This window comes from Apus apus, chromosome 1 (assembly GCF_020740795.1).
Source record: "Apus apus isolate bApuApu2 chromosome 1, bApuApu2.pri.cur, whole genome shotgun sequence".
Classification (NCBI taxonomy): domain Eukaryota; kingdom Metazoa; phylum Chordata; class Aves; order Apodiformes; family Apodidae; genus Apus; species Apus apus.
The window spans coordinates 112,214,563-112,286,651 of NC_067282.1; positions in this window are offsets into that span (position 1 = coordinate 112,214,563).

Sequence of the window (72,089 nt, forward strand, 5' to 3'; positions counted from 1 at the left end):
CTGGTATGTTCTATTAAAGAAGAAAGGAAGCGTGAACAGAAGCACCATCCCCTGCATCATTATGTAAAGTGTAATCAGGAAATACACTCTTAATTCATTCTAATTTAGAGGGAAATCACTTTAATTTTGGGAGAAGGCAGTGTAATAGAATCACTTCATGATTAGCTCACCTGCCATACTGTTGTTCAATAATACACTGTTTACCAGCTCTATAAACTGCATTGCTGCCTAATCAAAGAACTTGAATTTTCCTTACCTCCTGCAATGAGGACGTGTTTTTACTCCACACATCTCAATTTCATGCCTCTCTTTCACTGAACATTTTGCTGTATTTTGTTCTGAACTGAACTAGAATGGTCTGGAATATATTAAAAGAGATTAGCAAAAGGATGTCATTGCATCAGTCGTGATATCACATAACTTGTACTCGTCAGTTATATAGGGCTCAATTGTGTTACCAGTGCTCAATTCTGAGTCAGAGGTAGAGAAAGTCTTCCCTAGACTCTGAGAAGTGTGGAGGTATCACTTGATGAAATGCCATCAGCTTGCTGTGTTGCTTCTAGATGGGATGTCCTGGTCATTTGCATCCCTCCTCCCTGATGAAAGGCAGGGCAGGTGTGGTTGGGCTTGCTGTGCACAGGCTGGTACTGCTCCCCAGGAGCATGTGCTAAAGGGAATGGTGGTGGGAGGTGACTCATCTCCCAATATCCTTGTTAGATTCCAGGTTCCTCTTCTTGGGCCTTGCTGTGTGGGGAGAATAGCTCAGACTCATGGCCAGTGCTTTTCTCCAGAAGATGTCTTTGGCCAGTCTAGAGCCATATTGATGACATATAACAAAAGGTTTACAGGTCCCATGTGGCCTGGAAAACTGTCCCTCCCTGAACCACAAGTAATATGAAAAGCAATCAGGCAAGGAGTTGGCACACAGAGTAAGTTCACAGTCGTGCTGCCCCAGTAAGTTCTCTCACTCAAAGCCCACGTCTTAGAGGCTTCTTCAGACAGAAGATGTGAATTTATGTTATTAAGCCCTTTCCTTCTACTAATTGTTCTTATATTTTGCATCCATAATTTTATGCAACAATGAGCTCCATCTTATAATGATATTGGGTAATTTGGCCCTGTGATTGTTTCAAATCTGCCTACTATGTGATACTCTCATTTCAGGGCTCTCAGTTCTCCAATTATTCCATTACCACCCATTTCTCCCATTCCTATTCTAACTCCCCTCCACTCTATATTTTCCTACTGGAGGGGTCTTGCTCTCTTTCCAGAGCAATGATAATCCTTTCTTCTTCTCTCTGCACCTTTTATAGTTTTCTTCAGTGGACTTTTTGAGATATTCTGGCCTCCATGAGCAGCGATAAAGAAGAACATGATTTCACCTATGTGGCATGGTGTGGCTCTTCAGAAGAGCTACACGGCCACTGACTGGAGAAAACATTTATGAAATGTGGCAAAGAGCAGAAAATAAAGACTTGATGGCACTAACTGAAACAACAGTCATGTCTGTCCATAAAGCTTTGTCAGAAGCACTCCCATGTCACTTACTTTCTCTCCTTCATTTATTTCTGTTTCTTACCTTGTTACTCTTTGAAACCTGTACTGTCTCCAGATGGCAGAGGTCATGAAACAATCCCTGAAACAGTGCACTGCATGTAACCTTCAATAGCAGCCCTGGAGGCAGGAGCCAAAGCACAGGCAGAGGGGGTTTCCCAAGATGATATCCCTCCCAAGATGACATGGGTTTAGAAGCAGAAAATTATTTTAATAATTTTTGGGTCATAACTGCAGCTTTACCTACAAGTCTGTGAACTAACTGACTTCCCAAGAAGGCTTTAAATGCCTTAAAAGTCTTAAATGCAGAAGCACCTACAAGGCCATCACCATGTGTTGTCCACGGGAACCTGCTCTCATCACTGGAGACCTGCTCTGCACCTGGGCCCTGCCACTGAAGGTGGTAGGTGTTCCACGTGCAAGAAGGGGTGGACCAAGCAACGGTGCTTTGCAGAATCCTGCCCAATATCTGAATGTTAAACTATATCAGTACCTCACTACCATTTACAACTGAATTACCTGTCATTACTGAATTGTACATTCTGTTAATACTATTTGAGACACGCGGCCATTGGCTGTTATCTTTTATTGTTGCTGTAAGTGACAAAGGTATCTATTATCATCCTGTTCGTTGTAATGAACATCAACTCAGTGATGGTAATGAAAGAGGTTTTAATTATGTCTGGTTTTAAGGCAATGAATGTCTTAAAAATTGGTCCCTGCTCAGCCTTTTCTGAGAGGAGGAAGAGAACAAGGAAGAAAGGACAAAAAATAACTGACACCCAGAAAAGTACATGACCCTGGAATACTTCCTTCTCCTGTCTGCTCTCCTAACAGAAACAAAGACAACTCATTTAACTCCAAAAGTGGTGGGTGGGGGGATAAATAAGTGTGAAAATGCAGTTATGTTGTATGCTGTATGCACAGTGGAGGCAGGCGCCTGCAGCAGACGCCTGGTTTCCCTGCTGCTCTGCAAGACACTTTGTGAACACTTTTTCCAGTGGGTACAACCTCACTGTGTAGGGTGGGCAAGTTAGAGAAAGGTACTCTGGGACTGAAGAGGTGGTGAGGGCTGGCTGGGAGAATAGGGTAGGTGAGATGAGCAGAAGGGAGTGATTTGTGTATTCAAAACCCAACAGGAAGAATCAGACAAAGATGCATCTTTGCCCTATTAAGGTATGACCCTTCTCCCTTGCTGGCTGTCTGGCAGCAGATCCAAGAAAAGAAATGTCCGTACACCTGCAAGCTGCATGGCTGCCTGTGGGTCTGGGATCTCTCCCATATGCTTCCCCCAAGCATCCAGCTGTACAGGTCTCACCAGACCAATGCTGCACTGGGACTTTCTGCTTTGTAAAAGTGACACAGCACATCTTAACCCTCTGATTTCCCACTACATCTGTTGCACTTTTAATGCATCATCCTACAGAAGCTCTTCAAGGCACTTCTGACATTAAGCTCCTGGCCTTTGTAACTCAAACATGTGAAATAATCAAGCCTTTGAGAAACCAAAGGTAAGTTTAACTTTTCAAAGAAAGAAGTGACTGCCCAAAAGGTCATTTCTGTGGCAACAGGGCCTTGGAAAAGCTGCAGCTGATAAAATGTGGGGAAATTTCCTTTCACACACCTGTTGCTAAATTTCTCACATGTTTACTTTCATGACCTGATTACTTCCATACTTATGAATAATTTATATGTTAGGTTTTGATTTCTTTAAATAAAAGCTTCTTGGTGTTGTTCTGACTTTTGTGACCCAGAAATACAAACAGCTGATACGGTTTTCCTCACTAAAAATTGCTCAAAAAGCCTCCCTAGAGGTGTTTGCATGCTGCAAAGCTCCTTTTCTACCTGCAACTCCTGACCCTCCTGCTTTTTAAGCATCTCTTTAAACATCTTGTACATTGCTGTTAGCTTTCTGTCCTCTTTCTTGATCAGCATATTGAGAAAAAAAGATTGAATACTCAAACAAAACTTTCTGAGAGATGAAAAATGGAAATGAAAACGTTACCTCATCAAGAGAAATAAAAGGCTTGCATTGATAACTAAAAAGAGGTTAATGTGAAGGGGGGATGTAAAGACTTCAAGAGTGGCTTTTGGAAATTCACACACAGAAGAGTAGTCTGCAGTAGGCTTTAAGCAAAAATGCAGCAGTGTGAGGCATATGAAGTAGATCACAAACAGGATTCTCACTTCTGATACAAGAAAACACCAGCTTATGTATGGATTTTTTTTTTCTGAGCTTGTTTTTTTCCTTAGAAAGTAATTTTCCTTAGAGAGTAATGAAAGTAAATAATGTAAATGTAAATGAAATAATGAAATATTTTCATTATTATATTATTCAATATTTCAATATTGAATTCAATATTCAATAATATTTCAATATTATATTATGAAAAAATGAAATAAAAAGTAAATGAAAGGGAAAATAATAATTAATTCGTACATTATTGATTCAGCTAAGTTTCTTTTGCTCCTCCATTTTATTTCAATTATATGAAGGGTCTCCCTAGTGTTTTACTGTATTGCTCAGTCAAGTGTGTGTGATGGCCCTGACAAATGAAATACAGTTGCCATTTAGCTTGCACTTTGACCCTAAAATAATGATTTTGAGGTCTCCCTTCTTTTCATTAGCCCATTTTGTTCCTTCAATTAACCTCATTTTTTCCTTAGAAATTAGGACCCTGTTAAGTAAGTTTATCATTGCAAGACACAAATTCTGAAGGAAAGCACGTGGCAGAAGCAACATGAGGAAGCTCTTTCGGTGGCTCTGTGAAAAGGCCTCTCTCCTTTCCTCTGAAGCTGTGTGGTGGTGGCTGGCACTTGCCTGACACAGTTCCAACAGCATGAGCTGGAAATGGTTATCTTTGTGCTTAAATGCACTCTAGGTGACCCTGCTCTGGACTAGATGATCTTTCAATGTCCCTTCCAACCCCTAGGATTCTGTGATTCTGTGACTCTGTAAATGTCTCCCAGGTCCACAAAGCCAAACAATGGCTTGGACCTGTATCCAGAGGGAAACCCAAACCTTTCCCCATATTTTCCTTGCACTATTACTTAGGAATGAACATCCGTGCAAAGCTGAGGACTTGGCTTGCAGCATTAAATATGGAGAAGGAAAACATACTGAAAGTGACCAAAGGGTTGATGGAAGAATGTGGACCTTTTCTCAGTTTCTACTGGGTGAATGTATGAACAAAGAGAAGTCAACCCTGTGGCAACTGCACAAAGTCATCCACCAAAAAGTGTGGGAACCACCCTGAAATACCATAAAAGGTGCTCTGCTGCTGATCCTAGTAGGGGGTGGTCGTCTTGCAGAAGCTTTGTATCACTACATACTGACAAAGGAAAATGTTTTTTAAGTGTACATCATATAGTCATTAAGTGACTAGTGCTTTCCTGCATAAGTCATCCCTCCCTAAATAATTTGAGACAAACTAATTATTCCACATATGAAAAGTTCACATTAATCCCTTGTAATTCTCTGTAACGAATCAGTGAAAGGAGTAAAATTATTCTTGCAAACAACTGCATGGATTTAATGCAATTACAGAGTAAAGCTGACAGTTTTCACTTAATTTATTGTTCTCTAAAATGATAGTGTATGTTTCTCCAATTCTTTGGAGGGCATGAAAAAGAAAAATACTTGGAAATAGAGACTACTTGGCAACATGTTTTTGGAAGAGCATTGCATAAGCTGCTGCAAGTTCAGGAAATGTATTGCATACAGGACAGAAAGATCTATGAGATGCTGGAAGAAAAAAATTACTTCATTCCAGTTCTGCTGAACTTGGCTACAAGTCTGAACTTTTTGATCGTATTCCTTATTTTTTTGCTTTCTTCTTTGATCGTGAGCTCTGGACAGATGTGCCTGCATTCACTGCAGAAGCCCAGTTGTTATCATCCAGATCAGGAGTGAACCCAATACTCAGAGCTGTTGCAAAGATCTGGAAAAATAGGCACTGCTGGAAAAGCTGCCCTGGCCAGCTCATGCCATGGGGAACAGTTTTGAATCACACTTTGCATGTTTAACCAACTGACTTGTGTTGACAAATGGAAAACATCAGTTCCCTGACTGCCAAAAAGTTTGGTGTAATTTTACCAGGTTCCTGGGTAAGAGCTTCTAGGCAGTGTTTCAGGGGCATGTTCTATGAATACCAGCCCATACTGCTACTGATCAGCTGCTGAAGAAAGAGCAACACTTGGGCCGGATTCTTTGCACTGGATTCTCCTGCCTGCTGGGGGGCTGGCATAAAAAGAAGCTGTCAACCCTGAAAATAACTTTAATATCCCTCCTGCCTTACCTAACTGCTTGGCTCTACTCAAGCTGCAGTTTTGGACTCCATCTTCAGTGCCAAGAATATGGTTTGTGAAGCTATGCTGTAATCCAAATCACTGAAGTGACAGTGAGAATCTGCTGGAGACCTAACCCTGCAAATACCTGCACAAGAATAGATCTGGCTAAACAAAAGAGCCCAGAGGGTTGTCATCAACCCTGCAGAGTCCAGCTGGAGACTAGTGGTGTTCCCCAGGGGTCAATACTGGGCCTAGTGTTATTCAACATCTTCATCAATGACCTGGATGAGGGGATGGAGTGTATCCTCAGCAGGTTTGCTGATGGCACAAAGCTGGGAGGATTGGCTGATATATCTGAAGGCTGTGCAACCATTCTGTGAGATCTAGACAGACTGGAGACCTGAGCAAAGATGAACCTAATGAGGTTCAACAAGAGTAAGTGTAGAGTCCTGCACCTGGTGAGAAAAAAACATCATGCACCAATATAGATTAGGGGTTGACTTGCTAGAAAGCAGCCCCATGGAGAAGGACCTTGAGGTCCTGTAGGACAACAAATTATCTATGGGACAACAATGTGCTCTTGTGGCCAAGAGAGCCAATAGTATCTTGGGATGTATTAAGAACAGTGTGGCCAGCAGATCAAGGGAGGTTATCCTCCTCCTCTGTCCTCATAAGAACACCCCTGGACTCCTGTGTCCAGTTCTGGGCTCCTCAGTTCAAGAGGGACAGGGGTATGCTGGAATGAGTTCAAAAGAGGGATGCTTAAGGGCCTGGAACATCTGTCATACGGAGAAAGGCTGAGAGACCTGGGGCTGTTTAGTCTTGAGAAGAGAAGACTGAGAGGGGATCTTATTAATATCTATAACCTTCTGAAGGGTGGGCCAGCTATTTCAGCATCCTCTAAAATGTAGTTGGCATTATTGGGAAGATCTCTGTCTAAGAAATTTATGACTTGTCTTGGTACTCTTTGACTGGAAATCAGAGATAAAAATGATTCTGTGGATTCAGAAGCTGATCAGGAAGATTCTTCTTGTTTATAATATTACTTAGTTTATAATACTTGGAATTTTTTTCATCTTTTAACTTAATCCAAATTTCTACTAAATTCTAAATTCTCCTATGGGTAAAGTTTATTCTCATGAACCATCTAATTTTAATGCTAGGAGAGATTAGTTTATTGAATGGCTATTCCACTTTACAGAATTAATAAATTCTCTATTTTTCTACAGTACTTAGGCTTGCAATATGCTCAGGCATTGATTGCCTAAGCAAAATTGACTGATGTTTCTGTCTTATGATAATGGGGAAATGGCAAGAAATGTTATGCTTCAATAGAAAACATTTTCTTGTAGTCTAAAATTTGAGAGAAACTTTCAAAAAGATATTTTTCAAATTATACAAAAAGGACTAACTGTGCTTCATTGTTAACTACATGATGTCTTAAATAGCTAATGCATTTTAGTGGAATGGAAAAACAGGTGTGTTTTAGATGTGCCCGTTTATTGATGGCATTTGTTTGAAGCCATGTGCATTAATGTTAATAGGTTGTTTTTGTTGTTGTTGTTGTTTGTGTTTGTTTTTTTTCGTGATAGTCTGTTGAGTTAACTTTCAATTTGATATGTACTTCATCCAAAGGGAAAATGCACTCAGGAGTTTACTAGAGGGTGGGATGGCTTAGAATGAATCTGATATAGGGAGTCATATATTAGTTGTCTGTACAGAATCAGAATAACTTTTTTTTTTTCCTTTCAATGTAGAGGATTTTACTTTTAACATTAGAGAAAGCTCAAGATATTGACAATCATCAGTGTTTGTAGCAAGAGATGGCACGAGACACAACAGGCTGCACGCTTAAGTGAATTCAAATTAGTAGATAGGTGTGAGGATGCCCTCTAGTTTGATTTAGACTGCTACCTGCCCTCTAGAAAAAGGAATCAAACAAAATCTTGCCAGTGTATAAAGAGCACACTTTAAAATATCTTCCATATAATTATAGCAGCACATCACATTTGATAAGCACAACTCTACCAGGCACTGCCAATGCAAAGAGAGTATCCTGGGTATGTACTTACCAAATGCAGTGTAATTTTCCTGCTGGTTAAAAAAACATCCTCGTGCACAATGTATGGCTTAAGGGACTGGGGGGAAGGCAGGTGCTGGTAGGTCTTCAGACATGTGAAGACTTGAAATAGACAGCCAGTCCCTTCAATTCTGTTTAGTCCCTGTGAAGACGTAGGTGAGGCAGCCAGCAGCCTTTCCAGAGGTCCTGCCACACTGACTTCCAGCTGGTGTCAATAAATGCTTACTTTCTACACATCTCTGAAATTAATTTGGATGATTCTCAGCCTCTTTAAGCACTAAATTCTTAAGAAAGCTCAATTAGATATGCTTAAAAGTCACCTACCTAGGAGTCACTGCTTTACCAGCTGTTCCTATAATATGCCAGATCTACTTTGGTGCAGAACTGACTACAGTTTGTGTAATTAATTTGTGCGTGTTCCTTTCTGTATCATTAAACATCCTCTCTGGTCTTCAAACAGAGTACTAAGTGAGAAGTCAAATTCAACTCATCAGCACAGAAGCTCAGTTACCACGATGATTATCTATCCCTGTCCCACAGAGACTAATGCCCTTACAGCTTATTTCTTTTGCTTGCATCTAGCTCTGCTCCACTGGGAGAGCTGCTCTTTTCTTTTCAAACTGTTGAACGGATTAATATAATCATGTGAATATTCAGCAAGTGCTCCTCTAAAAAAAACATAAACAAGACTTCTGGGCACATAATCACTTCAGAAGTGTAACAGTTAAGAAATAAAAAGTATTGCAGCTCCTACTACGCTTGCCTGTCTTTTACCTTTGCACCATTATGAAAGTAACAAGTGCCAAATTTTTTATTACATGTTCTTACACATCTTATTACATACCTCTTGGCCCAAACTCCCTGTTCTGAACTCAATTACATTTAGATTTTTAATTTGTTATAAACATTGAAAACTTGTTACTAGCCTCATTTAGACCATGCCTTGAGGCTTTAATAAAGTCTTTGATCCTGTGCATACTTACTACATTGTAGCACTTTCCAGTTCTGTGATTGATTTTCACTATTAACACCATTATGCTTGTTGAGGAAGGGTATCTTCTGTTTCTTCTTTCCAGTCTTAGTATTTTCCACCCACATCTTACCTTGTCATTTTTCCAAAACTTTTCCAGGCTCTGGGCTGTGTTAAATGTACTGTGAACAGTTGCTGGTTTTCCTCTTCTTGCATGATTTAGTCATATCACAAACCTTAGTTCAAAGCAAAAAATTTGTGCAGTTTTTCCTTCCCATTGTTCTGGACTGATGTGAGTCCTAGCGTAATATCAGTGACCGTCTTTAGCAGAAGCTGGAGTTTTGAGTGTCACAAATTAAACAGATGGGTGAGAAATTTGTAAACAAATAATACAGAAAGAAGGCTTGAATTTAATGCACTGAGCTTTCAGAGCACTGCAAATGGCTGTATCTGAGCTGTGCTGGTGCTTCCATCATCTTTGAAGATAGATGCCGTAGTAAAAAATGTGAATATTATATAAAATTTTATCAGCAGACTAAGGTAAAGGATTGGTCTCTCACTTTTGGGAACCTGAGTTCCTGGTAAGGCCCCAAAGCAGGATCACTTTCTGCTTGTGCTTCACTGGATTTTATTTTTTTTTTTAATAGATGGTCCAACACAATGTATTTTTCTATAGTTTGTTGGGCACTGGCAGGGTACATTCTGGCATGTCCCCTGGAAAAAACGCAAATACATTCAACACTTCTTTGGCAGATACTGTTTCCCCAAATTACCTTGATACGTGAAAACAAAATATAGAGATATATTTCATACACCACTCCTCTGCATCCTACCCAGGGGTGAGTGGTACCCATTGCTCTCTTTTGTTCCAAAGGGATGAACAGTTTCCAGGCACCTCAGCACCTTCACCGCAGCCCCTGGGATGGGCTGTGAGGACTCATCCAGGTGACAGACCCTTGAGCTTCAGCCCAGGTAATTTCTGTGCTCCAGGTTTGAGTAGGACAAGACTATCCTGCAGGTGATCACATGCACGACTCACTGCCTAAGCTCTGGTCTCAGCTCCCACGATAGCTTGGGGTATCTTAACTCTGGAGCCTGGAGAGAGACTGGAAGAGCCAGCTGGCGCTTGCAGGGAGTTTGCTCACTCTGGGGTGAACCTGCTTGTCAGGGAATTGCAGAAACCCACAGCAGAAGCTGCAGTGGCCCCTGAACTCATCTCGCACCCATCTCATGGGCTGTGCAGCCCCCGTGGGAGTGAGAAGGAAAGAAGCTGCTCTCAGGAGTGGGGTGGTTAAGGGCAAGATCAGGAAAGAGCCACCTACACTTTTCTTTGCTACATACGGAGGGGAAGTAGCAGCCTAAAAGATTATGGCCCACAACTCTTTTGTGTTGCTTCTGACTCACCTGCCTATTGGCCACCAGAGAAAAACCTGCAATTTTCTTTCAACTATTCTTCTTTCTGTCAGTGGCAGCACACCATAACAAAAGGGACATTTAGGCAATCAATATTTTTGTGGGTGTCTGAAATACAGGAGCATAATCATGAGGAGATAAAAGCAACTGCTGCTGATGTGGTGGAGTCATTTCTGGTTCTACCTTAGACCCTAAAAACAACAAATGAAGAAGAAAATGGAAGCATGTATTCTCATTAGAAATAGGATTTTTCTGCAAGTTGGTGACTATGATATCCATTCTTTGCAGAAAAGGGTGAGAATAATTTTTTGGGCTCTATCTGCTAGTCACTGAAGTCAGCAAAAATTAATTTACTAACTCTGGCACAGCTGGCATCAAGACTTCTGTGTGCACTCACACCACACGGTGAGAGCTGGGTCATACTCAGTACTCCTTTTCCTAGAATGTGTGTTATTGTGGCTGATTTAGCTAGAGAAATATTAAAGTAATTGTAGATATTACTTTGCCATGGATTCTGTCCCATTTCTTAACCCACAAGGTCTCCTTGCCTGCCCACAGCCACTTCCAAGTTGGAGTTAATCACTATAACAATCTGTAATGCTGTCAAGAGTCCTGCCTTTCTAAAATGAAAATGTTCTTAATTAATCTTAATTATAAAGTCTCCAGCAATAGACTCTGTGTGTCTAATCTGTAGTCTTTCACATTTACATAGTGGGGACAAATGCTTACCAGGGAAAATGAGCAATGCTTTAATTCATCGACAGTGACAGAGGGAGGCCAGAAAGTACCTGAAAGATCTATAGAGCATCAGAAAGAAAATCTTTGCACAATCAGCTTTAAGCTGTGTTTCTGCAGATGTGCAGGGAAGGTGTATAAACATTGCAGCTATATCAGCAGTTAGGCATACAGCACCTTAACAATATTAAAAAGTAATTTTATTATTAATCTCCTTGTTAAAGGGCAAGGGCACAGGTGTTACAGAATGAATGCTGCATGCTCTGAGAGAAATAAACCCAGGGCTCATGGTGCTCCTTGCCAACTGCATAAATTATGTAGCAGCAGTTATGTCAAAGGCTTGAGGCACATCTGCATAAATGAATGTACAGTGGAGTTTTACACTAATTAATTTGTCTTGTCAGATTATAACAAAGTATTTTCCAATGAAAGTTGCCAAGTCACAACCCCTGATAACCAACCACACAGAAATTAACAAGGTATTTCAATGATTTTACTGTAATTCCTCACCTGCAACTTCAGTGTAAAAGCCTGGAGTATCAGAATATGCTAGCCAGGGTAAAATAAAAATGTAGGTTGAAAACAGTAAAAGATATATTAACAATTCTTAAATAAATAAAAAATAATCCTAAAAAAAAAAAAAGGTAGTAAATTTTGTCAAATATCTTATTTTTCAAACAGTGAATATCCTGGTGCAAGGAAGAAATAAAACAATAGATCCTGCAAATGGATTTGGAGCTACAAACATTGAGGACAGAAAAAAACAAATTTATCGTTATTTACTGTGTACTTCATCACCTGTTTCTTTTACTTCGTGATATGAAGAAATTGCAAATATTATTTGCTGGAGCTCTTTCATATAAATACAAAATATTTTCTGTCTCATTATTTTCCTTCCAGAACTTCTGGAAAGTCAGTGGTATTCATCTCATGCTTTTATCTGGAAGGATATTCTTGGAGGATGAGATATGATTGTTCTGAAATTCAGATTCAGAACCAAGCAGCACTGCTTTCATTTTCATTTTCTTGTTCCATTCTCCACTATTCAAGCCATTTCCCTATAGACAGCTTTTCATTTTTTTGTGTTTGATGACTTTTTTTCTTTTAAAGAAAATTTCAAGCTTGTTTTCAAGGGGAGCACATATTTGCCTCCTATCAGTTTCTAGCATGGATCACAAAGGAGTGATCTGGAGTTGTTGCTGACCATGTATATCCAAACAACACATATTTCAGTAGTCATAGGGAGCTCTTCATAATGTTACTACATAAATGAATATGTTAAATTTAAAGATTAATGAGATGTCAAAATATATACTAAAATACGAGCCCCCAAGGCTGCCTGCACTGATGCAGTTCAGCATTGGCCTGACATTGCATGGTATCCTATGAGTAATAAAAAGAGAAAGAGTAAGCAGGATATTATCACAAACACTTGGAGCAGAAACCACTCAGGCCAATGAGACTAATTATCCTGTATCATCTACATTTTTTTTGATGAGAGGTAGAAGGAAGTTGAAAATAAACTTTTTTTTTTTTCCCCTTTTAATTAAAACATTGCCCCAGAGACAATTACAGGTACTACGTCAGACTAAAGATATCTCAAACCAGAGCCATTTTAGTCTTTATATCCTTTCCACTCTGCTGTTATTGTTGTGATCTCAGTAGTTTTCAGGATGCCATGACAGATAAGCTTCTAGTCCTCCAAAGGATCAAAACCAACTATCCAAGTATAGTGATATTCAAGGGAGCCCTTGTGACTGTGCTCAGCTTTCATTCACCTCTGGAATTAACAATGTACTTAAAATACAGAAAATGATCAAGGTAGGAAAGGGGGGAATGTATATTATCCCTAACTGAGACCTAAGAAGATGGAGCTCTCAGAGAAATACTACAGTTTGCATGGACAAAGGCCAGGTTATGTCCAGATTTTCCTGGCAAATGACACGTGGGTATGATAAAGTGTCTGCAGCTCAGTGTCAGATGTTCTCTGACTGGGCCTTTGTTGGTGCTGAGCTCTGGGTTGGGTTGCTGCCATTTGCCGAGTTTCCAGGGCTGGGTCAGATCCTGGTATCTCAGGTAACTCCATATGACTCCATACAGGCATATGACCACAAGGGTTTCCAGGGATGTGGCTGATGTGTAAGTGGCTGTGCAGCACACCCACAGGCTACACCTCTACAGCTTGGTAGCTTCACAATGTGCAGAAAGCTTGTGGCTGCTTCATCTGCTGTGTGCTGTGCTGCCTCTTGTGGGATGAAAGCATTTTGAAAGGGACATGCTCAGGAGAGGACTCCCTCACTGCTCTCTCTGAAAGGGCCCACAGCATGGAAAGAGCTTTTAAAACTAAGAACATTCAAATCATTATACTCTTATACTGGATGACTTCTCTCCTTAGGGACTGAAAGCATCTATCCAGTGAATTCCAACACATGAACATATGTTCTGACAAGAGTTTTGCATATTTATGTTGTACAAAGATAATTGTGCCACTTCTAAAGGCCATGCTTTTCTGTTTGCTTTGGTTTCAGATTTGGAAGAAAAATATTTTATAAAGTGCTGTGGTCTCCCTTCAAAGACAGGTATAACGTACTCATCATATACAGCTGACACCTCCAGAACAGAGTAATTGCAACTGATTTTGTGCCCCTGAATTAGCCCTTTAAACCAGTGGATGCCTGTGGTTTCTGTTACCGTGTACAGACTTAGAGACACACTGTCTCTATAGGATTTTTTTGTGACATAAAGTAGCCAGAGGCTTCCCTTGTACCAAGTGCTTAGCAACAGTTCACAGGTGTGGGTGTGCTAAAGGAGAACAGGATGAGGAAATAATACAGGTGCCTGTAGATGCTTTTTCCCATTCTCCTCCAATGTTAAGACCCTTCGTCTGATGTGTCATTATTATCAGCAACACTGTGGGTGCAGTCTGCTCTGAAAAGTGTTCTGGACTTTCTCCTGATTGTCCTGGCACATCTGTGCATTTTGTTTGCCAGTCAGCAGGCTCCACATTTCACAACTACTCAGCAAGTAGCTCTGAGCATCAAAAGAAGCTCTGGGCACAGAGATGGTTTGCACTGTTGCCCTCTGTGGTTGGTGATCCCCACCTGGCCCTGGTGTGGCAGCCCCCTCCCTGGGTCCTGCAAGCTGATGCTGGGAGAAGGTAAATGCTGCAATGGCTCTGGGCAGCTCTCGTGTGGCTGCCCCAGCTAGTGTGGTGCCTCGGGGCTCTCTCAACAGCTGGGGAGGGATGTGCTTCCTCCTCTTCCCATGCCTCTCACACCGAGGTGACAGAGAGAGGGGAGAGCCACTAGACCCAGGAAACTGCTTAACGCATTTGGACTTGCTTTAGTTTGTAGCCACCTTACTTCTCATTCATGTCTCAAAATAGACTGGTTGATGCCTGGTGTGTCAATGGAAAAGACCAGGAGCAAAAAGAAGCAAAGAAACATTCAAAGGCTGTACACACATTGAAATAAACTAAAAATAAATTATCCGTACGATTATTAGAAAGAATCAGATTTTCTCTCTCAAGGCTACTGCCTGAGTCTGTTTTATTCATGAGACACAGTCCACTCCTCTATGGTGACTGATATTGCTTATCTCCAAGATGCCAGAGGCTGCAAGTTATTTTCCAGGCTGGGTTGTATACAGCACTATGTCACTGCACCAAAAATAATCTGAAAAATTCCATTAATTGATGAAGTATTTCAGACATTGGTTCCACTGGCAGTGCCTGCAAATGTTTTATCAAGTTATTTCTTTTTCAGGCATGAGCAGGCCTATGAAATGAAATGTAAATTGAGTTTGTTCAAAGCATTGTCCAAACCAAGGAATCTAACACACACAGCTGTTCTACATGAGAGGTTTAGATCTTTGCTGCTTTGAGACAACAGATATATACCAGCCAGAGTCCCATTTAAAATCTTTTTTGTTAGGCAAACCTTACAGAATTACATTAGCAAAAAGAACCAAGTAATGGTTTGGGAAATAGGAGTAATTTACAAAGAAGTTGCATGGTAAGTTAGATAAAGGGGAGATAAAGCATAACAACAACAAATGATCAGATATCAGAGTAAAAGGGCTTCTGTGCTGAAAGGCAAATGAACACCCAATGTTATCAGATCGGTTTAATTTCATGGTTGTGCAAACTCTGCACTTCCCTGACAGAATTTCATGGCAAAAAGGCCTAATACTTTATGGTGCAATGCTGTCTTGGTCACAGGTTTCAGAAAAGTATTGTTGGAGGCTCAGGTGTCTAAAGAAAATATTCAAGATACAGCAGCAGATTCCAGTGCAAAACCACACATTGCAAAGAAACTCTTATACCTTCACCTGAGACCTCAGCTCAGTCAAAAGCAATTCCAAACACTTTCCTCTTCTGTCTTCTTCTTTTTACTTGTCTCTTCTTTTCTAACTCTCCTCTTGCCATCAATGTTACATCGTTTTATTTTCGGAGGATCTCTATCTCCCTTTGCTGTGCTTCACTGAAACTGGGGGAAGATATGTTCAAGCAGCTACCAGTTTGACTCCTGTGCTGGCTCTAAGCTTTTGCTCCCATTAGCCATGGTGAGGTTGGATGGGACTTTGAGCAACCTGGTCTAGTGGAAGGTGTCCCTGACCATGGCAGGGAGATTGGAAATAAATTATCTTCAAGGTCCCTTCCAACCCAAACTGTTCTATAATTCTATGAAGCTGACCCTGTTGTCTGACTCAGCCCAGCTTCTCCAAAGGGCTTTTGTGACTCCCACTTGGAGGAGCTGGAGGGCTTCCAGAGAATGCTGAGGGTCTTACAAATGAGTGTTTCAGTGGAGAGCACAAACACGCTTGAGGAAGTCCCAGTGATTTGATTTATTAAAGCAACTGTAATTTCTATTGTGTGACTGGGGAAAGAACTACAAGCAATCTATCTCTTACCTGCTTTCAGGGCATTTTAAGAGACATTAACATTCAATATAACAAGTGTTCTGCAGACTGTAAGCCTTTGCTGACTCTGGTTTTAGCAGGTATTCCATCAGGAAACCTACAGAAGATATTTCTCACCACTTGTTTGTAGAGTTAACCATTAAAGCATATTTCTTATTTGTTTTCTCTTTTCCAAGATGCCAACAGAATAAGTTTCTCAGTGTTTGCTCCCAGTATGCTGATAGCATGTACACTGCCCCCAGGACAGTAATTTTTCAGAAGTACATTAGCTTTAGTTCAGTGTGAGTCTATGGGCATCTTTTCTCTGCAGCAGACCTTTCATTATGCTTAGATAGAGGGATGCCCCTGTGGATAGGCTGTGAGATTGGATGTCTGAGAGTTGATCAGTCCATTCTTCTTGTCTAGTCTCTACGTGAATGTTACTTCCAGGCTACCAGCTCCACAGCCATCTAACCAGCTGATTTATTCCCAGATTAGCTCATTATGTGATATTTGGATAAAACACTTGATTTCCCCATGGCACATATTCCTTCTGAAGCCTCACATCTTTAAAAAACTGAATGATGCATGTGGAGTCTAAAGTATTTGTTTTCTTATAAAAGTTGTTGGTCCTTTCTTTTCCCTGCCTGTTGTGCCTCTACAGCCCATAGGGTTAGTGGTTCTGCCGAGCTGGCTTCAATCAGCCTTGCCAGCTCTTACACTTCTTCTGTTGTAGTTAATCCATTCTGTGTAGACTAGTCAAATTCTAATGGAGAAGAGAAGAAACAGGACACAATTCATCTAGAAATTCAAAGGATGAAGTTGAGGGAGTTGTTCAGGAGACACAGGTTGTCCATCTGTGACATAGGTGGTTAAAATGTACTGCATCCAATGGGGCCCTACATATAAGTCCCTCATTCAGACTGTGGCTGCCTCTTTTCCTAAACACCCCATTCTGCCCAAATAGTGCTGTGATGTAAGTCTGTGGTCACCGCCCTGATGAAAAACTTGGGCCCCACCAACCCTCTGATGTGGTGCCTGTTTCTCCCTTAGTAACATGCTGCTCTGGGACTGCAGCCTCTGTCCCCTGTGTCCCAGGGACTCGCCTTGTTGGGCTCATACAGTGTGATTGTTGCAGGTGCCTCCACCTCCCTCCAACTCTTCCAGAGCTGGTGGGCTTCCTCATGGCTCTAGGTCAGCCTGAGGCTAATGTGCATAAAGTCATACTGCTGCTGTGGCTTAATTTTGTATCTTGAATCACGAGCATTTACAGCTGACTCCTCCAGCTCTGTAGAACAAGGTCATAGCACCCTCCACGCAAAGCATGACATATAAACCCACCTGCTTGCATCCAAGCCTCACCAGCTCTGGAGTGTAGAATAGGGAGGGAAAAGAACAATTTCCACTAGCTGGGGCATGTACTTAGGAAAGGCCAGGGCACCCTGCTGTCATCTGCATCCTACTACAGAGATGGGGGCAATGCCATAGCACATGAGAAGCTGCTTTCCAAAACATCAGTGCTGTCCTTCTTCAGTTTTTGACCTGTTCAAGTTTTCAAAGAGGTGTTTAAAAAAAAAAAAAAAGCAAAAAACAACTGAGAAGGAAACAAATGTGATAAGATAATGACATTGTTTTGCAAAAAAAACCAAATTTAAACCAATAACCACAGACTAGGCAAGCATCTCTGGCAGGCCTGACTAGATTTTGCTGGGAAAGAGGACTGACCCATCCTGCTCACTGGCTGCCTTAAGGTGGCTCTGAGGCAGTGTCTGCTTCCATGTCTTCTTTTTTGTGCATCTGTGAAATAAGCAACTCCTGACACTTGTGCTTCTGCTCTGCACACCCTCACTGTCAGCTAGGCACCTTTTGCAGTACCCTCTTTATAAACCTGGAGTAAAACCTCATTTTGCATTTTTCAGTCACATCTGGAAGTTCTCCAAGGTCTGTTAACCATTTTAGTGTGAAGCCCAACTCATCTATGCAGTTATATTTTACACAGTTCGTAGATGGAAAAACTGATTGCATTCAGGTAACCTGTCTAGGCAACTTGAAATTTGGTGATGTACCATGACTAGTGAACCCACCCTTTAGTCCAACTGTTTATTCTATGAAGAGGTGCAGAAATATCCCCTCCTTTCTTGACTTTTGCAATGAATGCTGAAACTTGAAGACTGGTTCAGGTGATGAGAGAACTGCTCTACACCACAGCTTTCCATCAACATTTTGCCTCTATCTCACCCTGAAAACCAGTATTTTTAGCAAGAGTGAGAAAATTGACCTCTTTTTTTTGTTAAAACAAGGAGCTAGAATTATCTCTCAAGGTGGGAAAATTAATCTGTGTGTTGAGCAGACCATTTGAAACTACTGAGTTCACTTTGCACTTGAGCCTCTCAGATGGACAGTGCTTGAGGGACTCGGTTGTCTCCCCATCTTCCTAACTTAATTGTTGACCTGTTTGACCTCACAGGAGAGGACAAGCCCACCCTGGGGACTTCTCATGTTAAAAGCTTTCTCAGGTGCAGGACCTCCTTAGCCAGCACAGCCTTCTGATTCCCTTTTGGGTGTTTACAGGGTCCTGCTGATCCAAACCCCTGGCAGCTTTGCTTTGTTGCCTTGCTGGGCAAATGGAAGGGTGCTGCAGGGAATAGCCTCTCAGTCACCTTGTATGGATGCTGAGGAATATTATTCGGATTAGACTGACTCACTACTCAATTCCCACTTGCTCTACCAACAGAGTGGGTCTGCAAAGGAGGCAGCAGGGTACAGGCAAGGCAAACTAGCAAGGTTCTTCTGAATAAGCTTTTGTGTTTTGACTCTGGATTATACACAGATTTGCTGTGGATGGCAAAGGTTTGCTCACAGCTGTGTAAATCAGGATGAGAGGTTTAGGGCTTTGCAATGTATAAATGAGAGAAAGCAGAAATGAGAAAATTTATTGCAAAGTAGGCTCATGTAGAAACTTTTTGCCTTAGGATCTGTTCTACTGTAGTGTGTGATTGAAGGGTTTGATCAACTTGGAATGAGGGAAGCCTGGCTTTATCATGCCCTGCAAAAAGAATCAGCCTTATAGAGAAAAGAAAAAGAGTAAACAAAACACAGGAAGATTTCTGTATCTTAGGAATGCCTTGCCAGAAGTGCAATGACAGTGCTGTGCATGCATGCAGAAGCAGCAAAGAAATCAAAGATCAAAAGGTCTGCAACCAAGTCATGGCAGAAAATAGGCACCTGTGAGGATGACATCTTGTTTCTCTGCTCCCAGGCCCTGCAATGTTTTGTTTTGTGGCAGTGGTACCCACCAGTTATGCAATTTATTTAAACAGTTATGACTCACAGAGTGTCTGCTCTTTTGCTAAACAATGAAAATGGAGAATAAGAAGGCACAATAGTTCTGAAGGCAGCTAAAAACTTTCCTAAATTAAAATTAAAAAAATTAGTCATAATACATTCATCAGTTGGCCTTGGTGAGGAGTAAGAAGTATTTGAGGACATACAAACTAGCTCAAATAATTCCAAGATTTACCACAATCTTGTTCCAACACAAATGGTTTCATGAGCCCCAGCCTGTGCAGGTGATGTGGGGATCCTTATGGATACTTATCAAGCTGATATTGACAACCTATGTTTCTAGCCAAGTGTAGATGCTTGTGGAACAGCTGGTCTCAGTTCAGTGAAAAATGTAGATACTTCTCAATCATCAGCAAGCATCATCTTCATTCCAAGTTACTGCATCCAGGGTTAAACATTGACACTTAAATACCTGGAGCTCTGTCACATGCTCTTTAACTAAAGATTCACACAGGAAAGAACATCTCAAAGTCTTGCATGAAAAGTTTTTCCTTCTTTGCTTTCTAAGAAGTTGTCAAGGCTCTGGACCTTTTGACTAAACTTTCTGAAGTGCTCTGGCTTTCTCACAGCTGGCTTCTGTTAAACAGAAGCCTTGTTACTGGTAATAAATCATACCAAGTTTAATAAGTGTGATGAGCTTTTCTGCTCTCAAATTACTTATTGATTCTCCTAGACATCAAGCTAATTTTTAGTGAAACAGAAATACACTACAGACATTCAGATTTTAACTAATTTTATATAAATTATATAGAACTTGTAATTTTTATATAATTTACCTTGGCATCAAGTTGACTCTCCAGGATGGTTTTCTCAGTCAGACAATGGTTTTTGTTGGAAATTGAAGTGATTCTTGGGACATTCAAGGGATTTACTCAGGGGTTTACAATCATGGCATTGTTCTTCTTAATCAGTTTCTCAAGTTAGGATGAAAATTATCCCAGTCCAGAGAGCTCCTGCAGCCTGGTAGCTTGTGCTCACTCACAGATGGCAGTTATCAGTTATGGAGAGAAGCTGAAGCATTTAAAGACATGGGGGTGAGAGCACCTTGCTCAAAAAGCAGGATTTGTAAAGGGGTGAGAGCCTGATCAGTGACTTCCACAACCACCCACTTGCTCTGTTATGGTTTGAGGACACAGACTAATTTTCTGGTATCAACAGGAGGACCGAGAAGGTCTTGTTTAGGCCCCCAAGGGATCCTGGAGGCAGAAGAGAGAGGTGTCAGTGTACCCTATACTCTATAAAAGACAGTAGGATGGGAAAGTCTGTCCCTCCTTTTCTCCTTACTTCCTCTCACTCTTCCTCCATTCTGCGGACATCTTGGAGGAGGCTCCTGCTTTTCGTCTCCAGCTCACCATGTGCTCTGCAGGATCCGAATCCATTGGGTGCTGGGAAGAGCCCTGGACACTTTCTGAGTTGGATTTGCCATGGGGGGCTTTCAGACACTTATATCAGTGACCGCTGGAATCAGGATTTTTTTATATTTGGGTATTTTTCATTTTTATCCCACACTTGGCTCTCCCTTCCTGTTCTATTGAACATTTTGTAGTTTTAACTTCCAGCCTAGGAGTCTCTTCCTTTTTCCCCTTTTATCCTCCCCTGAGAGGGTGAGGAGGGAGTAATAGGGAGCAGTTCTGTTCTCTGGATTTTGGTTCTCCTTGACTGAGACAGAAAGTCACTCTTGATACAGGTAAAATTGTGTGTTTGCCCCTGTGTCCAAGTTTTGGCAAGGATGGATCTGCAGGAGTGGCCTGTGTGAGAAGAGGCAAAATGCTGCACAGCAGAGTGAGGACTGAGGAAAAAAGTGTGAAGAACAGTCCTATGACCACCAAGGTGACAGAAGGAGGAGGGGAGGAGGTGGTCCAGGCTCCAGAGCAGATTCTCCCTCAGCCTGTGGGCAGGAGCTGAGTGCAGAAGCCATTTCCCTGCAGCCCTTGGAGAAGACCATGCTGGAGAAGGTACCCACACTGCAGGTCATGGAGGACCTCTCTGGAGCACGTGGATATTTCCTGAAGAAACTGTGGCCCCTGCAAAGTGGATGCGGCAGCAGGTTTATCCTGAAAGACTGACTGATGCCCTTGGAAAGGATCTCACCCTGGAGGAAGGGAGGAGTGTGAGGAGCAGCAGAGTGGATTGAACACAGCCCTTATACCCCTTTGCCCCTGGGGGAACTGAGGAGAGGAATCAGGAGCAGAAGAATGAAGTTGAGCCTGGGAAAAATGGGTTGGGATGGAAGAGGTGTTTTCAGTGTTGTCTTTGTTGCTCTCTTCCCTAAATTTTTAATTGGCAACAAATTAAACCCAAATTTTTCCCCAAGTCGAGTGTGTTTTGGTAATTGCTAAATGATCTGTATAAATTGAATAGTGAGGAGTAGAGCAGAACAGCTCAGCTGGAAGAGACCTACGGATCACCTTGTCCAGCCCCCAGACCACTTCAGGGCTGACCTGATGTTAATGTAGGTAAGGACATTGTCCAAATGCCTCTTAAACTCTAACAGATGTGAGACACTGATCACTTGTTTAGGAAGCCTGTTCCACACTCTCAGTAAAGAAAGGCTTTTTAATGTCCAGTCTGAACCTCTCCTGTGTGATGCAGCTTTGAACTGTTCCCATGTGTCCTGTCACTGGATACCAGGGAGAAGAGATCAGTCCCTCAGCCTCAGCCACAAGCTGCCATTAGGGTTATGGTTCAGACAGCCACGTAGCCTACAGCTCCAGGGACACTTCTTTTCGTTAGATATGTACATACTGTAATCACCTTGGAGGTCAGAGAGCAACTGTGAAATTGCCATTGGAAATGAGAAACCTAGGAAAAACTGTATTTGGGATACTTTGGGCAATTGGAGCTAAGGCTAGCAAAGGCCTTTGAGAGCTGCTTTCAATGGGAAAACAACAACCTCCCTGGTGCCCTAAGATGGCCAGGGAAGAAACACAGAGACGGAGTCACCTGAGGCACCTAGAAGACAATCGGTCTTTTTTCAGGACAGACTATAGCATGGTGGTCTTATTTGCTCTTCTTCAGCTCAAGACCCTGCCACTGGCAGCCAGGGACACAAGAAGAGTCCTGGTAACTGGCATTAGGGATATCAGGAGTCCCCAGCACTGCTCTGGAAAGCTTACGTGGCTAAAGGTACATCCACCCTCCCTGAGAGAAACACACTTCCAATACCTGAAAAGAGCCTAGGAGAAGGCTGGTGAAGAACTGTTCACAAGGACATGTAACAATAAGACGAGGAGTAATGGTTTCAAGCTAGAGAAGAGTAGATTTAGTTTGGACGTTAGGAAAAAGTTCTTTAATAGGAAGATGGTGGATCACTGGAACAGGTTGCCTAGAGAAGTGGTGGGGCCCCATCCCTGGAGACGTTCAAGGTCAGGCTCGATGGGGCTCTAAGCAGTCTTTTCCAGGTGCAGATGCCCCTGCTTAACGTAGCAGGGTTGGACTAGATGACCTTTAGAGGTCCCTTCCAACCCAAGACATTCTATGATTCTTCTGGACTTCTGGATATCCCCTCCCACAGCCTCTCTGTACTTGCAGACTTCCTTCAAAGGACACTGCTGCAATCAATGGTTCCATCTTGGGGTCTCTCTGCTTCTCCTTGGGCTTTTCTTTTAGGAAGGTGGTCCTGTAAAGCAAATCTCCCACTGGGGCCATTGGGTTACTCTGTTTCTTACCACCAGATTTCAGAGCTGGAGGCTCCTCCACCTGTGGCTGCACTTTGATGGCTACTGGGAGATGGCTCCTGTTCACAGACCTACTGCATTTCTCCCTGCACTACTCCTTCAAAGGAGGACTATTGCCTGCATCACTCAGTCAGCCAAGAAGGTGTTACAATTTGAGGGGGCACAAGCTAATTTTATTGTATGGACAGGAGGACCAAGATAGGGGGTTTTGTTTAGGTCTTCAAGGGATCCTGGGGACAGAACAGAGAGATGTCAGTATTCCCTCCCATTTCCTGCCATACCCTATAAAAGCCAGAAAAGTGGAACATTCTGTCCCCTCCTTCCTTCCCCCCTCTCTTCGCTGGTCCCGTGGGCATCTTGTAGAGAGTCTCCTGCAGTTTGTTTCCATCTTGCAATGTGTTCTGCAAAATCTGAGTCCATTGGGTGCAGGGAAGAGCCCTGGACCCTTTTTCCAAGTCAGCTCTGCCACGAGGTGCTTTTGGACACTTATATCTATGGACGTTAGAATTGGGGTTTGTATATATTTGTGTTATTATCCTGTGTGTTACTCTCCCTTCCTGTTCTGGTAAACCTGTTGCAGTTTTCATTTCCAACCTTGAAGTCTCTTTTCCTTATTCCCCTTTTATCTTTGCCTGGGAGGGTTCAGGGGGAGCAACAGGAAGCAGAACTCTTTTTGCTGAGTTTTGGCTTATTCTGAGCACCAAATGGAGACACCATTTCTCTTGATAATTTGGCTACAAAGCTGCCAGCTGCCACTGCTAGTGAGGCAAGCGCAAGGGAGTTAGTTGTGCAGGATGCAATCAAATGTTTCCATAGGTCTTCAGATGAAGTAATGAACTTCCCCCAGTAGCAGTGAGGAGGCAGGCACCCTTGTACGACCCTCCCGCTTCTTGTAGCAGAGCTTGGTGGCTGCTGGGAGCATCTGATGCTGCTGCCCTTTGCTCTCTCCCCATTCTTCTGCACATGGTGGAGGCTCCTTCGAGGGTTTTAGCACGGCAAAGGTGGTGGCTGTCGCTGCTGCAGCTCTGGGACTGGCTCACGGCTGGCTGCTGCTTTTTTCTCTACCAGCCACTGAGAGGAGCAGGAGTTTTTCCTACGAGTGCTGCTCAGCGAGGGAGATCACTTAGTGCTCTTTACTTTCTCACCCCAAGTGTTTCAGTCACTTGTTCAGGGAATGGGACTCATACTTTTCAGGTGATTGTAAGAGCCCACAAAGAGGAGGTTCCTGAAACATGTGTCTTATGAGTAGGCCATTAGATGAAAACTGCTAAAAGATTTTGGCTTATTCTTCAGGGTGATGATTTCTTTGAAAAGTCAGGATCCATTTGTGGCTGACTCACAAAAGGAAGATTAAATTCATCAGATTGTGTATTTAGAATGAATAGTTCAGCAAGATCCTGGCTGAAAATGTATCACTAGGCTAAATAGTTTTATAAAAAAGATTAATATACTCTGACTCTTACATGTCCATTCCCCTATGAGAGAGCCTGTAAATTCACAAGCCTCTTTCACCTCCTGATTTCTTTTTCAAGATCATTGTCTGCTGTGGAAATAATCACAATTTTTCAGATGGAAGATGGCTTTTTCATGAGCTGTCCTGTTTCAGTCACATTAATATTCACTGTATTTTCATATCTTACTGCCACAGCTAAAGTAATAAAATTCTACAATTTTGCATTTTTAGGTAATTCTCAATTTAATTTTTTGTAGTAGCAGTTCCTCTCTTTTCCAGCGTACTGCCAGCTGTGGCTGTTGCTGTGTCTGTGTCACTGGGCTCCACTGCAGAAGTGAATTTATTTACATAATAAGTGATGTATATTACACCAATATTTTCAGCCATCAGGATTTCATCAGTTAATTTTAGACTTTGGGCCAGAAATGTTTTAATTAGGTTTACTTTCTGTTTAAACATAGTGTGAGACTATGGAAACTTGCAAAGCAGGGTGTCTGTCAGCACAGGAGGTGCTGCCTGTGAATGCTACAGGCAGCCAGCTCCTTCTGTTCAGTTCAGCATTGGCCAACACTGAGCTGGGGCCCAATCTCTCTCAAAAGCAGCATTCAGCAAGATTTTAGACAGGAATAAGTTATATATATGGCCTCTCTCAGTTGCTTATCTGAGATTTCATAAGTTGTGCTGTTTTATCAGATTGATTTTACTTCCATGATCCCTCTTGGGAGCAAATCTATTGGAATCTATGTGGAGTGGCTCTACGTGTAAGTAGTACTCAGGACTACCTGCAAAGCATCCATCTTTCAGCCACGTATCTTCATGCATAGTAAGTAATTCTGTTATGTTTGTGTCAGATACACTTGAACCAACCTGATCTGTTACGTCCTGGGCTTCTCCCATCCAAACACCAATAAAAAATTGACAATTACGCAGTAGATGGAAAAAGAGAAAAAGGGGTGGAGAAGATTATTAGTACAAGCTGTCAATAGTTACAATCCTATATAAAGAACAATTTGCAGATTATAAATCAACTCACATTTATTGTATGTAACTTGCATGTAATTTTGGTAATGTCTATACATTTTACGTAGCTATTCTGGAGCCTCATGGTTAGCCTAAGGCCTTTAATAACACCTTTAATAGTGCCCAGTGTTTTATTTTTTGGTATAAACTTAGAGTTTTGAAACATCATACATATTATTTAAATTTTTTGAGTATAAATATGTTACCTCAGTGAGTCTAGTGGATGGTACTCAAACCAATTTTCATATATTTTTTTTTTTATTACATTTCCATGTACTATTCCCCTTGAAATACTATGTGTGCAGATCTAGGCTTTGATAAAGAAAGGAGGGAAATGAGAGCAATTTTTTAATATAAGACTCCACTTTATTGCTTCGTGGCAAAAGAAGAGAAAGTTTAAAATCAAATTAGGAGAAAACTTAAGCTTAAGGCCAGGAATTTTTCTTGTCCTCTCTCATGAGTCAGTCTCTGTGCGCCTTTGCCTCCCAGCAGATGAAGACAGTGAGAGAGGTACTGCCTTTACCTCCTCCCTTACCAAGACAAGAGCTGAAAGCACCTGCCGGTGGCTGCCTCCTGCAGTGGGGCCATGCATAACACACAGCATACAATGGTTCCCTCCAGTGCTTTAATAAACACTTTGCCTTGCCCGATTTTCTCCCTCCTTTTGTTATTTAGTGCCCTCTCAGTCCCTTTGTGACTTCTGGGAGAGCACTCACATCCGAATCAATCAAAGTGAATTTGAAACACAGGATTTATGTGACCTGCCTTAATTTAAGTATGACACTCGCTACTTTTTTGCTGCCTACTAATTTTGTTAATCCATCCCGAAAGCAATCAAGGTGGTGTGACAAGCAGTAACATTGACTGCTCATCACTCACAGTTTCATTACCTAGTGAAGGCCTAGTAATTTTTTGTTGTCACATTTACTGTAATAATTTCAAGGAATGGAAGTTAAGAGTTGATCATGAGCATCAATTCATCTCCATCAGAGGCCCCAGCTTTGTAGTACATGAAAACATTGCTGTCATTTGTTGTTTGCAACAGGAGTGATAACATTAATTGGAAGAGAACTCTTCACTGATAATTTTCTGTCACCTTCAAAGTAAATATTGAAATACAATTCTCTTTGCTTTGAGTTGGCTTTTGTTTTCTTAGCATTTGATCATGGCAGGAGAACAAACACATACATCATGTTTCACCAAGAAGGTCAATTCAAATAAATCAAAAAGAGAATAATACGAAGAGTTTCCAGGGTGAAAGGACTCCTGGATCTCTTAATAGACTGTATTTAAGTTTCTTTTCATGGTAATGTATCCCATCTGGCCCGGAGGGGAGCAGGCAGGGCAGTCAGGATTGCATTTGGATGCTTAAATGCTTCCAGAGAGGTTTTGCGTATAAAGAATCACCCTGAGGTGGGAATACTTGCAAATGGACTTGAGCTTGAGCCTTTAAGGACCAAAAAGCTGGAGAAAAATGGAGTATGAGAGTAGGAGAGTAGCAGAGGTCTTTTTCTGGCAACCTCATGATACAGAGTTGGTATTGTAGGAAGCTGAAGAGAGGAATGCAGTAAGAAAACTTAATCTACAAAGTCTTCTCTGAACTGCCATGCCCACAGGGTCACAAAGACTGGTGCGCTTCCAATGACTTGGACTTCTCCACACTGAAATAGTGGTGGCTCGCTGGGTTGAACAGGATTGGCATGGAGCTGTGCTCTGGGCTATAGAGGAAGCTGTTGAGGGTGTATGCTAATGTGCTTTAAAGGAGGCTGTAGGATGAATGGACAAGGGAATTTTAAGGACAGTTTTGCATTGTCTCAGACAGCTCTGACTGGAGCAGATGTAGCCTCCTGACAGCTTTCAGCATTGAGTTGCAGAACAGATGTTGCTCCTCTGCCAGGTGGCACACCTCCTCATGGCTAGAGGTGGGTGGGTGTGACTCACTGCATTATTTCATGGTTTGTTTCCTTTTTAACTGACTAATGATTTTTCAAATAATAAGTCAGTCTTGTAATGCTTGTGGAGACCTGGGTCCCTACATCTTACTCAGTTTGTGCCATTTCCGATGAAACATCATACCATGTACACACTTTCCTGTTCTCCCTCTCAAAGGACTCTGCCCCTTCATACTGCCTTCCTTGAAAGAACCAGTTTCCCTCTGGATAAGGAGCATGTTATGTGTGGAAGCTGTCTGTTCTGCTGCTCTTAGAGCTCCTCCTCCCCAGTGCAGATGTCTTCATCTTCTTGCTCCATTTTCCAGCCCAAACAGAAGGACTGGTGTGCAACCCCCAAGTTGATTTTAGGTTTGTTTCCACAACAGTTTTTACTGGTGTCAACTTCCTCCTACAAGCTCCGAAGTTTTTACCCTCTGCCTTGCTGTGCCTGGCTCTTGTTTAACCACTAAAGTCACTGTGTCCATCTTTTGGTTTGTATCTGACTTTTATATTCACCCTTTGCTTCAGACTGAAGGTTTCTCCTCTGTCATTGTAGCTCTGTTTGTAAGAAGTTCATCTGAGCCAGCCCCACTGCCTGTTTTCATCCATCCTCTGCACCCTTGGTGCATTCTGGTGTCTGGTGGCCTTCATTAATCTTCATTTAAATGCTGGGAATTGCTTTACCATGTGATGCTTGCTCCAGCATGTGCATGGTACCCTGGGGATGAGAACACCAAACTATGGTTATGCCTCTCTGTCATGAGTTTCATAAATAACTTCTGTACTTTTTTCATCTCTGTATCATCATGTGGGGTATTTGCTGCTCAGGTATCCTTTGCATGGTCATTTCCCATTGGTGTGTCACATCTGAGTTCTGCATCGTCCCTTCAGGGGTAGGATATTCAGCCACCATCCAGCCTCTTAATGAGGCAGTCTTGTTTTCCCCTTTGTCCTCTGATTAGAAGCATTTCCCACGTATACTTCCTGTACTGACACAGAAGTCAGTACTTCAGCTCTGTACTACAACTACAGTCAGCCTCCCGGCAATTAACATACCCAGAGCTTCAGTGGCCCCTGTTGTCATGTACTTGACTGTTTTCCTATTTTCCTGTTTTCCTGGCAGTCACTGCTTGTGAATGCAGAGAAAAAAAACCTGGTTCGCCTTTGCTTCCTGCACCTTGTGCTGGTTTAGTGGTCAGGGTGAACTAAAAACTAGAGGGCAAGATCCCTCTTTATTACCCCTCTCCACCCTCCCAGGGAAAGATAAATGGGCAATAAGGAAGAGAGACTTAAAGGCTGGAAATTAAAACTGGAACAGGTTTGGTGGAACAAAGAAAGGGCAGTAACAAGGGATGAGGAAAAAATATATACAAATATATACAGAAATATACAAACCCCAGTCTTGATGATTGTAGAGATTGGTTTCTGAGGGTCCCTTGCAGCAGGGCTGACTTGGGGGAGGGGTCCATGGCTCTTCCCAGCACTCGATGGATTTGGTTCCTGCAGAGCCTGTGGTGAGCTGATGGAAAAGCAGGAGCCTCTCTCCAAGACCTCTGGGCTCAGCACAATAAGGAAGAAGGGAGCAGGAAGGGAGGGCTGGACTCCAGATCTCCTGGCTTGCATAGAACATGGTAGGAAATTTGAGGGAATACTGACCCCTCTCTGTTCCACCCCTCCCAGATCCCTGGTTGTGCCACTGCCTGAGGAGCTGCCTCTTCTTGCCTTTCTTAATCTTCCGCGTACACTGCTTCACAACAGTTGCGGATCTTACTAAGTCTTCCCAAACTAAAAAACATGAGTACAGTAATACTGTTTCTAGCTGTGAACCGTCTTCCACATGACACATCCTTTTACAAGGAGATCCATAGATTTGCTTGGAGAACCACCTCCATGGCATCTATCTACACAGATGATCTAACATTTTACTGCCTGTTCACTGTGACAGACCTTCACCTTCTGCAGTTCTGTCCTCATCTTTACTACCTAGAACAAATTCTTGTTATTGACTCACCTCATTGCTTACTTCCTCATTCAAGCCCTTTACAGATAGGTGAAGTATCACAGGTCATGGCAGAGGTTCTGCAGAATTCCTCTGACAATGTCCTTCTGATGTGTGAACCAACCATTTATTTCTCTCACTTCAGTTTCAGAAAGATCTTTTACTAATCTCTGGAAAGAAGTGGTGGCATGAGACTCTCCTCAGTTTCTTCCAATGAAGGATTCCATTCTCTTCCTGTGTAGCAGCTATATCTTCTCTGAGAGGCTGCACCATTTGGCTGTACCTTTCTTTGGTAGACTTTATAAAGGATTCCATCTATTTTCACTTTCTTCTGCTACTTGTTTCTAACATTATTTTTTGGTTTGCCCAATTGTATTTTCTGACTTAGTTCTCCAGACTCCTTTTCCCTTCCCTTCCTCCTTCCCTTCCCTTCCCTTCCCTTCCCTTCCCTTCCCTTCCCTTCCCTTCCCTTCCCTTCCCTTCCCTCTCTCCTTTTTTTTTCCTCATTTGAACTGTTTGGCCATACAGGTTCAACCTTTGCCTTAACTTTTGATATGCATGGCTCTGCTTCTACTGCAGTGTCAATCTGCATACTTTGTGTAGGTATTTAGCCTCATTGGAAGGATTTAAGGTGTCCAACAGGCAGGAAGGATCTTGAATTAAAACAAAATATAAGCTGTAACTTTCAAATGTAGCCTGAAAACAAACACTCCTCTGTGAAGCAAATACAAACGTTACTGTAAAGGCACCTGATGTTTCAGCCAGAGTAAAACCCAGTCAGACTTCAAACCTGATTAGAGCTTTTAACTTGAGATCTCACAACTGAACTGAAAGCAAATAACAGACTGCAATAACCCATAGACATGGTGGCGGGGTGAGGCAGTGGATAATGGACATAGATTTTTAAAGGTCATGGAGTGGCACATGCTTTTAGCCATCACCACACCAGTATGTTTAAGGCTGTAAAACAAAGTATCAGTGCTCTTCTTCTTGACATTCTGGCAGTCTTCCGGCCACTCTCGTGTTCTGGGTTGAGAGCCAGATTAGTTTTTCATATGATTTTTATTTTTACCTGTTGCCATACAGAGTTTTCCAGTGAGCTGTTCAAATCCATGTTCACCATTTGTAGGGTTCTACTGTGTGTCAAAGCATTTCTTCCGGTTGTCTTGCCTTTATCCATGCTTGAAATAATTTGTCACTGCTGAAAAAACATTACTTCCACCAGTCATTCACCGATCTTTGTTTGGTTTTCTCTGAAGTCCTTGGCCTGCTCCAGTCTTCAGAAACTCCCATTTTAAAATAAAAATGAGCCACAGGAATCCAGTAGCAGCAATGGCTGAAAGAGCTCTGAGATCCCTTGTTTCCATCCCGTATCGTGTGCTGGAGGTCTTTTTGCACCTCGCTTGCTGGCAGGGCTCCCAAAACTGAGGAAATTTTATCTTATCTGCCTCTTTCTGCCACTGATTTTGTATGTACTGTTTTTTTTTATTTCTGTTGTGCCCCCCTCCAGTCAGAGGCAACTAACAGAGAGGGAGGTTAATGCCAGCAATTAACTGCTTGTGCTCAGTTTAAGGGTGATCTGTCCTGACCCACATACCTTAGCTGTCAAACAGACCATCAAAGCTGCACTTTCAGCAAAGTCTGCAACTCCCCATGCTCTGCGCTGCCCAGGCTGTAGAGAGGCTGTGCCTGCTCCAGGGCTTGCCAGTGCTTCTACTGCTGGGGCACAAAACATACCACCTCTCCCAGACCTCACACCGGAGGAATGTTCCAGCACGTTGGACTGTGCTGCACAGGTCTGCATGGTCACCACGCAGAGGAAACTCAGTCATCACAAGGGGCCAGGCTGGAACCTGCAGCCACCACCATCAGCACAGGGGGAGACCCTGTGGCCCATGGACATGTTGCTTGCAAAGCAGCCACTTCATCTCCTATCTCTCAGCCCTGCTCCTCAAGGGGAATCTACAAGTAATTTTGAAAGACGGGTCTAGGGATGAATAATAATAGCAATGAGAAAAAGGTGAATATAACAGAGGTGTTGATTTTGTGGTCAGTTTTGTAACCTCTCTGTATAGGTTATAAAATATTTTTCTAGCTATTTCTCCTAGGAGATAACTAGTTGGTCATGCCTCATCCTCTCTCCCTTTGCTGCACAAGTGCCAGCTACCACCTGCTTTTAAGTGGTCCAGTTAAACTCTGACAAGTTCTTCCTCAGACAATTTTAATTACTGTAGTCAAAAGTCTCATTGAAATTCTGTGGAGCATCTACTTTAAAAAGCCTGACTGCTATAGATATTTAGGCATCTAAGATGAGCACATGAAAAATAGGAATTCTCATGAATTGATAGGCCTCAAATGCATTTAACAATGCAAGAATGAGATCCAAGGGATCAGTGTGTCTTTACCCCAGTGTTGTCCTTTTAGGGACACTAATCTTCTGAAATTCTGGTATATTTCCAGGTATATTATAAATAAATCTATAATTTTAATATATTACTGTTATTTTGTTGAATTCCTACCTGAAGTTCTGGAAAGCTCATTTATTGCTCAGTTAAATCTATTTCTGATTGGACTTTGAAAATGCAGGCATTTGTAGCAGACTTGACTTTATAGAAAGCTGAAGAACATAAGGTAAATTCTAAGTATTCAAAAAAAGATTATTTAGCAGCAAACTCTTGCTCATAAAGTTTGACATCCCCCTATTTGGAAAATTATATTTAGCTAGAGCTATTTTGAACAACGTTGAGGAAGATGACAACTGCATTTTTAAAATGGTGCTGTATTTTGTAATGTTTTTATAGCTACTGTCAGTTGGTCTAAAAGTTAAAAAAACCTGCCTAACAGATGAGAACATTTAGTTCCTGGTTTTTGGTTTGTTATTAAACACAAGCAATGATCTTTCATGCTATTACTGGAACAGATAATAGAAATGTAGGGCCACAGTTTAGTGGCAATGTGAGGAGTGGTCCTTTTTTTTCCCCATAAGCACCACAAATATACACTTTCCATCTTCCTGTCCAATTAGCCACATTAACAGGTAATTTGGGGTGGAATGAGCCAGTATAGAAAACTGATATTTGTGATCTCTGTTTCAAATGTTCTCTGTGAGTTTAACGGGATGGTTCAATTAACATGGGAATAGGCTTAGCTGGCAACCATTTTTGTTCTGTATTTATAGTAATGATTTTGAGATAAAAATGTATATCCACATAGGCATACCTCCATATTAACAGGCAGTGTAGGCTGACTCTCCAGCTGGAACAACAGCAGCCATGAATCAACCCTGTGTTTTATTACAAGGGAAGGCTTGAAGTTCTCTCAGTAGAAAACAAGCACCATTTCCTATTCCACTACAAACACCACGAGGAACAAAAATAGCTTTGTTATGAAATGAGTTTTTCTGTACTCCTTATATGGCTACTAACAGCTTGAAATTTAACCTAGGCTCAGCACAGCTGAAATAAGCTTTTCAAATAGGTAGTGTTATTAGAAAGAGCAACTTTCAGCACTGATTAAAGGAGAATCACACGTAGGAACAGTTTTATACAAGCATTCCTTCTTAGTACTTGGGAACCAGAATTGTTCTGCAAACCCTGGTTCATTCTTTATCCTTTCTGTATAGGATGTGTATTTGTTCAGTACTCTGTATTTCTCATCCACATACAAATTTGGGCTGCTAGAGTGACAACATGAATTTAGTTTTTGAAAAGAGATTGTAATTTGTGTAGTTCTCAGACTTAATTAAGAGTTAAGCTGAAACAGCTTAAAAACCTGAACAAAAAAATAATTCAAATGACAGAACAAGGAAATCCAGGAAGTGCCAAGTTTTCTGGAAGTTTTTTTTAAAATGGTATAAATAAATAAATAAATAAATAAATAATATTATAACCTCCACTTTGTTTATCACAAACTATTCATAACACTGTTATTCAAAATGATGAAGCAGTGTGTCTTACTAGAATCATAGAATAGTTTGGGTTGGAAAAAACATTTAAAGGTCATCTAGTCCAACCCCCCTACAGTGAGCAGGAACATCAACTAGATCAAGTTACTCAGAGCCCTGTCCAGCCTGACCTTGAATGTTTCTAGGGATGGAGCATCTACCACCTCTCTGGGTAATACTCACTACACTCATAATAAAAATATCTGCCTTATATCTAGTCTGAATATATTCTCTTTTAGTTTAAAGCCATTATCCCCTTGTCCTATCGCAACAGACCTTACTAAAAAGTCTCTCCCTAGCTTTCTTGTAGGCCCCCTTTAAGTACTGGAAAGCAGCTCTTAAGACCTTCCCCAGAGCCTTCTCTTCTCTAGGCTGAACAAGCCCAACTCTCTCATCCTGTCTTCACAGCAGAGGTGCTCCAGGCCTCGGATCATCTTCATGGCCCTTCTCTGGAACTGCTCCAAGAGCTCTGTGACTTTCCAGTACTGGGGACCCCAGAGCTGGACACAGTACTCCAGGTGGGCTCTCACCAGAGCAGAATAGAGGGGGAGAATCACCTCCCTTGACCTGCTGCCCACACTTCATTTGATGCAGCCCAGGGTACAGCTGGCTTTCTGGGCTGTGAACACTCATTGCCAGCTCATGTTGAGCTTTTCATCCACAACCAGCTCAACACAGGCTCTCAGAAATCCAGCCAGCTGCTGCAGAAACACTTTGCAAGCACGGGGCTAATGCAGTGGTATCTGCTGTGCATCAGGCTGTTCTCCCAGCTCTTTGGTGATCATCCTGCAAGGGAATGGTGCTGTTGATAGCAGTATCCTGCAGGCTGTGCCTCAGAGGTGCAGCAGGTTTGCATTACAGGACATCTAGTGAGAGACTTGATCTGCCAGCTCATGTCTGTTCCTCTTCTGATGCCTTTGTTTGCAGAGTTTCCTAATGTGTTTCCTAAAGCTGTTTGACATCAGTGTAAAGATACACATTCAATATCAACACAGAGATCTGGGCTGAAAATCCTCTTGCTGGTGAAACTCTAATGCACTGTTGTTTTTTCTTTTTCTTCTGAATGTTTGATTAAAGGCAAAGTGACCAGCAGCCTACAGGTCTTGCTCAGTTTTGGCTAGCAGGATGCTCAGGTCAGGCGCAGTGCATGGTCATCACTACCAGGTTGGCTTTGCAGCAGCTTTCAACATGTTTTCTGCCCTTGATTATTTTGTAAGAAGGTAATTAAGAATTTCTGCCATTGTATGAGTATGTGCAGGTCTTTGAGGCTCACTGTGGTTCCTCTTGGGCATTAGTGAAGGGATAGAAACAGGGAGACTCCAAAATCTACTTGTGAATGATTTGTGAGCAGGGGAAGTAGTGAAATCATCAAGTAGATTATCTGCAAGGAATTATTAGTCCTGTTCTAATTAGAAGTCTAAGTTGGAAAATATATAGCAGATTTCACAAAGGTTTTTCTTCAGCATTTATCCTGGTCAGCAGTTTACATACATGTAGGCCTCTTCACAGAAAAGCAAAGTAGCTGTTAAGCAACTTCATTCACAACTCAGAAACTTTCTCACACACACTCCTCCCCACTTCTCTGGTCAGAAAGTGCCAGCAATCTTTCTAGCTATTCCATATATTTTGCTAATCTACCTGTGCTTGGTAAGTCATGATGATATGTGGAAGTGAAGATGGGAGCAGCATTTGCTGCAGCTGAGCTCTCCAAACTCTCCCAGGGTTGGATACACACAATCACAGTGCTGGATTGGGAGAACAGTTCATGATGGTAGACCTCTGGCTCTATTGTTCTTCCTTCAGGGAGGTGCACCTATAATATAAATCTTGCCTGTCAGTGGAAATGAAAGCCTTGAGAACAACCCTGACTTCCTTTAATTGAAGGGCAGGCCTCTTCCCTGACTCTCTTGTGTGAACCAAAGCTATTTAGGTTGCATTCCTGACAAGGGGCAGTTCTATAAAATTGTTTTATTTTTCTAGCAGCCTTATATGTCAGGCTGGAGAATCTGACACTGTTTTTTTTTAAGAGCAAAAACTGGAATGGAACTTTTTTTTGCATCTTCTCTTGCAAAGTTGTTTCTCAGTTACAGCCCTAGTTTCGTTTCTGACTCATGATATGTTTAGTCTGTGTGACTGCTGCAGAAAAGATGCTCTGAGTAGTTTTTGTTTCAATCTATTTCATGGGGAACTGAGATTTCCTCATTCTTTTAACTTTATAGACTGTGTAATAGTTCCTTCAAGCTAGAATGGCAGTGGGAATACTGAAAGACTAATGCTAGCAGAATGTGTGTCTTCCACACACAGTAAGACACTTTCTCAGATGAGATATTTCAACCTCATGTCTGAAGCCAGGTGGGCACAGGTAGGCAATGCTCAGTGCTCACCAGCCCCAGGGCAGGCTCCTGGCCATTGCCATTGTCCCAGGGCCTGCCCAGTGTCCCTGGCAGGCTGTATGGCTGCTTCAGCCTCAGTTTTCTGGCGGCAGGTGTGGGATCCTGGCCTGCAAACCCCCTGACCTGCAGTGAGTCCCAGCTGGGTGGTGAGCTGCGGTTTCATTGGCATGGCAATCAGGTCAGGTTGGTTTTGCTCTGAAGAGGGGTCAGTACAGCACAGGAAGGTGTTCCCAGAGGGATCCTGCAAATCTTTCCATTAAATTGAATAGCCATTTGATTATGCTGAAGCGATGGAGACAATAACCTGCAGGCAACCAGGGCAAGCTGTATGCTAGCTCAGGCAGGCAGGAGTCTTCCCATTTGCTAAGTAATTTCTTACTTTTCCACTTACATAATTTCCATCAATTGTTCCTTACCTGGCTTCACACCATCTTGGAGAAGACAGCTGTAGGGCTGTAGGGCTCAGGGGAAGGAATCCCTGCCTGGTGGAGGGCTACTGCCCCCCCCCTGCCTAGCAGCATGTTTTCTGAGTCTCTCTAATTTTGGATCTTCATTGAAGCACCTTTGCTCTCATTCAGGCCTATTTAAAAATATTTCTAAGAGCAGGGCTTTCTCTGCCACTCTTACCTGGGGACAACTTGCTGCCATGAAGACCTTAGCTTTTGATATCCCTGTGACACTGAGGGATGAGTCAGAGGGACACACAACATAAATGATGGCTGCAGATAAGGGGGATAGTCTGAAAGAAGAATTTGAGCTTTCTTTCTATTTTTGACACAGAATACCTCAGCATTTTTCTTAAGCAACATGAAAGACTTGATCTCACCTGCCCTTTACCAAGTGCCATAAAATGTTATCCTCAGCCAGTCATCAGGAGCCAAAACTATGAAATGAATTTCAACATTTTGATTATTTCCAACATCATTATGACAGTAGATTAAATGTCAAGGACCCTAGGTGTTTTATTAATATCTATAATGAGCTGAAAGATATGTAGTGACTTTATAGCATGTGACTGTGTTTATAGATAGTGTAAGCCTGAACTGCTCTCATGATGGAAAACAGAGGCAAACTCAGAAGTTGAGGTTAAATTTAGGGGTTAGATCATCAACTGCTGCAAAGTGATGAGATTCCTTGAAGGCACTAGAATTTTCCTGATTTAGGGTAACCATAGATCTGGCCCTGGGAAGCTGAGTTATTTTAAGTTAAAGCCTGCTACCAGTGTCTAAGGATCACACAAACAGCTTCTCCTTTCTTGGAGTTAGGTAATTTAATAAAATGCTGCACTTACGCTTCTCCTAGTAAAAGGAATATACAGGAACATTTCAACTGCTGATTGTGTTTTCTGTGATTACTATCTCTCAACCATATTTGCAAGTGCCTTACAGCATTTAACATTAGCATGTTTCAGCTGCCAAGGCAGTTGTGACAGTCTCCTTTCCATCCATGTTGACCTACAAGAGCATCTGTCCTCTCACTGTGTCTCTCGGTCTAACTTAGGACTTGCATATCTCTGTTTGCTACCCTAAGCTTCCCTTACAGTCATTGGAGAGCAGGAGGCACAGTCAGGATCTGAACCATATTACATGTCTGTTGCAGGAAGAGATGAACAGAGATGATACATATTTCACACAGTAATTGAGGCTGGTCTGGAAAAAAGACAATACAGAGTTTTCTTTGGCATTAAATTATTGCCTTTTTTCACAGTCTTCTGGAAGCCAGGAGGGACAACAGCCATCTGATGCTCCTGTCATTGGTATCCTTGGTGCTTGAGAACAAACACAGCAGGCAGCATGCCTCAGGGCTAGGCTGCTAGGACTTTCTATTTGCAGAGAAACATCATTGTATCTCTATTTCTAATCAGGAGAAGGAAATTTTGAGGTATCAAAACTCAGGAAATTGAATTGTTTTTGGTTTTTTGTTTTTGGTGTTTTTTTTTTTTTTCCCCCTGGCTGTGGTTCTGCTAGGCTAGCTCTATCCATGCAACTGCTTTGGCCAAATGCACCCATTTCATTGGTGTTGTATCCACAATGGTGCTTTCAGCCCTTGGACATCACTCAGAAGATGGCAATGGACAGCTGAGATCCCACCAAGACCAAGCATCTGAAGTGCAACTTCAGGGTGGCCTGGACTTGCCTGCTTACCTTGCCCAAAACAGGGTGGGAGGTTTAGTGCTGTAGGCAGGTGATTCTGGGAGCTGTTCCTCAAGGAAAGCAGCCAGCTGTGCCTGCCCTACCATACTGTGTGCAGGAAGGTGGTCCAAAGGACTATCCAGCAAGCACTGTGGCTCAGGACTGAGTGGGAGCCGCAGACACAGGCAGCTAAAGCTCAACAGCCTTGGGCTTGGGTGTGAGGTAAACTTACTATGTGGGTAAAGCCTTAGGCATATTCTTAGCTGCTAAATGATTATTTTGGAAGCCACCTTTAGCAGAGTCAGTCTCATTCAGTGAGCTGTGTCACTGCTTTTCAGGACTGTCAAAACTTGAGGTCAAATTGGCCATTTGTCTGCTTAACAGGGAGAGCTCTGCATAGCCTGTGGAAAAATACTGGCTGCAGCCTGTGCCTTAGGGAGCATTTGAGAGACCACTCCTTAGGCCCAGCTGCCTCCTTCCGAGCTCCAGTCATTGCAGCAACATCACAATGTTGATACTAGACAGAAAAGATGCTCCAGTGTCCTACGAAGGCTTGTAATGTCACTGTTTGCAAGGATAGGACAAATCTGTATGCTGCCTGAGCACTGTCAGTCATCAGAAAGTGTTCAGGGCAGCTAGGAAACAACTGGACCTCATAATGTGGGCATATAGCATTGATGTATTGCTCTGTGTAGACTGTTACATGGATACCCTCTCAAGCTAATTGCTTCAGGAAAGATCTCCTTCATGAGCAGGAGAAATAGGAGACAATGAAGATAAGAAGAGTTATGCGGACAAAGGCAATGGCATAAAAAGCATAAAATTGTGTCCAGGACATCTGGGAAACTGATGGATCCTAATCTGGGCTCTGCCAGGCTGAGGAGAGCTGGTATTCAGATTTCCTAGTCTATGTGAAGAAGGACCATGTTTACAAAACTGGCTTGGCATGTTGCTGCTGTAGACCAAGCTAAAAATCATTTTTAGTCCTCGAGAGGAAAGCTTATGGCCCAAGGAACAGGTGTGGGAAAAGTCTGGGTGCTACCTTCTGTTATATCTTTGTTTGCTCTGCTTTATCTCCATAGCCTTCCCCCCGCTCCAAATTTTAGTAGGCACTTTAAAGAAAAAAAAAAGTAATTATTTTTCTATGTACCAGATCATTAGCGATTTAAAAAATAACATACAACACAAACAGGTTACCCATCCATAGGGAACTCTGTTGAGAACAAGAAAGTTAAATATGCATTGAAACTAATTTTTTTTTTAGCTGGAAGTGTGTTCTTCCTTTCATCTAATCTCATGAGAACGGCCCTTCCAAACCACCATGGGGACCTCCCCATGCCCTGTCACAGGTCCTGTCTGAGGACCTCTTTGTGTGGTATGAGATGTTAAAGGCCTTAAGTGGGTACCAATGTAACTCCGTTGTTTGACCAGTGGGAGGCCCTTAGAGACCATCAAGTTGTCACAGTCTATAAAAATTACATTTGGGATTCATGTAGCCCTCTATCTGCATACCTGCAAGTTTTTTAGAGATTTGGAAAAACACACAGAGAGAATTCCCAGTCTTTTTGAAATAAATCGATAGCAATAATTTGTAAGATTTTAGAGAATATAGAAAAGAATAAGAGAGTAATGTCCCTTCCCTCACAAATTGTAACATCGTGTTCATGCACTTCTGTTGTTCTCTTTATATTTTTAAAAGGGTAGTCAAGCATTGGAACAGGCTGCTCAGGAAAGTGCTGGAGTCACCATCCCTGGAGGTGTTAAAAAAATGTGTAGGTGTGGTGACATGGTTTAGTGAGCATGGTGGGGTTGTGTTGATGGTTGGACTTGATTATCTTAGAGTCTTTTCCAACCTTAATGATGCTATTATTCTATTATATGATTCTATTTGGTTTGCCCTAGAAATTGCTTAAGAAGATTAACCTTTGCAGCAATTTATTTTGTTTATCCCTATGCACATTTTTACTTTGAAAAAAGTAAACTGTGATTAATCTTACTCTTTTCTGGCCCCAGACAACCAAATACCCAGTAGAAGTATTTTGTCTCTTTCCTTTGAACAGCTGCTTCAAACACTGAAGTATTGTAACTTGTTGGATCACCTCTCAGTTTTCTGTTTGTTTTATTGATACAGGTATTGACACAGAAACTCCTGTTTAAGGCAGTCCTCTTAGCAGCTGTGATTTAACCTGGAAAAGTCTCTGCAGCCTTTTGTGCCAATTCATCTTCCAATAAGGAATGAAAAGTTGCTGGGATTTATAATCTTCTGTAAATAAGTAAAACTTCAATCTCATCTGCATCCAGAAAACTTTCCTGTGATGGTGTCAGTCTCTACAAGAGGTAGAACCGACAGAGTATGTCAAGCAGGGAAGACTCCTTAGGCTGAATGTCAGCTTTTCTGCTAGACAAAACATCCATATTTCACCTCTTGCAGAAATATCTGTTTATCAAATGACGGTAATGTCCACATTGATCTGCTTGCCAAGCTTGAAATGCTACTTTTTTATATTATTAGATAAATCGAAAATGCACGGGAACAGCATCACACACTATGAAAAATATACCTTGAGTGGAATAACAAAAAAAAAATAAAAAAACTGTAATGTTCCAAGTCTCCCTCTGAAATTATATGAAATTATATGAAATAATTTGACAAGAAGATTTTTTTATCTATGGTTATGATAAAAGCATGCAAACTAGTTGCTAATGTATGTGAAGCAATGGACTGAAATTTTAATTCCTTACAGGTGCTGTGGAACCAGCCCTTAACTGTTGGACTGCAATACATACTGATCCTGTTGGCAGCCTAGGTTTGACCTTGACTCAGCAGCGTGTTCAATCTCCAAAATTCATTAGCAGAAGCAAAAATAAGTGTTGATTATGTATTAGCTAAAGCAATTAGGCTGGCATGAACTCACTGGAAAACAGAGATCTCTTCTAACATGTAGTTACTGACCATGTTTCACCGTTCCCCAACATTTCCCGTTCTGGGACATGTGACATTCAGAGCTTTTCAAGCATAGGGGTCGTGCTTAGAAGGGGAGGTAGGCAGGAAGTTTTGCAGATCTTTTTGCCAGTGCCAAGGCAATTCTTGCAGAATCATGGGATTTGATCTTCTGAATAGGAAGAAAAAGTATTTAAGTTCCAGCACGGTCAGCTAGCTTCACACAGAGTACCAGCTTTCGGACTGGGCTGCCCAAAGATCAGCTGAACCCCTTTTGCTGTCAAGAAGCATGGTTCTAACCATGCAAGTACAAGTGTAGATAGCCAGCTCCAGGTAACAAATTTTGAAAACTCATTGGGTAAGGATTACTGTGGCCAGCCCTGCAGGGAGCATGACAAGAGGTGGCATAAGCACCAAGGGTAGAAGGAAGTGGCCTGCAGCCACCTCGGCTTTATGAGTAGTGCAGCAAGGTTGGCAAGTACTAACTTTTAGGCATATCATACCTTCAAAGAGAAAAATAAATATCTTGACAGTTTCTACTCTAAGGCTGCCAGGTGTCAAAGTGTGCCACATAAAAGCCAGCAATTTAACAGCTTGATTAGAAGTTGTAAAATACCACAGAGATTAAGGAAAAAAAAAGAAGCCAAACACTCAGCATTTAACCTGGTTCCTGTAGCAGAAGATGCATGCTGATGATCACTGTGAGGTTTTGTTTCACACCAGACCCCCCCCAAGGGAGGCAGATTTATTCTAAGTAAGTGAAGTAACAGGGCAGGGGTTTGTGAAAGACACAGCAGGGCTCAAAAGCAGGGGAAGATCAAGACAAGACGGCTTGCCACCAAAGGAGGAGAGCAGAGAGAAGAAAGCATCTCCCTTATCCTTGGGCTTCCCAGCATGATAGGAGAGAATACTTGAAAAACAAAAGTACAACAGAGGAAACTGTAGCACTGAGTAAGTGTGGTTAATATTGTTGTATATTCTTCTTACATTGAAATAATGGAAAAATACAGATTTTTGGAGAGACTTCAAGACATCATTTAATTAATTCCTCTGCTTAAGAAAGGATGAGCTACACTTAACCAATGTTTGCTTAAACTGATGTCAAGATAAACCTCCAGTGAACGATTAAAAAATGTTGATGAAAGCTCTATCAAAGTTGACCAGAGTGGTTATTCTGTGTTTTACAGGATATTTCTATTTAAACAACTCTGTGATAAATTTAACTTTTTTTTTTTTTCTTCCCCCCCCCCCCCCCCCCCCCCCCCCCCTCCATGGAGTGACATTACCAGCTCAGTGTTTGCCTTACAACCACCGCTAGATCTCATTTGGAAGAAAACCAGTCCAGCCAGGTGCTCTTTCTTCTACCTTTGTCATTATTTCTGCCTGTGTAGCAAGCTCGCTTATCCCTCTAAACTCAATCTTAATTTTTCCATACTTTTTCCCCCACTGGGGGATGCCTTCAGCCATTCCAAAAGTAGTGTGCCCCGGAGACTTCTTAAGTGCAAACTATTTTAGCTCAATTATTATGGAAAATAATTAGCAAAACCATATTCCAGGTAGACTTCCACTGAACCCTGGTTGTTCTTTGACAATGAATTCCTGATAGCAACTTTCTGAATATTGTTTTCCAGCCAATTTTTCATTCACACAATCTCTAGCTACCACAAAGATCTTTCAAAAAAGTGAAGTAATATGCAGCATCTAGTGCTTCCTCCCCTCCTCTCTGTGAAGTCTGTTACCCTATCATAGAAGATAATTAGATTGATTTGATAAAATTTGTTCTTGACAAATCATACTTAGTTGCTGAATCATTGTAAACTTGCTTGTGCATTAAAAAACAATAACAATTGCTCTCATACATGCCTGGAGATTATAAACTCTTTACTTACATTTTTTAGATACTGATTTTATTAATTGAGAGGCTAACCAAAGGAGTTACAAGAGTGTTCTGTTTTCTATCATTCACAGGCAAACATGATTGACTCTTCAGCCTTACTACCTTCTGGTTTGCTTTACCACCTGTGCTTTTACAAGCTTGACTTGGGAAATGTTGTTGCGAGCAATACTTTAACAGAAGTGATATTCTGGAGCTTTCCTAGTTTATAACTATTGCAGGGACTCCTTCCTCAAAAATGTAGGACCTAAAACCCAAATCCTTTTGTATCACAGAGGCCATGTTTATCTTAGGCCCCCCAAGCATATGGAAGGACACAGATTACTCATGGGTTCCCAGCTATTCTGTTTTATCTGATTGCTCTGCTGACAGAAAGATGGAGTGCCCTTGGTTTCACCTGAATCCACTTGCTCCATCTCACATATGGGCTTAATGGTGCAAAACCCATCCAAACCAAATAATAGGTCCTTAAATATGATAATTCAGATCAGCTTTCCAGTAAAAAGAATAGAAAACAGCTAAGTAAAAACTCCAGAAGAAATCAGACTTAATAGCAGAAGGCTGCTGCAATTTCTCTCATCTTTAGGAATCCCCAAGTTCTGTCTGGAGTTGTGAGCTGTGGTCAGTATTGCAGCAGCATCCCCTTTTCTCAGTGCTGCCTTTGCTTCTGGCTAGTGCTCAGCTTTGTCTTCCTGTCTTTACAAATAAGATTTGAGTATACAAGCACCTAAGTTCTACCCAGAGTTATCTACCCAGTGGTAGGTAGTCTCCTTCTGATGAACCAATGACATAAATGCCATTAATTGCACTTGTGAGACCTGGGCACCTGGGTTATCTGATGGCTACTGTCCCTTCTTTCTCAGTCAGTGTGCCTGCTTGCTGCTTCCTTGCTGTCTTTGCACCAGCCCCTTCATCCAAGACTGTATTTGTTTTTAAACCCGCTATTATATAAAAGGCTGCTTAAACATGCAAACTTGTTATTTGCATACATTACCAGATTTCTACAGGTGTGTTCCGTACACACCAACCATTGCTTTGTTACCATGTCTCTCCCATTGTCCTCCTGGTTGTTGCTGGGTTGCCAGTGATGTTGTACATGAGGGTACACTCCTTCACTATGAGGGTGGTGAGACACTGGAACAGGTTACCCAGGGCAGTTGTGGAACTTTTCAAGGCCAGTTTGGGTGGGGCTTTGAGCAACCTGGACTAGTGGGAGGTGTCCTTGCTCATGACGGGTGTTGGAACTAGATGATCTTTAAGGTCCCTTACAACCCAAACCACTCTGTGATTTGATGATACATGGCAGGCTGGCTGGAAGGAGCACCTGCAGCTCCTGGGTCCAAACATCAGCCATGGACTGCTCTCCCAAAGGGCAAACAGACAGCAACTACCTTACAGAAATGGACAGCCTTTCTCAGATAGATAAGGAATGGATGGCACAGGAATGGATGAAGTTTTATGCCTAGAAAATAAATATCACTTGGCTATGAAAAAATTAATTATAAGAAAAATATGTTAGGATGTTACACTTTTTAACAGAAAGAAATGTCAAGGATATTTTAAAACCAATATAAACTATGATTTAAAGATTGACCTTCATAATGTCTCTTCTGCTATTCTGCTGCTTAAACAAATCCAGCCTTTAACTAGGTTTTCAGTATATACTTTCTCTAAAGCATGCAAATCCTAAAGACCGGAAAATGTTCTAAAGGAAATGTTAAGCCTCTTTATCTAACTAGTATTTTATGTCAACATGATAAAGTTTGGTGATTTTTAAATGCTTGAAATATATTTCTTTTGGTAGATTTATATTAGGCCTCCTTGAGCAATGTTTTATTTAATTACTTCTTGCTAGCTTTTTTAATGTGATAACATGAAGAGTAGCATACAAAGAAATCAGTTGAAATTCCCAGTAAATAGATTTGTTACTTGGCAATACATTAGCAAATACCTCATTGAACTCAGCTGCAAGAATTGCTTCCCTGAGGTTTTAAAGAAGAAATTCTATTGACTGGGAAGGAGAATGGGCTATTAAATGCTATAGATTCTGTTCAAGAACTAATCTGATACCGATTTCTATTCAAAGGCTGGAGTTTAAAATAATCGCTTTTCAGAAAACAGTTGAATAAAAGAAACTTGGAGCTCTAAATATAACAGATAATTTCCTGAGTGCTCTTGGGCAATTTGCAGCTTCGCATACTTCAGGTTGTATAACCAGGAGCCAGAGATATGATTAACACCAGCCTGAAAATACAACAATTAAATGAGAAGATGGTGGCTTGAGCCATGTCAGGTGGAGGCCTCAGGAGACATCTCTCCATGGAAAACATAATGCTGAAAGGTTCCTCCAAACGAAGCAAAAACTTCCTTCATCTCCTGCCTTGCACTGACAGTGTTCATCTGGACCCTTGTTTGCCTCTGCAAGCGAGTGACAGAGCAGAGAACAAAAGCAGCCTTGGTGTCCATGGTGACACCTGGGTTGTCCCTTCAGGAGTGAGGTGGAGGGGACCCGCACTTCCTCAGAAGAGAGCGTGTTCAGAGTGCATGGTGCTGCAGAGAGAGGAGACACAGGTGTATGAGTGGAAATAACTAGATTGTGGAGCTATCAGTAATTGCCCTGTGGCCTCACAGCTTCCTGAATGGCTTGTGATAACTGCTTTATTTTTGAAATTTTATAAGGTTTGTCTGTACTCAGGCATGTTTAGACTATTTCAAAACCAAGGAGAACTTGCACCTTAAAGTTAATTTTGCCCAGATATAAGCTATCCTCTGTCACTCTTATCATTGCATCTGCGTACTTAAAAATACAGTGAATTTATTTTATATTGCTGCTGTAATATGAGACAGATTTTTATTATCTGTTTACAGAATGGGAATTGAGGTATGAAATTATTAAGGTTAAACCAGCTGAACATCTAGATCCTAATGTGCAATATGGAACACATAGATCTGATTTAGGAAGAAATTGTTTAGTGTGAAGGTGATGAGACAGTGGCACAGGTTGCCCAGGGAAGTTGTGGATGCCATGTCCTGGAAGTGTTCAAGGCCAGGTTGAGGTTGAATGGGGCTCTGAGCAACCTGGTTTAGTGGAGGGTGTCCCTGTCCGTGTAGGGGAGTTGGATCCAGATGATCTTTAAGGTCCCTTCCAACCCAAACCATTCTGTGATTCTATGATTTTATTTGATCTATGACTGCCTGAAGTAGAGCTCGGTACTGGTTTGGGAGGTAAAGTACTTTGGTCCATTTTGAGGATAATTTTTTTCAGAAACTTAATCAATCTTAGAACTCTTTCAAAACCAGGCATACAAAAAGGGCAGAGATTGAAATTATTATTATTTCTTGGTTGTGTTCTGTTTGGCTTTTTCTTTGGTTTCTTTTACTTTTTGGATAGAAAGCCATTTTCAACATTGGCTTAATTTTTATGGATTAAGGTGGGAAGTCCAACTCAACAAAAAACCAAAAAAAACAACCCACAAAACCAAACAACAACAATAAAACAAACAAACAAAAAAAGGAAACAATTTCCCTAATTTAGGGTTAAGAACTTTCATTTACTGACTTTACTTACTTTTCCTACATTATTCCATGTTTACTAAAGAAATTATCTAGCAGTGACAACAGAAGGAATCACTTTATGCTGTCATAGAAAGGTGGAGGGTAACCAAACATGTTTGTGTTTTCTTTTTTTTTAACAGTTCAAGATTCACTTGTTGTTACAATATGGGAGAACAGAAATAAGAAAAATTGTAATTTGTGACTCCCGTGTTTTATTAGTCAAAGTTGCTTCAGCAGTTTCATGCTTGGATGTCTCTTGAGTTCTGCTGAAGCCTCTGTAGTCCCTGTGTGCCTGCAGATGGAAGACTTAAAATAAAGTTGCTCTAAAGTTACTAAGTCTGTGATTTTTTCAACATATTTCTCTGTGTACTCAAGGTCAGTATATATCCGTAAAATATTTTTGCACGTCACAGTCTAAATAGTCACATTAAGTTCATAATCAGTATGCTGACATAACATGGTTTATAATTTAGAAACCATAACAAATGAACTGCATAACAGCCAAAGACAGATGAATGCTTTCTCCATTAAATAAGGTTTTTATATATCTACATACCAATTCCCTTACCTTGATGTTGTTACTTTTTCCATCCTACTTTATTTCAGTTTTTGTTTTAAAAATACTTATTTGTGCTGTGATTTTTCTGGTAAATTCACTCTTCTCCTGCTAGTCATTTCAGAGAATATCAAACTTCTTAAATCACTGAATCAAGATCCTGTAACAATTTAAATAGTGGTTCCAAACAAATTAGGAACAAGTGTTTGTTACCTGCATACCACTACCTGTACGGAAAAGGGATGTTACTGTTGGAAAAGCAGCTACCCCAAGTGCAAGTTATGTGATTAAAATAAGTTATATCTGTGCTTCAGAGAAATGTCATTTGGAAAACAGCCACTAGCTTTTGTGCTGAGATTCCTTTTATGTGCCACAGATGTTGACAAGAATTTTCAGCAGAGAGGGAAAGCACATATTAGAAATAAAATATTCTGTAGCTAAGTTACAGAAATGGTCAGAAAAATTAGAACAAGTAACTCTTCACAATTTCAACTGTTTTTTTTTGCACACAGCTTTTGTTGCATTTCTTGCATTGCTTCTTCTTGCTTTTCTTGCATTGCTTCTTCTTGCTTTGCTTTGTGGGTTGCCTTCTCCTTGCCTTTTGCCTTACCTTGCCATCTTGCTTCAACAGGCCCCTGATACTGATTCCAAGGTAAGACAGGAAAACTGTAGATTTTTTCTAGAGGTTATAATCTTAAAGTGACTGTGTTTGTCTAACCTCTAATTGCATATGCAATTTCCAGATTTGTAAATAATGTAGCTGCCTCCTGTCTTAAAAAATACCCTGGAAATGGAGGCTGTATGTTGGGCTACTGCATAATTCTGAAAATATTTATTTAAAATAGGGTTAATGAGATTTATAAAACTGAATACATCAGACATTTGTCTATCAATATATGCAGATTTGATTATCTCAGGTGAAAAAACTACTCAAACAGAATTTACGTTACAGAATATTCCTGCTCAGTTGTTGGCATCTGTATTTGTTAGCTGGAAATGAGAGTGCAACTATTTACTGAGACTAGCCGTGTTATCCATTAGAAGGCATAAGCTGGCAATGTGCAATTTCAGCCCAGAAAGCCAACTGTGTCCTGGACTGTATCAACAGAAGCGAGGCCAGTAGGTTGAGGGTGGTGAGTTGTGTCCAGTTCTGGATCCCCCAATACAAGAAGGACATGGAGCTCTCAAAGGGAGTCCAGAGAAGGGCCATGAAGGTGACCGGAGGGCTGTAGCATGGAGCTTTTTACAAGGGCATGTAGAGATAGGACAAGGGGTAATGGATCAAAACTGGAAGAAGGTAGATTTAGGTCAGACAGTAGGCAGAAATTCTTCTCTATGAGTGAGGTGAGCCACTGGCACAGGTTGCTCAGAGCAGTTGTGGTTGCCCTCTCCCTGGAAGTGTTCAAGGCCAGGCTGGATGGAGTTTTGAGCATCCTGGACTAGTGGGAGGTGCCCCTGCTTTTGCAGGAGGTTGGAACTAGATGGTATTTAGGGTGCCTTCCAAGATGGTATTTAAGGTGCCTTCCAACCCAAACTGTTCTTTGATTATTTTTTGTGTTGTTACAGCAAAGGTAACATGTTACAGTGTTACATCAGCATTTTACTGAAGTTGCTCTCTGGTCATATTGCAATATAAGTGTTTTGGGTTTTTTTAATCTCCCATTATGCCTAAGTAAAAACACTAAAACACTCTAGTATTTTTTTTTCTTTGTGGGTTTTTTGTTTTGTTTTGTTTGTTTTGTTTGTTTTTGCCTGAGGAATAAGCCTGTTAGCTGTTAATCTCATGCATTTATTTTCTGCTTATCTAGAAAAACATCTAAGCCCGTGGAAGAGAAGAAGGTTATCAGAAGTAGCCCCCATGGATTCACCAAGGGGAAATCATGTCTGACTAATCTGATAGGCTTCTATGATGATGTGACAGAATAGATAGATGCAGGGAGAACAGGGGATGTTGTCTTCCTTGACTTCCGTAAGGCTTTTGACACTGTCTCCCTTGTGGATAAGCTCAGGAGGTGTGAGTTAGAAGAGTGGACAGTGAGATGGATCGAGAACTGGCTAAACAATGGAGCCCAGAGGTTTGTGATCAATGGTGCAGAGTCCAGTTAGAGACCTGTGACTAGTGGTGTTGCCCAAGGGTTAATACTTATTCAACATCTTCATCAGTTACCTGGATGAGGGGATGGAGTGTATCCTCAGCAAGTTTGCTGATGACAAAAAACCTAGGAGGATTGGCTGATACACCTGAAGGCTGTGCAGCCATTCTGTGAGATCTAGACAGACTGGAGAGCTGGGCAAAAAGGAACTTAGTGAGTTTCAACATGAATAAGTTTAGACGTCCTGCACCTGGGGACAAAAAGCACCATGCACCAATACAGATTAGGGGTTGACATGCTAGAAAGCAGCCCTTTGGAGAAGGACCTTGGGGTCCTGGTGAACAACAAGTTATCCGTGGGACAACAATGTGCCCTTGTAGACAAGAAGGCCAAAAGTATCTTGGGACCAGCAGATCAAGGGAGGTTCCTCTCCCTCTCTACTCTGCTCTCGTAAGACCACATCTGAAGTATTGTGTCCAGTTCTGGGCTCTCCAGTTCAAGAGGGACAGGAATATACTGGAAAGAGTCCAACAGAGGGCTATGAGGATGATTAAGGGACTGGAACATCTGTCATATGAAGAAAGGCTGAGAAACCTGGGGCTGTTTAATCTTGAGAAGAGAAGTCTAAGAGGGGACCTTATGAATGTCTAAAAATATCTGAAGGGTGGATGTCAAGAATGGGCCAGTTTCTTTTCAGTGGTGCCCTGTGATAGGATGAGGGGAAACAGCACCAATTACATCACAGGAAGTTCCACCTCAACATGAGGAAAAGCTTCTTTACTGTGAGGGTGATGGAGCACTGGAACAGGCTGCCCAGAGAGGTTGTGGAGTCTCCTTCTCTGGAGACTTTCAAGACCCATCTGGATGTGTTCCTGTGTGATCTGCCCTGGGTGTCCCTGCTGCAGCAGGGGGGTTGGACTTGATGATCTTCAGAGGTCCCTGCCAACCACTATGGTTCTGTAATTCTATGAAAAAAATGTGCTATACCATCAATGGTGTTTTAAAATTAGTAAGGGTCAAAAATAGCTGTTTGATATTAGCTGCTTTGTCTAAGTTACTGTTTACTTTTTACTTGCTCTTGTGAGGGTAACATTTTCTTGGGGGTCAGTACAATTCTCATTTTCACAATTTATGCCTGGGTGCCAAGATTCAGTCTGTGACAGAGACAGCTTTTGTAGCCTCTAAAAATCTGCCCAGCTTTGAGTCTGCCACCAGACCCAGAGCAGGTGCAGGTCATTTTTCTGTAACAACAAAACATTATTCTTCAGACTGTCCAAGCTCTGACTTGAACGTTAGCTTGTAGGTTGACACACCAGGTGCTCCTCACAGGAACATCTTGGAGCCCAGAGTTCTAGCTGGCACAGGCTGTCTGGGGAAGTGGTTGAGTTACCATCCCTGAAGGCATTTAAAGGTGTGTAGATGTGGTGCTTGGGGACGTGGTTTAGTGGTAGCCTTGGCAGTGCTGGATTAATGGTTGGACTTGATTATATTAAAGGTCTTTTCCAACCAAAAAGATTCTATGATTCTATTCTGCTGCCAAAATGCCATTTCCCATGGTTTCTGCTGATTTGAAAGGAGGACCAGGGGTGGTGGGGTGGAGGGGCACTGTCATGCTCCTTCCTCTGCCACTCGTTTTGGTCTTTCTGCTCTGGGTGGAGGAGAGTCCTTCCTCTTCCCTCCCAGTGCCCCAGCTCACACTGCTCCATTCCCAAAGGGGTTCCCAGGCTCTGGAATCCCTCAGATGCCCAACCATTGTCACCACTGCTGCCCAGAAGCTGCAAAGACAGGTAGTGGCATGTGTGAGAGGGTCCTGGAGGAGATGCTAGATAGCCTTGGGGGTGGGAGCATGGGATGTGTGGAATGCCCAGACAGGAGCAAAGTGGCTGGCTGACCATGCAGTATGTGGCCAAGCCGGGGAAAGTGCTTCCCTGCAGGTGAGCAGGTGTGAGGCTTGTGCTGGTCTGCAATTAACCTATCCTCACAGAAAAAAGGGATTTCAGCCAAATACTTTTTCATACAACAATGGACACAGATTAGGATGATGCCAGGCTTCCCAGGGGGGAAGTCAAGTGATAAAATGAAACACTGTGTGGAAAGCATTGAGCTCACGATATTCCCACCTGCTGCTGCTGCTGCTGAGTTTACAGCTGGACGGTCTGTCAGTGTTTCTGCCACTTCGAATCACAGCCCGTGCTGTGGGAAGCCAAGTGGTTTTGCTTTCCTGAAGCTGTGCCTCTCCAGAGCCACCCTCAGCAACCTCAGCTGGCTGTTTTGTGAAAATTAGTGCTGGCTCACTGATTAAAATGCACCTCAGCTATGTCCAGTCATACTCCTCCTTCACTGCTCACACCTGCTCTGCTCTCCCCTGTGCTCTCTGCTGTAATCCTTATAGTTGTATTTGGCGGATATTTGCTCTGAAATTTAATCACACCTACCATATATCAGGCATATTTTCTGTTATTAGGCTTGCAATTTGCTGCTGTCTGGCCATGTCCCAACAGCTGATTTATGTGCCAGCAGTGTTATTACCCTTGCTGAGAACTGACATTTCATACTGTTTAGCATCAGCTCATTCAGCTACATTTCACAAGTGCTTCAGCTCATTATCATGCCTCAGGCTGAGCCAAACAGCAGCAAGGTTACAGAGCTGTCTCAGGTACAAGCCTGGAAGAACTTTGGCAGGGTTACCTCCAGTCCCACAGCTGGAGGGACCTGCTATCACAGCCTACTCCCCCCTTCTAGCTTCTTTGGTCTTGGCTCGAGGGCTCTAATTTGCAGTTTGGAGCCACACATTACTCCTCAGCTCAGTTTTTTATTTCTGTGGTAGAATTTGGATGGTGACCTCATGATGAAAGTTAGCTATCAAAAGTATTCTTACATCACACTGCACATCAGGAGGTGAATTTATGGGGAAGCTTTGCCACACAAGTGTGTTTTGGGAGTCTGGAAGCCAAATAAAACTGTTCTTCTGTTTGAGACTGTGGGTATTTATGAAGCAAACAAATGGCTCCCTGCACACTCACAGTCTCTGTGACAGGGTGAGAGCCCCATAGCAATGGCACCAGCATGTCTGTGGAGACTTCTGCTTGATGAGGGTTTGGGCTGATGTGCAGCAGCCAGCAATTCTCCAGCCCCAGCACTTCTGCCCTGAGTAGCTCAAGGGATAGCAACACATGGAAGGGCACAGAGCTCTTGTTCTTTATCCCTTTCTCCTTCTCTTCACAAGTTCTTTCCTAAAATGTTTTTTGGCATTTATGTGTCTCTATTACGGATTCATCCTAGTCATAAATGCCAACAAAGACATCTTCCTTAATGACTCTCTAGGATCTTTACATTCAGGTCACAGATGGGCTACTTGAGAAACACCAGTGTTGGCCTCAGCATCGTTGCAGAGCCACCAGGCACTGAGCTAATAATTTCCAGTGCCTGCTCAGAGGCCACACTGATGGCCACCCCTAGCTCAAAGAATATGGAATTTTCCCCACAGAAGAAAGTCCACTGGTAAACTTGGTACAGCTCTAGTGTTGCTGCAAAGCCAGAAATAAAAGAAAGACCACATTAACCATAGTTCCTTGGATTCCAGAAAATATTGCCTTCAGTTCAATTATGCTGCTTAGCAGAAGGTTAAGCCCCAGCTCACTCTTTCCTGCTGGCTCACTTCAAATCCATACCATGAACTGATTTCCCAGCAATTTATCTCCATTAACCACATACTAGTGCTCCTAATTCCTGGAGGCTCCAAACCTACCACAAGGCCACACACATAGTTGCTTTACATGATCTTCTTTTACACTCAGGCCATGAAACCAGGATATGGGTCCAAATACACAAAGTTGTTTCTAGACCTCTCTAAAGCCATCGGTTTCAATGAAGGTTGGGTTTGCCTATGTATCTGAGGAATCTCCTTGGGAATCATCACAAATCATACTATGATCTGGGAGATGCAGCTTTGGAAGCATGTTGTTCTGCTATCTGTCCAGTACTTCTCATGATTCCAAATGCCTCCCTTTTGGCTTTTCCTGAAGTTAGATAGGAGGTATTTTTATCCCAGGCTTGTCAAATATGAGATTAAAGACACAAACAATATAAGAATTGATTAATTCTGTACAAAATAGGGAAAAAAACCCACACAAATTATGGTACTTCTCAAGAACAGACAATCCATCCTTTTCACCAAAATGTTCAAACGATTTGTCATTCAAATAATTTGATATCAGTGATTTTTCTTTCAATTTAGAATACTAAATTCACATATTAAATTGAAACCTTTTGAATGAAAGTTCAGATAAGATTAAATGATGTATATGGGCAGTTTCATAATTCAGTAATGTTACCTAAACAGGAAATTCCGCCTTCCTATTGAAAGGCTTTTTTTCATGGTGGCATTTTTCTATAGAAAAACATTGTTTACAAATTCAAAAAGGTATTATGCTATTGTATTTTCATATGTACAGTTAGGATAGAGAAGAGGAATAAATTGTGTTTATATTGACCATGAAAAAAATTATGTCTAATCTTAGGGCACATTTATATTTCTATTTTTCAAAGTTTTGTATATGTCCAAGTGTCACATCTATAAATATACCTGATTACTTTTCTCCCAGAAGGACACTTTACCCTGCAGCCCAAAGTAAAAAACAAACAAAGAAACAAATAAAGGACATTACTATAGCTATAGCTGTGGTTTAATGTATGTGGAAGCGTTTTTTTGCCTCATAAATCTGCTAAATAACAAATATCAGACTCCACAAAAAGTGTCATAAACTTTAGACATCATCTAATGTCTGTTCAACAAATCTACACTTCTGTGAAAAATTATTTTCTGGTTTTCATGGACTTTCCCAGTCCAAAAATTCACCAACATGAAACACATGACAGCATTAGAAGAGTGAAATTTGCCAGAGACTGCCTATTAGGTCTCAGTCTTGATAACAAAATAAATCTGAAACCATAGAAGAATGCTTTGTTTGTCATGTTAATTCCTTTGTATCTCTAAGTCAGCTCACTGGGCTGGAACATCCTTGTCATAAGCACAGCATACTTCAGAAATGTTCATGAAGTTCAGTAAGGTCAAGTGCAAGGTCTTGCACCTGCATGGGACAATCCCAAACATAAATACAATTTGGGCAGAGAACGGATTGAGAACAGCCCTGAGGAAAAGGACTTGGAGGTGCTTGTTGATGAGAAACTCCAGCAATGTGCACTTGCAGCCCAGAAAGCCAACCGTGTCCTGGGCTGCATCAAAAGAAGCGTGGCCAGTAGGTCAAGGGAGGTGATTCTTCCTCTCTATTCCACTCTTGTGAGACCCGAGCTGGAGTGCTGTGTCCAGCTCTGGAGACCCAAATACAAAAAGGGCCTTAGCCTGCTGGATCTAATCCAGACAAGGACCATGAAGATGACCAGAGGGCTGGAGCACCTCTTCTGTGAAGCCAGGCTGAAACTGTTGGGGTTGTTCAGCCTGGCAAAAAGAAGGCTCTGGGGAGAACTTTTAGTGGCTTTCCCGTACTGGAAGGGAGCCTACAGGAAGGTGGGGAAGAACAAGGAGAAACGCTTTTAAACTGGAAGAGGGTATATTTAGGATAGATATTAGGAAGAAATTCTTCAGTGTGAGGGTGGTGAGACACTTGAACAGGTTGCCCAGAGGAGTTGTGGATGCCCTTTTAAAAGGTTTGTCTATACTGAGGCATGTTTAGACTATTTCAAAACCACCTTTGCCTTGCACCTTTAAAGTTAATTTTGCCCAGATATAAGCTATCCTCTGTCACTCTTATCATTGCATCTGCATACTTAAAAATACAGTGAATTTATTTTATATTGCTGCTGTAATATCAGACAGATTTTTATTATCTGTTTACAGAATGGAAATTGAGGTATGAAATTATTAAGGTTAAACCAGCTGAACATCTAGATCCTAATGTGCAATATGGAACACATAGATCTGATTTAGGAAGAAATTGTTTAGTGTGAAGATGGTGAGACAGTGGCACAGGTTGCCCAGGGAAGTTGTGGATGCCATGTCCTGGAAGTGTTCAAGGGCAGGTTGGATGGGACTTTGAGCAACCTGGTCAAGTGGGAAGTGTTCCTGCCCATGCAGGGCTGTTAGAACTAGATGATCCTTGAGGTCCCTTCCAACCCAAACCATTCTGTGACTCTGTGATTTTGATGTTTGGGGTTGAGGATCTTCAGATCAGCTTGTTGTTGTGGAGGCAATTTTCCCCTTTTTCTTCCCTCATTCTCAACTGTTAACACGCAGTTAACAGCATGTTCTGGTACTCAAATAAACCACGTGAGGAAACAGGCAGCAATGAAGCTGGGGCTCCCCAGCACATGTTCTTCTGACATGTGTATCACATCTGTCAAACACAAGCAATCTGATATGGTGCTCCTGGACATAACTCACATACATAAAAGCATGTCTCCATTGGGAGACACTAACATCGAACTTAAGGACAAAATTAAGAGAAATGTCACTAAAATAATATTTTTTAAAAGGATGTTGAAGTAATTGCGAAGATTTATGGTCTTTTTCCACTTATCCTTGGCAATTTCCTGAGTCACACTGGAAATGTGGACAAGGATGTAGTGATGGAAAACTGCCAAAGACCAAATCAGGTTTGGTTTTGCGTATTTCCCATAATATGTCAATTGTCTAAAGCTACTAACAAGGCAGCTGCTCCTCAGTAAACCCATGGGAAGATGAAGTTAGATTTTACAGCCGTTGGGAGAAAACCAAATCAGCATTTCTCTGACATAATTCAAATCATTCTCTGCCTATCTAATATGCCACAAAGTCACCTTGCTCATAAAAAAGCAAGAAGTGTCCCCTCCCCTCCCACTGTCTCCAGCTCTGTCAGTGGAATTCCTGGTGAACACTTTCCAAGTGATCCTGTAAACACCCTGGGGAAGAAGAGATGATCTGCTAAGGTCATGGTCTTCACAATGTGTTTAAAGAACCACAGTAAGTTCCTCCAGCAGGTATGATCTCCCTTTCCTTCTTCCACCTCTACTTCCTGTTTGAGGTGGAGGATTGTTTTCAAATGCAGGCATACTTCCAGTCCCACTCACCCTTTTTCCCAGGCCCTGTGACTTGTGCCATATTTTCTTAGAAATTCAGTTTTCATCTTCCAAACCAGTTGGAGGAAGGCAAAAAACAGCCCCCAACATGTTCTTCTGGTGCTATTCCTCTTGTTTACACCTGGTGGGAACAGTGACCCTCCCATGAAGACTCTGTAACAGCATTCAAGCTTTCTCCCTTGTCTAAGTTTAAGTAAAATAAGCACATTGGTTCTTCCCAGCAATAAGAAAACACGAAAAGAGAAGGAGCAAGTAAAATAATCTCCCAGCTATGCTTCTAAGCTTGAAGCTTTCTCCCTAAGCCATTGTCCACATCTTTTCATGCAAGACTTGTACTTAGGCCTGTCCTTGAGCAGCTGTGTTGTACCTTTGACAGTGAATTGAGCAACCTTGCAATATTTTATAGGGCTTTTACAGGAAGAGGAAAATCCCATAGAGAGGTACATCTGCTTTTCATTCTCAACATACAGAAAACAGCTGATTCACACACTCCTTTAACCAGATTTTTTCTCTCTCAGTGCTTTCCTCCAGTAGCTCAACTGTTTTCAGGTATTAAAACAGCTTGTAAAATGAGCAGGAAAGCAAAAGGTTTGCCCTTAGCAGCCATCTGTGTTAAGCTGAAAAAGAGTATGTTGGCTAAAATGAAAATTGCTAGTTAGGGGTCATGACTCAAATACTTCTTAGCAGGGAGCATTTGGCATCCTTGTTTAGCTCAGCTGCATGTAAATATTAATGCACTCCTTTCTGCCTTCATATTCCCTGCAGTGGAGTCAATAACCCATATTATTCTCCCACATGACTTTTGTTTTCACAGCAGTATGATGCTCAGAAGCAATATGGACCCCAGTTATCAAGCCTTCACTGAGAAAAATGAGCAGTGGCTTCATGCACTTTTGACTATAGAAATCAAACAGATCACAGACTGCTACAACCTCGTTAAATCTGGGGAGCTGACATCTTCCTCAAGTCACTTAAGCTTCTGGGGTGAAGGACAAATTTGATAAAATGGAGGCAAGTATTGTTCTTCAATTGCTCTGATAAATTTTTTTAATTTATTTTTTTTTCATTCCCTGGGGAATTATTTGGTTGTGATTAAAGAGATTAAAATATTTAATTGTCAAACAATATAGTGTATAATGTATGATCACAACTGCCATGAAAAAAAACCATAGATGTTAAGCTTTTACATTTCTTGAAAAGGGAGTAGAAAAGAAATTTCTTGAAGTTTCTCTCCTGCATCAGAGCAGATCAGCTATCTCAAAGTGGAGTGGTTGAAGAAGTCTTGGAAAAAAACTGTAGATGGAATAGTAATAAACCAAAAAGGACTAGATAGCATTCTTCTCAGTATTTGCAAAGATTTCAGATATGAAATCCCAAACTATTTTTTGTGATGTGTGTCTTTCTTAAACCAGTCTCACTACAATGAGAACAGAGGGTCCAAACATGATGAAAAATTAAAAAAAAAAAACAACAAAAAACCAAATGAACGTTGTTGAGGAGCACAGCTTCTTTACCAAGAAAAGTGGAAGAAATGAGTAGACTCCTGGATAAACATGATGAAATTGAGAAGAGTCAGCATTTTCCAAATTTAGAAATTTTCCAAAGGGAAAATGTATTATCCTTATTAGAGTCTTGTAAAGCATCAGTAAGGAGATGGTATACACTGATTTCTGAAAAGGTTTTAACAAATTCCCTCACCAAAGATTCTGTAAATGGTTATAAGAAGAAAATTTCTTTCCAGCATTAAAAGCTTGTTAAAGGACAGGAATCAAAGGTTAAGAAGCAAAAATCAGTCTTTAAAATGAAAAGGTTACTGATGGAATACAAAAGAGATTTGTATTTATGAATTATATAGAAAGAAGAATGAATCGTAAGGTGAAAAAGTTTGCTGCTGATCAGAAATTAAACAGGGAAAAAGGAAGTCTGATGGAGAAACTTTTAGAGGATTTTACATTATTGAGAAACTGAGCAGTAAAATAGCAAATGAAATTCAATGTTGATAGGATGCAAAGTAGGACAAATAAGGAAAACGAATTTAACTATATTTACACAGTTATGGGCTCAAAATTAGCCATTATCATTCAGAACAGAGACTGTCACTGTTCATTCTTCATAAAGAATGGTTCAGTCTTGGCAGTGGTCAAAATAACCCGAATGGGATGTTAGGAATGATTATGAAAGACGTAGAGAACAAACCAGAAAACCTTATTATGCTGTGTATAAATCTATGGTGTGTCTACATTTTAAATATTAAATACAATTTTGTTCTTAACTCTCAGTATACAGCAGAAAGAAAAAAAAAACACAGAGAAGGGAAAAGAAGATGATCAACAGCCCAAGTCAGTCTGCCTACAAAGAAATTAAACAAGCTGGGTCAGAAAAGAAATATCTGAGGGAGCAAAAGACAGTAGGCCATAAAATAAAGGTTAGGACACAGAAGTGATTAGAGAGCATTCATTTATTGTTTCGCATAACACAAACTCCAAAAGGTACCCGATGAGATCATCAGGCAGCTGTATAATGCAAAGCAGTATTTTTTCAACAAATGCATAATTAAGGTGTGAAATGAATGGTTACCAGGTATGTGAGGGCAAAATCTATGAATAGGTTAAAAGAAGATGATACAAGATGTGAAAATCTACCAGTTCCAATTAAAGACGCAAAAAACCATGAGCTCAGGATGTCCCTAAGTCACAGGTTGCTGTGACTTACATAAGGAGAAAAAGCACAATATATGTCCCCTGTTTCTTATGTAGTTTCCTAAAGCTTTTGGTGTTAGTCTGCAGGACAATGAAGTAGATGGAGTTGTGCAAATGCTTTTAGCTCATAATATAAATCTTAATATTTATATATTCAATACATATAAAAAACCCCAAACAAAACAAATCAAGAAAAAGACTATGTAGTGTGTTGATTTGTACAACTTTGTCAACAAATTTGTGGCATTGTGCTCTGAAGAGGTTACAGATGTGCCTGTACTCATTCAAATAAATAATCTTACAGATACGTACAATCTGAAAGATATCAAGGAATGATCGCTCCCCTGATGCTGACTATTCTGCATCAGCTGGCTATCAAGATACTTGGCAGAGAGTTCCTGTCATAATTTCCCATATACAGCAGTGGAAAATTGGCCACTCAGAATCAATTCATTCTAAGAGAGACAATAGAATTTCCACTGGGGCTGAAAGACGAAGCTAATGTTGTAGAAAAAGATAAAAATGGGAACCCCTTTAAGTAGATATTCAAGTCCAGTGAAGCTCAGAGGGAGCTCTAAATTCAAACTTACATTTACTTTGCATCCATGAATTGCTCATTTTGGTACAGTGAGAGCTGCTCTGTGTCTGGGAAGGCAGAAGCTCAGAGGCAGACACGTGTGACTTGGATGGTCCCTCAGTCAGGGTACGAGTTCAAAGAGATGCCGTGACATTGCTTGCAGAAAGCTGAATCCCAGAGTGCTCCCTCCTGGCTCCCTATATAAGAAGATTTTATGAAATCTCCTCCCCTTGCAGACAGTCTTAGAGGTATGTAGTGCAGGGAAACAACTGTACCAGTTTGCTAGTAGGGTCAAGAGAGATGAGGGCACCATGGGTGCAGATCAGGAGGTGTAAACTGAGCTCCCTGCAAGGAGAGGACAGCAGATGAGCAGCCAGGCACCAGACAGCCTTCCTAACAGAGATTTTCCTGGGGTTTCTGTTCACAGACAACAGGAAAGTATTATTGTGGTTGTGATTAGCCTCTCTCACACTGATTCAGCTCAAATCCACAGACTAATGCCATGGTCAAGTTTCAATAAGGATTTCAAAACCCTCCTGATTTTGAAACATCTCCGAAAGAGTGATGTCAGCTGGGAAAGGTGGCAGAAGATTGAGACAAACAAATGCTGCATGCTAATGCTCCTTGAGCAGAGGCTAAAAGAGATGAAGGCTAGCCCAGGCAAGGTAAAGCAAATTAATGGACCTTGAAGCAGACTAAACTAACCACGGAAGTAAAGCAGCTGCCAAGACAGTACTTCATTATAACAAATGGACACATTTGTGAAACATATCTGAGTGGAAGAAGCTGACAGCAACAGCTGTATTTTTGTGTGGGTGTTATTTTTGATGATCAAGGTGCAAATGTTCATTATGTGGAATGTCACTTAATTCTAATTAAATCAGTATCTTAAAAGAGCTTGTACACTAGTTGCTCCTGATGAAGGTTTCTGGGTCCAAAAGCTGGGCTGAGGGCTGTATCAGCTGTAGGGCATTTCAAATTATCCAACTGACTAATGCATGAGGCAATGTACACTGAAGTAATTTTGCTACCTATGAAGCAAGTGGTTTTTTCCATGAATGCCAAATACCTATCAACAGTTCTGCAAAGTCCTGGGTGGAACTGCAGTCTGACCAGGTAGCTGTACAGCCCAGTGGCTCAGGAAAATGCATGTGCAGCCTGGCTTCTGCCACTGCCTTGGTGATGGATCTGAAGTGTGACAATAAGCATGACTTCCCTTCCCCCTGATGTTATCCCTGCAGGGAAGGGGCCCTAGGATGGTGATTCACTGCAACTTGCTGCAGAAACACGCATCTCAGCTGGTCACCACTGAAGTCCCTTGAAGCAATAGTGAAACAGTAACACTTTTGGGATTTGAGTTGCCTGACCTGTTTTAACTGTCCATGATAGGATGAGTCTCACCTTACAAGTGCTTGTTTCTCTCTGGTGATGGTAAGGGGCATGAGAGTGGCTAATTCAATGTTTGCATTGTAAATATATCTGTCTGAGCAAATTAATCCCATTCTCATTCTTTATATGGCCATGTTCCAGTGTCAGGGGTTCTCAATTGCTGTAACACAAATCACGGAGTAGCTCAGGAACTGGGTTATATTTTTCCCTGCATTACAAAACATAAATTTCTCAGATACGAAACTTTCAGAAGTAATGTATCACTTGTGAAAACTCCCCTTGGGAATGTTCCTCCTGTCCAAGATGGTGTTCTAAGTTAAAATAAGTGTGATTAGCATGAACATGCCATTGACTGACCTGTAGCCCACTTATTTTGGAATTGGGTGTTTTAAATGAAATTCAGATCTTTGCTCTGCTGGAGCTTCCACAACATGGGGAGTGCCTTTGCTACCAGACTACTTGGATAAACTGTGTGTGTGTGTGTGTGTGTGTGTGTGTGTGTGTGTGTGTGTGTGTGCGCGCGTGTGTGAGAGAGAGAGAGAATGTGTGTGCAAAAGCTTCAATGGACAGAAGAGAACTTTCCATTGATTTGTGACTGTATTTCAGTGGAAGTGTTACTTCATTAAATATAGAACTGAAAGCTGAACACAAATTTCAGGATTTGACCTTATATATTTGTGGTTATTTCGTATACGCTTTCTACAGTAAGATTTTAAATAATTAGGTGCAAGCTGTCTTATAGGAATCAATAACTGACTTGGAAGAGTCATTACTCTAGAGCACAATTTGTGCCTATTAATCTGAGTCTGCCTGAAGCATCCTGTTCTTTCCTCATTATTGTTTAGGTAAATGAAAACGAAGATCAAAAGTAACAGCCTTTCCAGGTTGCTAAAATGTGGCACTTTTGATGCATGACACTTAACTACCTGCTCTTAGAAAAAAATACTATTTAAATGCAATATTAAATAGTGGTTTTACAGTGCCACTTAATAGCAGGCAGGTAATTTTATCATACCACGTTGAAATTTCACCCTCTATTTTAAGACAAAAATCCATTTTGCTATTCTTTTTTTTTGCAAAAAAGAGACAAGAGATTCCAATTTTTTTCCTCTGTGCAAATTGGTTATTGTCGAATTTGAAGTATTCTGCTTGATTGATTTCTTAAGGGAACAGAGCTTGTGCTATTACCCTGTCTTCTGCCCTTTTCACCTGCAACTTGCTGAAACTTGCTGTCAAATTTTGACAAAATCTCTTTTTGGTTGTAAAATCCATATTTGAACCATCCACTACCACTCTACTCTGGGAACTCAACCTAAGGTGTAAATTTGACTACGCGTTTCCTCCCCCCATCCTTCTGTTGCTGAGACCTGAGGCTTTCCAGGCAATGTAACTTCTTGGAAAATAGTGGTAAGTTCTAAGTTCTGAAGACAGAAAATACTGCAAAGGCAGCACCAAGTAAAACAACACATGATGTACACATGTATACCTTATACACATGCTGCAGGTTTTTTTGAAGCTCACCTTGTTTGCACAAATAAGTCAACCCTAGCCAAATGTTTTACAATGGCTGTAACCAAAAATGCCTGTGGACTGTGCCCTGTTCATCCTGTTTTTGCCTGGCTGACTTGACTGTGTTGGCTTGTACCACAGGTGCGTGTCTTTCTAAACTCTTTTGATGAGGTCCCTCTTATCTATCCAAAAGTGATTCTTGAATTGCTCTGTGGAAGTATCTGATTTCCTAGGGAAACCCAGGGAATTCTGACAGCTGGCTTAGCCTGGACGTGTCGCCAGTAGTCACCGTGATGCTTTGATGGACCACAGGAAGAAGTCCTCTGGGAAAGAAAACCAAACAAACATGAGACTGATGTCACTTGGAGATGTGTAGTAGTAGAGTATTCAATGTTATATTTGCAGAGTCATTTTTTGTGTTTATCTCTGCCATGGACTACTATGGGGATTAAAAATAGATGCAGAAGAAGAAAAAAAACCACAAACAAAACATTGAAAGTATTTATTAAAATGAAAAAGAAGAGAAAAATGTACAAATAGTTCTTCTAACCACTTGTTGTAACTGATGAATCTCTGTCTCAGATTAAAAGTCTTAAACAAAATAAAGAAAAAACACTTCATCTTTTGTACTGGTCTCTGCCTCCTCAGGAAGCTTGGACAGAGGAGTTGGTTCCTTTTAAATGAGGCTGGATTTCCATACAATGGACAATGTTTTGACCCTCCTAAATGCTATGGCCCTTTTACCATAGGTTTTAGCTGAGGCAGCAAGTTGTCAACAAAATTCAGAATTTAGTAGGGTATTTTTTACTAGCAGGGTATCCATTACTAGGTCAATCTCCGCTCTAGAAGACTGAGATTCACAAATGTGGATCTTTTCTTTGTGCCTATGATAGCTGGAGAGAATGTATTCTCTCCTGCCTGTCAGTGGCTTTCACTGGGCTCACACCACCTCTAGCCTTTTTTTTTTTTCTTTTCTCTTTTTCTTTTTATTTTTTTCTTTTTGCAAACATTTTTGCCTGTACTTTTATATTCATTTAAATATACACGCTGAATATATATGGCCCAGCTTTCTTGGGAAAATTAGCTACAGAAAAGTCTTAATTGGAAGCACAGGTAATTAATGAAGTTGGGTGCTTACATCAACCACTGAGGTCAGCCAGTGTTTGAATGCAGATTTGCAAGAATAATGAACACGGGTAAGAATATATCTATTGAACAGTTTGCAGTCATCCTACAGGCTGACATTTTGTTTCAGAAAACATTCAGGAAATTATTTGGCATAGCAACCAAGTGAGTAAAAATCAAATTATTTGTGGATACAAAGCAAAAATATTCTCTACTCCTGTTGAATGTATGGTTTACAGTGAGTCAATCACATCTAATTCAAAGAAGAATTTTTATGAGTCAGCGGTAGAAAACAATTATGAGGCAGAACAGGGGTTAAATGAGGAGGAACTAAAACTAGAGGTGTACATGCTGGACAGTCTCTAATATCTGAAGTCTAAGCTCAGACATACTGAAAATTTCACAGCCAGGACTATGCCTCTTTCAAACGGACTGTTTCACAAACCAAGCTATCACACTGTTTTAACATCAGCCTCAACATTCTTTGGAACTCAGCTATTTGCATGATTTTGATTATTAGGAGAATTTTATCAGTCTCCTGAAATTCATATTTCCTGTGAGACTTCTGCATGACTCCTCATAACCATCGCTTGCAAATCTGCTACCACACAGCACATGAAAAGTTCTGAGCTCATGTCCCCACTAGGTTATTTTTAACTCAGTTTCAGATACATATATTGTGAGTTGCCTCTGTGAGAGAAGACAAGATGCGGCCTCCCAAGGGTCTGCCTTCCCACTGGTGTTTGTGCTCTGAGAACCTGGCACAGAGGAGTGAGTAGCCTGAGGAGAAAAGCTCATGGCAGAGCTGACTGGAAACATTTCCCTCTGCCATTTCATAGCAGTGTAAATTTGATCAAGCTGGTTCTCTCAGGTCACAAATATTTATAAAATCCCCCATAAAATGGAAATTGTCTGCCTGAGTTTTAGCAAGAGGGGGATACGTTGGCTCAGCTCTGTCACTGCTCATGGGTACTGCCTTGCTGATGTTAGTGGTGTGCCAGTCTCCTCTGAGCATCCATCTTCCTGGCCACCACAAAAACCTGTGGTCTACCTGGAACTTTTCCACAGACACCATGCTCACTTGTTTTCTTCTGCTTTACTTACATGACTGTCAAATCCTATGGGGAGACAAAACACTTCATTTATGAGTCAGGAGATAGTGAGGCAAGGAGATAGAAAACAATATAATTCCTGCCTTTTTCCATGGATTAATTCACCTCGCTTGCCTTGGAAAATCCTTGCCTAATAATGATAAATTATTAATATGAGCTACCCTGCTTCACCTTCCAAGTGACTGCCACCCTAGGAACCTGCCCAAATCCTTCCATACATCCTACCACCCAGGGACTGGCAGCCTCAGGGCACATTTCAGTATCACCTCACCCAAAAGTTGTCTTCTCTTACGCCAGGACAACACCAGATTCCACAGACTTCACAATATGCTATTATTTATATTAAACAGCTCAGGTAAGACTGAACAAGGACCTTGGGAACTGGTATAATAAAACCGTCCACAACAATCCCAGGTAGGAAGAGGGAGGTGTATTCCCTCATCCTCTCCACAAGGTAGCTCCCCCAGCACAACGAGGCCATCAAAACCAGGGCAAAGCACACAGCCCTTGTTTGTATTAACATGTTCCCAAGCTCAGCAAAATAAAGAGATAAGCAGTGCAGCCAGCCAACTCCGTGACCCGCGTAGGAACTTGCCACTTAGTAACTGCTATAGCTATAGCACGCTTAATACAAAGCTGCCCTTGTCTCCTGCCCCACGTTGGGTGCCAAAAGAAAAAAAAGTCTGTGGTGGGTTGACCTTGGCTGGATGCCAGGTGCCCACTGAACTGCTCTGTCACTCCCCTTCTCAGCAGGATGGGGAGGGGAGACAGAAAAATAAGACGGATTAAAAGTCATGGGTCAAGATAAAGGCAGCTTAATAAAGCAAAAGCAAATGCTGCATGTGGAAGCAAAGGCAAACAGAAGATTTATACTCTACTTCCCGTCAGCAGGCAATGTACAGCCACTTCCCAGGAGGCAGGACTCCAGTACACAACATGGTTGCTCCAGGAGACAAACTTTGTAATAATGAATGCCCCCCACCCCTCCCTTTCTCCTAGCTTTTATTGTAGAGGAGGCGTCATGTGGTATGGAATATCCCTTTGGTTGGGTTGGATCATCTTTCCTGGCTATATTCCCTCCCAAGGTCTTGCCCATCCCCAGCCTTCTGGGAGGATGTTGGAGAGGCAGCCTGGGTGCTGCATGGGCACTGCTCAGCAGTAGCCAAAGCACTGGGGTGTGATCAGCCCCTTTCTAGCTACCAGTAAAAAGCAGAGCACTGTGAGGGCTGCCGTTGGGAAAACTAACTCAATCTCAACTAGGCCCAATACAAGTATCTAAACTGTAGTCTTGCCTTTCTGTTGCAAGCACAGAGAAACCAAGAGAAAGAAAAAGCAAACTCACCTTCTCACCCTGAGAAAGATGGTGCTACAAGAGCTTTTGTCTGCTGTGGCAGAAATTAATTTTGGATTACATTCAGAAGTCTGCATATGAGCTGCTTTCTCCCAAGTCCTGACCATCAGCATTATTTCTCTGGTCACCTATTCCTGGATGGGTACACAGATAGTATATTTACTGGTCAAATTTTTAGGACTTTGCACCTCCCGAATACAGGAGCCACACAGTCTCTTCTCTCCATGTCAGTAGTATGGAAGGTAGCAAATACTTGATCAGCCACACTTTCCATTGCATGCAGTTGTCCAGGCAGGAAGTTACCATTTCCTGGAACAAGCATTCCTAGACACTTTGAAAATGAGAAACTCACATCTTTTCTTTGTGTATTTTGCTCCTTACATCAGTATCTAGGACCTTTCTATTTCCTCACTGCTCTCTGTTAAGGATGGCAAAGCTCTAAAGAAGGCTAAGGTTTTAGAAAGCTGGCTGAGGTTTTTAGAGACAAATGTCTGTGTCTGGGATGGTCTAGGCACCAGGTCATAAGTATTGCATAAAATGATGCAGCTCAAAGGTGTGTTGTAATCATGTCTTATACATGCTAAAAATAAAAGTTTGGGTAAACTTCCCTGTTTGATGGCTCAGACTCAAACCACTATACCCTTACCTGTACAGGGTGTCTTCTGTCTATAAATATATGTGAAGTTTGCTGTCACTGTACTTTGTGAAACAAAATTTGTGCACCATTAATGCATTTTAGTTGGAAATAAAAATTAATGTATTTTTAAAATACTAAGTTAGATACAGAAGATGTCACAAGCTCACATTTTATTAGATCACAAGTCTTTTAATATTTAAACTAATAAGCAGAAGAAATGCTTAACCTTTGTAAGTTTTAGCATGTTTGGAGCCTGTTGTTCCAAGTATTGCCTTCCTCTTACATATACATTCTGTTTCACCTAGAGTCACTTCACAGCCATCCCTTTCAGCTGTCCAAAAAACTTGCTCACAATTCTTTTCTCCATTGTGTTCCTGGTATGTTTTTTATCATCATAATAAAAGTTAATAATAACTATAGCAATTGTAAAAAAAAAAGGTATCATTTCAAAGACTGAACACATTCTCCTTTTTAGGATAAATCATGAGATAACTCATTGAGGCCTGCATCTTTGTTAGACTTAGGTGATGGAGGTTAATTCCTCCTTCACACCAGTTTTATCCTAGCAAAACTCTCTTAATGGGTTTCTTTGTATGTGCCCCAGTTCAAGTGAGAGAGAGCAATTGAGTCTTCATTGATAAAGTGAGTAGGAGTTAGGAAGATTTCCTTTACTTCTTATGTGTTCCATTTATCAAGGAAATAAGAACATGGTCTAATAGACTCTTTATACAGACAACCTTTTAGTTACAATATCTATTGTTTATTAATAGCTTTCTGATGGAATTAGCTTATGATTTTTTTTGTAGAACTTTTTGAAGTTGATGAGCCAAACTATTATCTATATAACCATTTCCACATGCATTCACACACAGAAGCTACTGAACAACTTCAGCAAAGCATCTGAGTGCTTTAAGTGCATAATCATTGCTCATCTCCTTAACTCACTGTCATGGAAGAAAACACTACTTTTATAGTCAAGTTCTTACTGTTATTGTCACCACGCTCCATAGGGGAAGCTGTGACACAGGGATCCCATATTAAGGGACATAGATCAGTTTGCAACAGTACGTTACCTCAGGTAAGTACCATTGCTACCTAATGGGTAAGAGGACAGTAAGGATTTTCTTGTTGTTCATTTAACTGAGTCAGTGCAAATATTTCAGCTCAATAGCCTGAATGCAGTTGTCAGTGTAAACAATTCCTCATTAAATATGAGCTCTGGCAGTCACATCAGAAGTTAATGGTTCTTCAAATGTGAAAATAAAGATAACAGTAGGCTTCTCTCTATGATTCTAACAGCATCATTTGTTTCATTTGTTCACCAGAGGAAAGATTTTATCCATGTGGCAATTAATCTTAGATGAATGCTTGCAGCTAAGGTTTGTATCTGGAATCACATGAAGACAAGAAAGGTCTTTTCTCCCTAAACAGCTAGCACCAGATGCAAAACCTTCACTCTGCATTCTGATTCTGTACTCAGAAGGGATGCAAAACCCCACATCTTCAGAGCAGATATGGGCTGTTATATCAGTGTATTATCCCCCTACCCACCCTCCAAAAAAAACCCAACAAAAAAACAACAAAAAAGGACAATTACAATCAGTTAATATGCATATTATGCATATTATGCATATTAGGAATTATATAAGCGTGTGGCAATTGGAGGAAGATTTATAGGGGAGCTGCAGGCACAGTTTGTTTCCTTTTCCTTTAACAGATTTGTGTTTGCTGGGGGAAGCCTGGGGAGGCTGCACTAAGGAGCCCTGGGGACAGAGATCTCCTGAACACAAGCATTGTCCTGGCAGACAAAGCAAATTCCATCCAGCCCAGTCTTCTGCCTACAGTGCTAGAAAAAAAAAAATCAGTGTTATCTGGGGAGGCTATGCAAGCTTCAGTGCTTTCAGTGGTCTGTCATCCTGATACTGCTCCAGTATCCAAAACTGTTTTTCTTAAGGTTGCTAAAGGTAGGATTAGGTGAGATGTGCTGTGATTTCTGCATTCCATTTATCTTCCACGTTCAAGATCTTTTTAACCTCAGTCACATCCTCTTCTCAGAGTCCTCCTCCTTAAACAAAGAGCCCCAGCCTTTTACATCTCTCTGTGTAAAGCAGCTCCTTCACATTCTTGGTTTTTCTAGTTGCCCTTCTCTTTACTTTCTGTTTATACGCCATTACTCTTGAGATATGAAGACCAGAATTATCCATATAAAACAGTACAGGCCTTGGTTTTATACAGCAGCAAAATTATGCACTTGGTTTTATTCCTAGTTCCCCTCCTGATGATATTCAATTGTTTATTTGCCTTCTTGGCTGCCACTGTTCATTCTGTCAATTATTTTGTGACCTGTCAATGAGTATTCCAAGATAGATTCTCTGCTAGAGAGGAGCTCAGTGTCATGGAAGTATAAGGGTTATACAAATAATATCACCAGGCACATCACATGGCTTTTAAAGACAAAGTTTATACATAGTAGGGTAACTTCTCCCCTTTTATCCCACATCTGATGATGGCTGCCTCCAAATGGACACTTGCAGCTTTGCAAAATGCTCTGAAATCAACAAACTTATTTTGATTCTCAAATACCTTGCAAGGTTTCTGAGAAATTGCTAAAAATTCTCTAATTACATCTATAATTTCAAATGAAATATATGCACTTTCTTCCTAGTCAGTTTTTCCTAAGGAGTCTGCTAACACTAGGCTTCAAAAATTCAATGCAATATTTAAAGGATTCTCTTAATCACCCTAATACTACATCTGATTTGGGGATTTGCTTCTCTTTCATGTTCCCTCTTCCCTCCTAGTTTTCTATTGCAAGGTGAATCAGAGCAGCCCCTTTCTTTATGAGTATCTCCTTTTTTAGCCCCCTGCCTCTCTCTGTACCACTCTCCAGTGTTCTCCCAGTCAATACGGATGCAAGGGGAGCTAAGTAGAGCAATCTGGCCAAGTGGATCATGGAATAATTTTGGTTGGAAAAGACCTTTAGGATCCTCAAGTCCAGCCAGTAACCCAGTGCTGCCAAGGTCACCACTAAACCATGTCCATCAGCACCACATCTATATGTCTTTTAAATCCCTACAGGGATGGCAGCCTGTACCAAGGTCTGATAACCCTTTCGGTGAAGAAGTTTTTCCTAATATCCAGTCGAAACCTTCCCTGGTGCAACTTGAGGCCATTTCCTCTTGTCCTCTTGTTTGTTACTTGGGAGAAGAGACCAACCTCCACCTCTCTACACCCTCCTTTGAGGCAGTTTTAGAGAGTGATAAGGTCTCACTCAGCCTCCTTTTCTCCAGGCTGAACACCTGCAGTTCCCTTAGCGGCTCTGTGGGAGAATTTTCTTGAACTTAGTCATCTCACAATCACTGTAGCCAAAGCTGTCCTTGACCTTCCCATTCTCCAATTTCTCCATGCAGGAGAAGGGGTCAGAAGGTGCTTGGTGGTGAGGCAGCAGCTCAGGGGACCAACTGCAGCCCACAAGGACTCGCAGCTGGGGATGCCAAGAGTGAGACTGGAGCAGCTGATACAGCTCTGACTGCCAGACTTGCCTGAGGATGTGGGAGACCCAGAGCTTTGAAGGATCCAGGAGATCAGTTGACTGTGTGGTGCCATACAAGTTTCTTATTTGGTATATTTTTATTATTTTCTAAAAAATTGTGATATCAACCAGCCTTACTTTCCTGCAAATTACCTTTTAGAGGTGCTTTCTGGTACTTTGTATATCACGCCTGCAATTGTCACAGTATGGGCATCTGTCATAGCATGGTATTTAGCTGTCTTTTGAGTTTTCAGACACCAGATATAGTACAGACTTGGCATTTCTATTTCTCCTGAAATAGAAAGCTCCACGCTGTCACCTTTTCAAGCTCCTGCCCTTCCAATCTGGCTATATATTAATAAAATGCACAATTCTGACATTTCAGCTTTCTTAGAAGAAAAGGTCATTTAGTTTAGTGTTCAGGTGCATTCATGATGAAGACAAAAGAAGGAAAGGAAAAGAACATGCATTCATATTTAAATTTCAATTAGGAAAGCTTAAAACCCCTCAACTTGGCACAGAAAGCCAGGGAAAAAAAGGACAGGTCAGATAAGAAAAATGTTGTTGGAGAGAGTGTATCAGTTTCTGCTTCAGCAAAACTGAACCAAACTCAACATTACTCAGATAATCAGCCAGAAAACGAAGCACTGTAAGTCCCACAGCTCAGTTAACCTAAGCTTACCCTTCTGTCTCAAAAGTGGAAATAATTTTGTTTTACACTACCAGAGCTCAAGACTTTACCATCCAAAAAGTGACAAATGCTGTTCACTTACATACTAGGATGCTAATTACCAAGGGTTATAGCTATGATTACCACAGGCTTTTCAATGAGAAACAAGACTCAGAGCATAATAAAACAGAAAAATACATAGTCTTGTTCAGCAAGAGGAAGATTAGAAATAGATATATTGTAGGTAGAGAAATATTGTTGCTGTCCCTTGGCACTGTAGAGGTCAGATTGTTCACGTGCTGGTTGAGTAATTTCTATCTTGAAGGGAAGTAACAAGAAAGAAGATATTAAACAATTTTTTCACACAAATGTGTATTGTTTCATACATCTTTATACATACTAATTATTACTAATCATTGCTTTATATGTGGTCAAAAAGAGTGGCTGTAAGAAAGTTGTTTTAGAGCCTGACAGTTAATACACTCATTCTTTCCAGCTGACTGCAAAGTTTGCACAATTCACCTCATCACTGCTATAAGGAAAGCACAGAACCCACTCTCCAGAGGCTACCAAAGCCTGATTTGAGAGCTGATTAGATAAGGGACAATTGCAAGGGAACAGATGGACACTGTGAAATAGATGGCGTCTATGAACCTCACTCATGCTGAGTGCCAGAGAATGAATAAGTGTAACAGTGACTAAGGTAAAGTAGTGATGTATGTGGTAAAAGCTTTGAGAAATAATGAAAAAAAGAGTAAAGAGGACCATGAAAGAAGACAAGGAAATAATTGTGAAGGCAGTGAGAAAACAAATTTTAATGAGGAGGCTCTGTAGAGAAATCACTGACATGGAAATAGAAAACAAATCTCAAATAAGTGATCAAGATGGCCATCAGTTTTAGGTCAAGGAATACTGTGCAGAGTAAGCCTGGGTTATAAAGTACCTTGTCAGTGAAAACCAATGAAGCTACATTGATGTATTTCAGAAGGAGTGCAAGGCATAGAAGCTGTGATGAAAGTAGCAAGCCAGGTCAATTTTCTGTATTGAGTAGGGAGGACTTGTAAAGGTCAAAATTCTCTAAAACTTATTTTCAGGCAGATGAGGAAATGGATAAAAACATGCAAATAGAGAACACATGAGAATGAAAGCTAGAAATGAAAGGTTTTACTTTGGGAAAGAGCAGCAGGAGGTAAGTTAAACATCTTTCTTAATGGTTTTCAGTCTTACTTTATTTTCATGCCCTTAGACTTTTTCAGTTTATTTCAATGTTATTTTCATCTGATTTTTAGCTCCCTTATGGAAAAGAAGGCAATACTCTTAGGAGCCAGATGTATATTGCAGAGGCTCTTCCCCTGTTCTCAAGCTAAACTTGAGCCAGGTCTGCCAGGCAAGAGAGATGTGTGGTTTTAAATGTTGCCAGCATGTGAATACCTATCTTACATCCAATGTGCAAGTTAGCTTTAAAAAAAGGCAAGGGTTGGAGTGCTAAGATGTTCCATCCAGCTGCATGAAGTCAAGACCCAGAGAAGCCAGTCTAAGCT